This window comes from Gadus chalcogrammus, chromosome 3, assembly GCF_026213295.1.
Source record: "Gadus chalcogrammus isolate NIFS_2021 chromosome 3, NIFS_Gcha_1.0, whole genome shotgun sequence".
NCBI lineage: Eukaryota > Metazoa > Chordata > Actinopteri > Gadiformes > Gadidae > Gadus > Gadus chalcogrammus.
In genome coordinates, this window is record NC_079414.1 from 18956810 (window position 1) to 19028898 (window position 72089).

The 72089-nt window shown below is 43.2% G+C and overlaps 1 protein-coding gene across 1 annotated transcript; it reads right to left on the bottom strand.

The window, feature by feature from the left end:
• Nucleotides 1–5538: 5538 nt before the first annotated feature.
• Nucleotides 5539–51291, bottom strand: mad1l1 (mitotic arrest deficient 1 like 1). Its single transcript, XM_056586484.1, has 18 exons — nucleotides 51198–51291; nucleotides 50295–50459; nucleotides 50050–50190; nucleotides 49660–49839; nucleotides 48761–48885; nucleotides 48543–48624; nucleotides 48336–48466; nucleotides 47798–47912; nucleotides 47405–47466; nucleotides 40828–40914; nucleotides 36784–36928; nucleotides 33358–33498; nucleotides 32505–32561; nucleotides 31636–31727; nucleotides 31278–31368; nucleotides 24632–24860; nucleotides 17470–17663; nucleotides 5539–6613 (listed from the first exon to the last, which is right to left on the bottom strand). Exons 2-18 carry the CDS (start codon nucleotides 50436–50438, stop codon nucleotides 6464–6466), a joined length of 2166 nt encoding a protein of 721 aa, XP_056442459.1. The 5' UTR covers nucleotides 50439–50459; nucleotides 51198–51291; the 3' UTR covers nucleotides 5539–6463.
• Between the last annotated feature and the right edge of the window lie 20798 nt (nucleotides 51292–72089).

The window sequence follows — 72089 nt, forward strand, 5'->3', positions numbered from 1 at the left end:
TGACAGAAAAAACATTAGTTGTACCTTTCTTCTAGTGAGGGTCTCTATTCCTCACCATGTCTCCTGTCACTCTGCGTCGGTCGACACTGATGTTTTTCTTTTCCCCCAGAAGGGAAAAGTTAAAGAAAGTAAGAAGTAATAGAGAAATGACAAAATTATATATCTATGGTAGAAGAGGGGGGTAAGGGAAAAGCCCAGCTCACCTCAGGCACAAACTTCCACCCCTTGTTCCCTACATGCCATCTACTCAGATGCCTAGGGCAAGGAAGACGGGCAGGGGAGAGAGAGGGGGAGAGAGAGCGGGGCGAGAGAGGGGGTGAGGTCGGACTCTGATTCAAGGACAGGGATGGAGGGAGAAGGAATAAACCACAGGGAGACCAGGGGGGGGCTCCGCTTCCGTGGCACACTTTCCCTGCTTTTCAGTTCTCTTCAAGCCCCGGGGTCCTCTTTCTTAAACTATTCCCTTTTTAGAAGCAGAAATTAGACTCTTTCTTACCCAGGGATCCCAGTTTAATTTGGGCCAGCCAGCCTGAAGAGGTGAGATAACGTTTGGTGATCGAGGTGAAATAAGGAAACGTTAACCCCTCACTTCACCACACATCTTCATCATCGTTATCATCACCATCCTAAATTTGAAGGAAATAGCACGACATTATATTATAATAGACAATGACATTATATTAAGGTCTCAAAGCCCACACGCACACACACACACACACACACACACACACACACACACACACACACACACACACACACACACACACACACACACACACACACACACACACACACACACACACACACAAGGCCCACTGTCATCCATAATGTAGCATGTAGCACACTGAGAACAGTGTGTAAAGGTCGAGTCCAGCTGGCACTGAGACAGCCCTGCTTTATGAATGATCAGGTCATTCTGTTTTCCCCTCTGGGTCCACAGGAGTGTGTGTTGAAGCAAACACCAAATGATTAAAAAAAAGTTGTGGTTGTTAAAGCCATTCAGTAACAAGAACCACGGGTAATGCTTTGGAGAACTTGCTAGGGGATTTCATAGTGAGAGCTCACAATATGTGATGTCCTCCTGTTTCTTGTGTGCATACACGGAGGAGAGAGGAACACACGAGAGTTTAGCCCAGCAAAGGGTTTGGGGATACGGAGAGCAGACGGAGGGAACAGAAGGGAATTGTAGTGAGAGTATAGGTTTAAAGGAGCTTTCCTTATTTCTGTTCCAGTACAAAGACAGCCCCAGGAGACCGTTCAGTGATTCACGTTTGTGATTCTCAATAACTAATAGTATGCCTTCTACATCCTTTAAAACGGTACGGATAGCAACACTTTCCTCCAGCGGCTCCAGTGCCATGATTGTTGTGAAATTATTCGGACTGGTACTGTGTTCAAGACAAACATGTTGTTGTGCCGCGGTGTGCACCCCTGTCGTGAAATGCCTCCCTCGTAAAATATTCATAAAATATTTTCTTGGATGCTCGGCTAATATAAATGCACTTCTGAGGGAAACTCTATATTCCACTAGTGGAGTCTTCTTAAGCTGTGTTTTTTTTTTGCTCTCTCTGTTAATGTCTCATGCCTCAGCTTTGTGATCCATTCTCTGTATTTCTGGAGCTGATTGTTGGAGACCACTGCATTGGAACCTTTTTGTACGAAAAGCAATGGAATTTGTAATAGTAGCTGTGGTATATGTTTACTGAATGGGATGTTGTGGATTAAGACAGGTATTGGTTTGCGTCCGTTATATCCGTTAAGAATTACTTTTTTTTTACGGATTTTATGTTGAGAAGAACATATTTTACTTACACTCTTATAAGGAGTGTAAATAACAGATGCTTTTCTCTTCTCTTCTGTGTGCTTCACGACAGGGGTGAATTCCAGAGCACAACACACACACACACACACGTCGGAACTCGAAAAAAACGAGCGAGAGAAGAAATGTGAACAGCGAAATCAGGTGCTATCACGCGGCTAGAAAGATTGCGAGCAGGAAGGGAAAGGTTGAGAAGGCGATGCATATTTATCTCTCCTTTCCGAGTTCGCTGTACAAGTTGGCAATTAACTAATTTGAGGCTGCACGGGCAGACAAACACACACACACACACACACACACACACACACACACACACACACACAGACAAACACAGACACACACACACGGGCCGTTTACACACGCCAACTCTTGCGTCTGCCTGACTGAAGGGGGCCAAGACGAGAGATCAAGTCGGCACAAATTATAAGTGCTGTAATTATCCCGACTGCCAATCTGGGGCTTTGGCGGCCATGTTGGAGTGCACTGCCAGTTGCTGGGTAGGAGGCCTGCAAAGCAGAATGGAACGGAAATGTTGATGATGCATAGGGAGTCCCTCGTGGTTCATTAGAGACAACAGAAGGGGTGTCGTACACCGTCAATCTTATTACATATATTCAAAACCGGAAAAAAAACCTTCCCCTCTTATCCTAATGAGCTATTGTTGGTTTGATAATGTTGGCGTGTGTACAGTTAATCTACAATACTGTAGAATAATCAAGAAGCAGCCGAATGTGTGTGTGAGCGTAATAACGAGGGCTAATCTAGGAAAATGAGGCGCTGTCAGCAGTGACAACGGTGTCTTGGAAACAGTGCATTGCAGCAAAAGTGTTACAATGAGCTCTTGACAGAGGCAAAGCAAACACCGGGTGAGTGTGGCATTATGGGATGTGAGCTAGGGTCAAATCATCTCAGCATTTCATTCTGCCATGGGGCTGTCTCTCTCCTGCCCAGGCACTAAACCAAACAATACGCCAGAGCCGAAGAGGGATTTCAACACTCTCACTGTAGCAGCAGGGTGATTATATGGAAGTTATTTTTTTGAGTTTTTCCTTTTTACTCAAATCCGTCTGTAAACATTTTCAAATTGTATTCGCAAATCCCTTGGCAATGGGCCACATGAGTAAAATGTTAATTCTGGTAACCCTGTGGTATGTGTGTGTGTGGGCGTGATTATGGTTATGTATATGTTTTTGTGTATAAATATACACACCCAGACAACTAAATAACGTTGGCAGCAACTCAAACCTGCAGTTCCCTCATTTGACACAGGGTGAGATGAGCCTGTTCTCCAACACCCCGCCATCACGTGAGCAATGGGCCAGGATGATCTCTTCCAAGCCAACGCATAATTGAGAGGTTGCGTCGCGGAATCATGGGTTCCACTGACACCTGCCTCGTTCCCCCTCCTGCCTCAATGTCACCAGGTACAGGACGATTTTACACTCTGACAACTGCGCTGACAGTAAAGTGTCTTTCTGGGTGTATGTGTGTGTGTAAGTGTAAGTGTGTGTACGTTCGCAATTGTAAGCGTGCTTGTGCGTGAGTTTGTCTGGGTGTGTGTGCATGTTTGCGTGTGCGTAAGTGTGCATGTGCATGAGTTTGTGTTCACACGCCTGCCTGCATGGCGCTGTCTCTCCTCCAGTCCTCCGCCTCTCCATCTCCACGTCCCAGAGTACAGCATCGCAACGCTCGTTCCCTTCAGAGGCAGCCAGAGAGGCAGGAGCCAGATCTCAACCACTGCATGACAGCTTTCTCTCTCTCTCTCTCTCTATTTAAATATATCTCTCTCTCCTATCTCTCTCTGTTTCTCTCCATCTCCCTCTCTCTTGCTCGCTCTGCATTGACACCTTCTAGGGAGGAGAGGGGAATAGAAGGAGAGAACATGGGGGGGGGGGGGACCGAGAGCAGGGATGACTTCAGAGGGAGAATATATACCGAGCTCTTCCTCTCCTCCCTCGAGAGGAAGAATCAGGCCGATGGAGAGATTAGGGGATGGAGGGATAGAGGTACAAAAGGACGCCATGAAAGAATGAAGTGACATCCCCCCCCCTACCCCCGCCGCTCTGCTGTCTCCAGCTGAGACCGGCGCCCTGACGTCTGGTCTCTGTGGGATTCATTTATCAATACCTACATGTGGTAGTGGGTAAAAAAGTTACAAAACAAAAAGATTGCACCAAGGGTTGGGGATGTATCCAATTGCTCAATGGGTGTGTTATCGTTTTTTTGCGGGTGTGGATGAGTGTGTGTGTGTGTTTCTTTGCGTGTGTCTGTGAGTTATGTCACACCTTACTTTTGAGCATGTCTTGAACTTTACATACTCTTAGACAGATGGGATACATAAATTAAGTTGCAGTCAAGATAAGAAGCGATTGCAAGCGAGTGAGATATGAGCCATGTCAACATGGCTGATTTAATATAGATTATTTCAATCATAACACAACATATAACATGTATGATGTTGTACGATGGGTTGGGGAGTTCCGACACTCCCAGAATATCCCTACAGTATACGTAAATATATAGATCATTTATGATATATTTATGTATGCGGTAGGTGGTTTAGCATGAGACGTAACGAACAACCCATTGTTTCTATCGGCCATGATACTGCAATCCAAACGGGTTGCTTTTGTTAATCAAAGCAACGTCAAAATGACTCAACCTTTTACTGCAATCTGCAAAAATCGCTCACGGCACTGAAACGCACATAGAATGAGATCATTTTTTATATAAAGACGAAGAAGAAATGGTCGATACCTAAAAATACGCCTCAGGTTCCAGGCATCTTGAACTTAATGTCCCTGAGCTTAACGTCTTTTCTTAGAACTCTTTTTAAAATCAGTGGCTATGCTGCGAGCAGATCTCGAAAGACATAACAACCAAGGATTACGGATGTTGGAATAGGGCTGCTTTTGCAGACAATAAGATGTATATGCATGCATGCATGTATGCGTTGGGGAAAGCATGCATATTACCCAAACAAATTAGTCACAATAGACTTGGGCTATGTTACAGGCATGTACAGAAAATAGATATTGTGTATGTGTGAGAGAGAAAGATAGCGTGAGAAAGTGAGTGAGAGAGAGAGAAAGAGAGGCAAAAACAGAAACCTGGCCCAAGTATAATTGTATGTGTGAGAGAGAGAGAGCGAGAGAGAACGAAAGAGAAATACACATCATATATTATCTTTCAAGCTTGGATCCCATCCCAACCCTTAGAGAGAGAGAGAGAGAGAGAGAGAGAGAGAGAGAGAGAGAGAGAGAGAGAGAGAGAGAGAGAGAGAACGTGGTCCTTGGTGGATGTGTGTGTGTGTGTGTGTGTGTGTGTGTGTGTATACATGGAGGGTGCACCTGGCTTTTGTAATGCTCAAATAACTAAAAAGAATCGGTTGGTTTAATCTTGCAGTCTGGGTGCCAGTGTTTCCAACCCCTACCCCTGAGGTACTGAAAATGTCGCAAACCGGTGCAGAAATAAATGGGTAAACATCCGGTGCAGCACTGCTGCAGGAGCCATAACTTATCAATAGGCTATCGAGCCACGCTATAGGATGACGCATTACACAGGGCGGTGACGTTCTGAGCCGACACCCTGGGAAAACAAATGAGGGTTGGGGAGTAGTCCCATATACAAGAGGGAGACTTTCACTGTGAAACGTATAGGGAGGCACCAGCTGGGGTATTGTCAACCATATATATTATTCTCTCTATTGGGTGTTTCTGTAAGGAGGATGGGTTTGATTCTCATTTCGGTCTTTTCCAAAGTTTGTGTGCGTTATTAGATTTCTCCCTGGATCGTGCCTCCCTCCATGTTATTGGTTTTATTGGTCTCTATTGCGCCGCTCCAACCATCCCCAGTCCCTGTCTTTTCCCCGCGCTAATTACGATTCAGAGCACGGTCTCTCATGTATTCTGGTCGCCGAGGTTCAGGAAAAAAAAAAGTCGAAATTCATGATCAACTGTTTCAAATTCCGTCGTGAGACACAGCCTGACTTCATATTGTTACAAGTTCTGAACAAATATATTCTATAGATTTTATTACCATCTGTCTTATTAAAATGAGTATAAACGGGTACCCATAAAGTTAGTACCCATAAAATGGGTACAAAATTATAACTGCAATTCAATTTTGATATTATGGAGGGAAAATGTTATCTGTCCAGAGTATTCAGTGCGAAAACAAGAGTTTAAAAAGTGAAGATACACACTAGGTAATTCTCCTAATTACAGACACACTCCTTCTTAAAACACACATGATACGATTAGAAGTAAATACTTGCATTTTAATCATAAAAATATTTAAAAAAAACACAAATCCTCAATCCCATGATACACTGTCAAATTGCAACGACAAAATACACACATTAGACTCCTGTCTATATCAATATTGCGCGTCATTGAATTTCACACATTTCCATATCATTCTCTTTCACCAAAATGTAATCCCTACAGGTGGGGCTGACGAGGAGAGGAATACAGCTTTCCTTTCCTCGTGAACCAAATGACTGTTGATCCACTTAAGTGGTAAATCTGTCAACACATTTTCCTTCCACAACCACCTTCCGCATCCTGTGAAAGAAAAGGAGAGGCAATAAAAACACAAAAAAAAACAAGGGGACCCAAAATCACATGCTTTGTTCTGATTGGCTCAGAAGATCGTTTGCCGGCTGAAGAGGTCAAGGGTCACGGCGGACAGGAAGGCGGGGATGCTCTTCTGGTGATGCAGGTGGAGGGCAACCATCTCCCCGAGAGTCTTGGAGAACTCCGTCTCCATCAGCTGCATGATGCCACTGGAGCCCTACACACACACACACACACAGGACATTACCTCATATATAAAAGTCAGGGTATTCCATCACAGGCTTCACATCCAGGGGAGGGAAAAAGCCACTTTGCGGTGAGGCCGGATCAATTGAATAAAAAAATAAAAAAGATGTTTATGTCTGTTTGGGATGCGTGTGTTCGTGAGTCACACACACACACACACACACACACACACACACACACACACACACACACACACACACACACACACACACACACACACACACACACACACACAGCAGGGCGACGTTGGTGTCTAAATCTGCCTGGATTAATTAAAAGGAAAGCAGCCGCTCAGGGCGATGTAGTGAAGGAGAGAGAAAAGAGGGGAATGAGGGAACCGGGGGATGCAGTAATTAAAGGACTGCACAGAGGGAGGGGACACGCACACCTTCACGTAGACACAGGGCTCCCTGGACACTCTGGAATAATATTAAGACATGGAGAAGTTTTCTATCTCTACCGTGCGTGCGTGTGCGTGTGCGTGCGTGCCCGCGCGCATGTAAAACCGTGGGCAATGGAAAAAAAAACTCGCCCACCGAAAAATGAAATAAAGCTATATTTGAAAGGGAGCAAAGATAGGACTGATAACCAAGTGGGGGTGGGGTGCAACCCAGGACAACCACAGCACTAACACTTTGGCGCTACAGCGCAGACTCAGGAAGAAATAAAAACACAATTTGGAGATAATACCAATTCATACTGGAGAGTAATGAGAGGAGCCGGCCGAGGCTCAACATCAGGACTATTTAGTTTGGGCGCTGGGGCGCGGGGATCATCAGCAGCCGTGGGGTTGACCTATATTACCGGCTAATTTAATGAAACCAAGTTCGCTGTTGCCGTACACAAAAGCAGACAGCGCAGCAACTCTGCCACTCCGCTGGGACGAGCCGTAAGTGGTTGTTGTGGGGAGCGGGCAGGAAAACAGAACTAACCACGTTTGCAATTTTGCTCGGTAGCACTGAGGACGCTCTTGACAAAATTGATACTTAGAGAAAAGGAAATGGAGAAAACAATGAACAAGCCAGGTCTAGCTTGACGAGATTTTTTTTGTTGCCGAGCAGAAGGTATGTTTTTTTCTTAACTAAAGGTTGAGAGAAGAAGAAGAAGAAAAAGATAGTGTATGCCACTGCTATCAGCTAATCAGAGGGACACTTCAGCATTCATTGAAGTCGTGGTCGGCAATATGTCAACAACATGTCAATGCTACAGAGCAAAACACGAAATACACACTCAAAATCAAAACACGGCTATTTAAGTCCAAGCAATCTGATGTGCGGCTCTAATTCACCAAGGAGAGAAGGAGTTACAAATTGCATATTTTCCCTCATTCAAGAGTTCAGAGTCACACACGAGCGAGGCATTAGAAAGGATGACTCGGCTGTAGTTTGCCCTTGATCCTATTATTTTGTATAATGTTGTGAGGCCAGTCGAGCAGAGCGATCCCGGGCCCGATCCTTTTAAATTGCTCCAGCATTTCAGCTGGCTGACACCACCGGGCCCGCAGTACAGTACGGAGTGGGGGGGGGGAGTGCATCCGTCTAACCAAAAGATGTCGACCCCTGAGAGAGAGTGACTCAGCTCCAAGATGATCAAATCATCCTAAATGAAGCAGTAGGAAGAAGTGTATTAAGCACTGCAGTGTAGAGTATCTGAACACACAAACGGTGTGTGTGTGTGTGTGTGTGTGTGTGTGTGTGTGTGTGTGTGTGTGTGTGTGTGTGTGTGTGTGTGTGTGTGTGTGTGTGTGTGTGTGTGTGTGTGTGTGTGTGTGTGTGTGTGTGTGTGTGAGAGACAATGAAACATTGGATGAAGTTAATAAGCCAAAAATGGTGTTGATGGGCTGCAGACAGAGGTGGGATGCCATAGTTGATGGAGCATGTCGGGGAAATTAAAGCATGACCCTTCAACAATCCCACTGGCATTCCTCACTCATTCCATCCGCAATGCTCCACTTTAACTCTAATCCACCATTGCTGCTGTATTCTCAGCCTCCAACTCCTAGCCACACACACACACACAAACACGCGCACACTGGCCAAGGTAAACACCGCAGGCTGTTACCATGGAGATGTCATTGTCAGAAACACCTTCAGGTGAAGCTGTCCGCAGCGAACAAATTGAACGAGTGCATGTGTGCAAGGGGGTGCGTGTGTCTGTACGTGCATGTGTATGTGCATGTGTGCACCAGTATGCACGCGTGTGCTCATGTGCATGTACAGCGGTATGCACGTGTGTGCTCATGTGCATGTACATCGGTATGCATCATGGCGTTGGTACAAGTAGCAGGGGGTGAGAGGTTCATGGGCGAGCCTGCAGCTGAAAAAGGAGCTCAACGAAGCCCGGGATAAACGCCTGGTCTTCCGGAGAACACCTCGAGTTCTTTGCGCACGCTTGCTCGCTTGATCGCACCACGCGCTCAAGACATACCCCAGGGTGGGGCCCGGGAAAGGTTAGCCAGAGCCCAACACGGATCGCATAAGGTGAACGACACCCAACCGGGAGGTTGCAGTCTATGTGGATGACATACATGAGCAGAGAGGTGTGGACCAGATGCAAGTGTCACACTCACTCTGCAAGCTTAGACCAGAGCTCCCTTGAGTCTTTTTCGAGCAGCTCCGGGCTGCCTGGGCAGTATCTATAGGATTTCAGCACTCAAAAAGGATTGTGGTAAATGTGACCTTAGGAAAAGAAGAACCTGCGATTTAAGGGGCTTCAATTCTTGTAGAATGTACAGGATTAGTATTGTGCAGGTCGAGGGTGGATCGCTTCAACGTAAGCTGTAGGATATGTAGGAGGTCACCAGTCGCCACAGGGGGAAAGATCGAAGAATCATAATCAAAGTCAATCAAGTCAAACACCCTTCTCACTGCCCCTGGTAGAAAAACCGAATGAAACCGGATAGAGAGGAGCCATTAATAAAAGCAGCAGAAGCGGCTGAGATTCATTTCAGAAGTATAGCCTTCTCGCCCTTCGTTTTCTTTTTTTAATATCATGGATTTCAGCTGGCGTGAATTCAGTAATTCCGCCCCTCAACCCTTTCCACCGGTGGAACCTAACGCGTGTGCACCTCCATGTGACAGTGGAGCCAGCAGACCCAATTAACCAAACGAGTTCTACTCTCACTTCCAGAGAAATCCCAACATACTGTCAGAAAGGTGCCACAAGGGCCACACCATAGAGCGAGACCCAGAAGATAGGGTAGTCGAAGTACGTTTCCTCCAGGTAAAATGTACAACTAGCCCAACGGTGACGCCCGTGTTGCCGTAACAACTGGGATTTCGAACCCGAAATTTGTGAAAACGATAAATGCAACGTGACAATATAGTTTAAGTGAGTCTCCAAACATCGGTAGTCAGGTGTTTGGGTCTTTTTTAGTCTTCCAACAGGAGGATTTCAAACCACTTCATAAAGAAGGTCAAAGAAGGGTTTGTTTTTCCCTTCTTAAAAAAAAACAACAGCTTTATTCAAATGCTGACCTTATCAATTCTAATTTGCATATTCACACCTTCCTAACAAACGTGTTTTAAACAATATCTGACCTTTATGAAAAAATGCACCGGAATCTCTGTTGGGGGGAAACGACAAAATTTACCGGGAAAATCAGCCGGGGGGATAGGACAACAAAAAGGTGCGGGTACCTGCTGATACCGGGATGGAAAAGAGATTATTCCCCCGGCAAAATAAACCAAACTGACATCTCACGGAACAAGTTGGGAGACGAGAGGGGGGGGAAAGCAACTGAAGTCTACCTCAGACTTTCTGAACATAAAAATCGAGCAAAGAAAAAGTGATGAAGGACGAACGTGGACCGCATCGTGGGGTTTGAGGCACCGGCCCGGCCCGGCTCCACGTTTTACTTCTGCGTCCAATTAATGGAAATCAATCGTGCCTGGCTCGGAGATTCGGGGCGGGGCTTGTGTGATGACCTCACCCGACCATGGAGTAGGACGATGCTTTGAAACTCAATCACACAACCCCCCCCCCCCACCCTCCTCTCTCTCTTCCAGCCTGGACTCAGACAGTGTCCAAACCGGTGGGCTAATAACACCCACCGGCAACAGGCGTTGGCGGAAATGACCAACTTCATGTGCGCGGTGCCGGTATCAGTATGTGTGCGTGCTGGTGTGTGGGGGTGTGTGTGTGTGTGTGTGTGTGTGTGTGTGTGTGTGTGTGCAGGAGTTTGTGTGGTGGGTGACAGATGGCTCTATGTGGAGGTGCTGACAGGCAGGGTCACAGATCGGCTGACCTCCGTCTTCCGCTGCCTTCTGCTAATGAGGCCACCGTCCTTCCACTCCACGCGCCTCACACGCTGGCCAGTGAGATCCGCTCTCACCGACTCAATGTGACGGAGAGAGAAAGAGAGTGTGAGAGCGAGAGAATATCCACTCTCGTTTTAACCTTTGTTCCCCTTTTTTAAATGTCCACTTGTCTCTGGCATTTCTACCGGTCCGAGACCGGGCACGTAACCCCTCTCCCCTTGGGTAGAATGAACACCGGTGCAGCATGTAGACCATGCACTCAGGCTGGATACTATAGCCACTGATGAAGGATATATATATATATATATATATATATATATATATATATATATATATATATATATATATATATATATATATATATATATATATATATCCTTCATCAGCGGCTATAGTATCCAGCCTGAGTGCATCGTCTACATGCTGCACATATATATATATATATGTAAATAATAACCAGGGAAAAAAAGAGAAGAGGGATTAATTGAATAATCTGAAATCTACAAATGAATAGCTTTCAATTTAAATGCAGATTTTGGCCTTTTTATGCATGATATAGCACAATGAGTACGAAAGAGACAGGGGCCGGGGACGAGAGAGAGAGGGGGACAAGAGAGAGAGAGGCAGAGGAGAGAGGGACAGAGCAAAAGAGAGAGAGAAAAATGATCTGGGGACAGTTTCTGCCCACCCATTTCTACAGATCTTTACCTACCGCTTAAAATCGATACGACCTATTGTGACGGTTGGATTTCAACACTTGCAACTGTAAGCGGCTAAACAACAACCAAGTGTCTGGTTTCACCACCTTCCCCCCCCGTTTGTACTCTTTAGCTCGGAAGGTCACCGGAGTGGCTGATGGCACTCAACCGCAGAGTGCAAACACCTGCGTGACATGATGAGTGACGCGCACACATTTCAAACCGAGTCCCGCAGCCTCACTCGATACAATGACGGCTAATGGCTCCTCATGAACCCTAACAACGCCGTCGTCGGGGGCCAGCCGCGGCGGCGGCGGTTACCATGGTGACCGTAACACGCATCGTGAACTGGCTCAGTGCAATTCGGTCTGCCTTCCACCCGTTCCTCTTCGGGGAAAAAGTGTCCACACCAATGAAACTGTAGCCCATTGATGAATCAAAACAGTTCTTAATGTACGAAAATAGAGCATACATACTGCAAATAATACATTGAAATACTTGTAAAATATCAAAATCAATGGCTCTGAAGGAACACGTGACAACCGGGGCAGGGCCTGGTCTCTGGTGCGGCCCGGAGCTGCTCTGATCCTCAGCAATATTCATGAAGTGGGCCGGACTTCTGGGTGCTTCAGATGTATCGTGTTACCACGGCGCCAGCTGACATAAGCTCTCAACATGCGCCCAGGGAAGAGAAGGGGCACAGCAAACACCTGCACGCACACACACATACACGTGTACACAAACACACACACACGCACACAAAGGAACCAACCCCCCATCTCCCAAGGGCAGAGGGGGCAGGATACTGTCAGGAGGCATCAGAATCAACATGGTGTGTTTTGCCCCAGCTCTCAGCTAGATTTGCGCTCTCTGGTTCCCTGGTTTGAGTAACCAAGAGGCCATCGACATAGCCACCTGAACACCACTGAATCACATAGCTCTCTCTGGTTCCCCCTGTGTGGTCTGTGTTTACAGATGAGACCTTTTATTGACTGCTGTTTATCTTAACAGATGTCCAAATTGGAACTGTAAGCATTATATTTTCTTTGTTGGTTTTTTCGAGACAGTGAGCAAAAAATATACTTAATTCAGTCAATAAAATAAGCTTTCTGTCTCTTCATTACTCCACCACCCACTCAATGGTGAATTATAATCATATTTTATAATCCCTTTATAATGATCATATTGCCCAGGAATACCAGTCTCTCTCTCTCTCTCTCTCTCTCTCTCTCTCTCTCTCTCTCTCTCTCTCTCTCTCTCTCTCTCTCTCTCTCTCTCTCTCTCTCTCTCTCTCTCTCTCTCTCTCTCTCTCTCTCTCTCTCTCTCTCTCTCTCTCTCTCTCTCTCTCTCTCTCTCTCTCTCTCTCTCTCTCTCTCTCTCTAGGTCAGAATCTGTCTGTAATCCTTAATAAGAAAAATGACTAACTCCACAAGAAGGATTAAGTACACACAAACGTGCACGGATATAGAAATAGCAATATCCAGAAATAAAGATGTCATTCCTTATGTCAATAACAAGTGTAGAAGAATTTCTGAGAGTTTCTGGTTTAAGGCTGAACATTGAGGCCCAGATGAGAGAGGGTACATGGACGCCAGGCGTTCAGCAAATTAGATCTGCTGACCTTACGAAAAGTAACTACATCAAATAGACCTTTTGGGGAGGTAATACCAGGTATTCAGATTAATGGTTTTTACTTTCCTTCGAAGGTTAATATGCACAAAGAAATAACGATTCGCTTGAGCCTCCGCTTTTTTTTAACTATTTGCATTCTTAAAAGGGCGAGTGAACCCAAAACCATTTACAATATTTTAACTTTATCTAAAATAAGACTGGAATTTTGAGAAAAAATAGTAATGTCCTATATTTTTGCCATTTTCTGTCAACCAGTTTGTGAATGGTCATTTCGTGACACCAAAGGGCCTTTGAGGATACTCAGTGTCGCCAGGACTAAAGGACACCGGTGATGAGGTTTGTGGAAGTATTGATCTCCGTCTGGCCAGTACTGGATTTTGATGTACGTGTCTGAGATAGGGTTAAGCTTCTCAGACACTTCAAAAATATTACTCTACGGTACGGAGTAATACGAATTTCATCACCCATAATGCACATACACAACGACGGTACTACAAAAAGTAGCAAAGTTGGCGTGGTCATGGGGATAACAACCCCTCCCCCCACCTCCTTCCTAGAACTCACAGCCCAAAACATGTTTTAAATACATAGTATTTGAAGTTCGAGCTGAAACAGGGAGTTCCCTCTGTGTTTGTTTACTTTAGGTAAAATACCTCATCTCCTCTGACTAAAAGCCTATTCAAATACTTTTTTGATGATGGATGACATGCTTTTCATCCATTATGCTTTGTTTGTGGTAGGTTTGGAAATATGTTGAATGAAATGGAACAAGCCTTGAAAATGACTTCCTCACTATTGCATTGCTTTCCAGTTTAACTGGTTTGGTTTAATGTCTATAATATTTAATCTTTAAGACCAGATGCAGTTAAGAGCCCGATCCCATCAACTCATGGATTTTAGTAGGTCTTTATTTTAAACTTCATTTTAAGTAAATTTTATTGCTTTTAAATTGTATTGACATTTGGCAATAACATGAGTGGGCTACATGGAAGGAACCATGGCATGTGTTTGTTTCTAAATGGGGACGCAGTAAATATTGCAACCACATTCCCGATTAGCGAGGGACCTCTTAAAATAACCGCAAAATTGTATAATCTGCACTCAACCTCAGAGGTCTCACAGTTTTAAGACGACACCACAAGCCGTCTTTAAGACCCCAATCACTCAAACAGAACAAGATGTAGACATTGCCCTTCCTTACTACTCCAACACCCCCCACCCCTCTAAGATGGCTCTCTACCCAGTCCTCTCGTTCAGTTAATGGCGGTGAGGTTTTAATGAGCTGTCCCAGATTGTATCTCGTATTTTCATTAAGGATGAAAGAGAAGAGGAACAGTAGAGGACGGGATTCTTAGCCGTTGTTGGCGAACCTCTTGAAGCAATAAATCAGCGCCGTGTACACATTGCAGCTCAGCGTGTGAGTGTGTGTGTGCTAAACGTCCGATCAACAGCAGAGGCTGTCCAACTGTCCAAGCCCAGTGGTTGGTCTGCTCTCTGAGATTGCAAAGCCAACATGGTCTCATATAGAATTAAGATGAATGTGGTTACTTTTTTTCGAAGCAAGCCAAGCGTCATGATCCAAGCTAGAAACCGTTACAATAATAGGGAAATATATCTTTTTTTAAAACTCCTAATATCAGGCAAGTATGCGGATAAAGAAAAGAGGATTTGAAGTTGTACATCTGAAGCTTAACATAAACTGAAAAAAGGAACTGAACTGAGCTTGAATACAGAAAAAAAGCTTTGTTTGTTTCATGTCGATCGATAACCAAATTGTTTTGTGCTGTAACGACATTTCTTCGTCTATTTTTTTAATAAATCTGAACTAAAGTTTGAAGAATAGTTCTAAACCCCACCAGGTTTTCTGCAAGGATCAAGTGTGTCAAATTGCTCCCGTACCAAGCGGAGCCGTTTATCTGCCTGATGAGCATCATCATAACTACCTAATCACCAAGGCTAATCAAACCTCTCACCTAGGGGTGCGCTTCAAATACCCCTGCCACCCTACTGCACACTATTTCGTTTTTTTCCCCACCCAAATAAAAGCTCCTCATGGCATTGATATGCCATGAGGAGCATATAATTATTGTATGTATTTAAAAAACATGCATTGAGATTTATATTTATGAATGTTTGAGTGCTTGTCCGAGGAGAAGCCGTCCTTGGTTAAAATGTGTTGGATGTTCTGCGTCAACTGTGTGACCAAACTAGATAAAACAAGACCTTTAAAATGAAACTAAGTTCATAAAACAAGCAACTGCATATAGCATCAATGTATAAATATACCTGTTTATATAACGGAAGCATGCAGTTTCATATTTACCCTTCTTATCAAAATGTACCATACTATTATCTAATCTGCTGATTACTTCCTGACTGCGGATCATTAAACACACATTTGGTCTGTGCTGTGAGATTTATCCGCTTTAAGATAACGCCAGGGATAAAAGTGTTCAGATGTGCACAGTAGGGATTAATTAGTTGGAGACGGTTTAACAAATTAGACAAAAGGAAATGAATCTGGTTGACACTAACGCCAAACTTTTGCCATCTAATTCAAGTTAGATACAGGTCTGTGTAAGACGTAAAAGCATGGGTGTTTGGTGGAGTGGAAATACATACCCCATGTATGAGGGAAGGAAGGGGGAGACATAGACAGAGACAGAGACAGAGCTGGGTTAGACAGTTAACACTGTCAGAGGAAGGGATTAGATTGTGTTACACTACTAGATTTGGATATTAGCGGAGGATTATCTGCTAGCTGAGGTGAGTACAAGTAATTACAGATTGGATTCAAATGTTAAGAGTTCTGGTCGAAAAATCCACACTTCCTCTCTTTTTTACCGACTCGCCTGATCCCTTCCCCTAACATTAATCTGTTATATTCTGTTATTTACAAGATTAAAAAAATCGTGCACAAATGAATTGGCCAATAAACACCAGCCGTGCACGGTATTCCCCACAGTGGATGTCTTGTGTGCGCGCGGCGCACGTGCTAGTTTGCGTGCACGTGTTTGCGTGTGTATCCGTGCATGCGTGTGCGTACATGCGTGTCCTATTCCATTAGTAGTACAGACCCTTTTGTCTCTCCTGGGTGGCCAGCCGTCATGTACACTGGAACAGCAGCCAACACACCAGGAATACAAATAGCAGAGGTGTTGGCATCTGCCGTCCAACCATGTGTGTCCGTATCTCAGTGTGTGTCCTTATCTGTGTGCATGTGCGTGTGTTAGTACGTGCCTGCATGTGTATACACATGCATATATATGTATATTTATGCTTGGGTCGACAGCGTTGGAGGCACGTCGAAGTGAGGTGTGACACTGTGTGGTGGAATTTGAGGAGGTGTGCATTTGAGTGCAACTATAAGGAATTGTGTGTGCATGTGTGTGTGTATGTGTGCGCGAGTGTGGGTTAATCAGCATGCATGCATTGGCGTGGGATGGTGCTCTGAGGTTAATAAATATCGACAGTGAATTATCTCCCCTGGCAGGGTCGCAGGTGGGCTCAGTGCTCCAGATTAGACACACCGCAAAGGAAACACAAACACACAACCCTCTCCGCCTTATCTTCCTTTAAAGTAACAGTCCCAGCCCAAGAGCGAGGCAGTGGCAATCGACCACTATAAATACCCTGGGGCATTCCCTGTATGCAAGTTTGTGTATGTATAAGTACATGTATATTTATGCGTGTGTGTGTTGGGGGGGAGATTTTATTTTGACAGTCCTAGTACTGATCCATGTCATACCTCGCCATTGAAGCTCTTTTCGGTGAAATACATTTGAGAGCAGGAGAAAGAGAGAGACAGAGAGAGACAAAAAGAGGAGGGAACGCAGAGAGGAAAGCAGTACGAGTGAAAGGCATTTTCAGAAGATAAAAGAGAAAACGACGGAGACAATGAGAGAAGAATGGATGAAAAGAAGATCAAAAGGGCTTCGAGAGGCAGGGAGGAGGGCACCGGAACCTCTTCAGAGGCAAGAGATATGGGGACACGCAGTGTTTAACCGCACGGACACTGGCATAGGGCCAAAAACACACACACAGTGCAAAAAGAGCCAGTCAAACCATTCCCTCCCCCACACACACACACACACACACACACACACACACACACACACACACACACACACACACACACACACACACACACACACACACACACACACACACACACACACACACACACACACACAGCAAAAACAGCCAGTCAAACCATGCCCTCTCACACACACACAAACCTTCTTGAAGAGCAGGGAGTCGTCCATGTGCTCAGCGTACACAGAGGAGAGGCGGTACTGGTTCTCCGTGGTGACGTCGAGCTGGTAGCCCGTCAGCACGTAGCACATGGTGCGGAACTCCTGGATCTTCCTCTGGAACACCTCCTTCAGCCGCTTGTTCTTCATCTCGGAGCTCTCCATCTGCTTACGCAGATCTGGTAGAGGGAGGACGGAGAATGTGATGCGGAGTCAATGCTGGACAGAGACACCGGCGAGATTTTTCCCGTAAGGGCTGAACAATGGCAATTATTTCACCCAATATTGAGATTGTGATTTACTATGCAATTTTTCTTTTTAAAGTTCCTTATGTTCTGTATTATTCACTAAACAAGCAATAATCCTTTCTATAGTATGACCAACACAACATTGGAAGCAGTCAACATATAAACTGCTCTTTCCTTTGCTTTGTCCAAATCGCGTTCTATCACACCGTGATGTTTGTTTGAATTTGATCAAACGTCCAGACCGATTTCCCGTCACACAACCGAACAAGTGTTCAATATTCATTTACATTTGGGCCATATGGCAGACGCTTTTATCCAAAGCGACTTACAATAAGTACATTTGTCAGAAGAAAGAGAAACAATATTTCGCTGTCGGTACAGCAGGGACCTAGTGCCAAGCACTAACAATGTTGAGGTTAACTCATTCCCTGTAAACAAAAAAGATAGATCTGATTGTGTACATTAAGGCGCTACAACATTAAGTGCCAGAACAAACACCATACAATATGTGCATAAGAGGGCTGTGGGGGGGTAGGTAAATGGTAAATGGACTGCATTTATATAGCATTTATATTTTACCCAAAGCGCTTGACAAAATGACCTGACATTCACACACCGACGGCGGAGTCAACCATGCAAGGCGACAAGCCAGCTCGTCGGGAGCAGTTAGGGCTCGGTGCCTTGCTCAGGGACACCGCTAGGAGGAGCCGGGCATCTAACTAGCAACCATGCGTTTAGCAGCCAACCCGCTCTACCTCCTGAGCTACTGCCGCCCTCGGTAAGTGTATACGTTTGGATTGTATTTGTGACTGATACAACACAGAGGGTTAAGCTTGTTCTTAGTAACACGAGCACGAAGCGTCACGGTTGTTGTAATGTGATACATTTCATAGACCCATATCTCCAAAAGGCCTTCATATTAACGCGAGAGTGCAGTGCTCGGGAACAGAGAGACATTTGCACCGACAAGCAACTTAATTCATTTGAAAACGTACGAACGCGCACATGAATCTCTCCTTTTATCATGTTAAACGAAAACCATGGGCGTCTCGTCTATCGACTTTTAAACATTCACACAATATGCCACCTGCGTGAACATAAGTGCTTTGCCTTAACCAACAGCTTGGAGGTTTTAGCAGGAACAGATGCAATATACGATGTCTGAACTCAGCTCTAGTTCGCATCAAACACCAGTACCCCGCGAGGAACGACTGTTCACACTCCATATGGCCCCCTACTCTGGACGAAGTGCTGCGATAGGAGCGCACCGATGGATTTACCAGTAGTCTCACCGACTAATTAAGTAATGGTCTTTGGACTGAGATCATAGGTGGGTTCGGATTCCATTATTTATAAACTATGGGGAGAAAACACATCACCAAACGATTAACATTATCCATCAGTTGTGTTTTATGCTGATGTGCGGGGTAACGTGCTGAAATCCTGACTAAGCATATTCAGATGGCAAATGGCAGGGTAAAAATGAAACACTGCATCATGATACTAAGTAGGTGTTGGCCTTCCAGCATCAGTTTGACCTTGCTCTTATTAGAGGTATTACTCCATGCCAGTTTCATCACGACCAGTCAGTTCATTCGGGCACTCAGTCAGTCATTCCTACAACAGCAAGCAACCAAGAACATCCATTGGTCAGCATTTTTCTCACACACACACACACACACACACACACACACACACACACACACACACACACACACACACACACACACACACACACACACACACACACACACACACACACACACACACCCCTAGAACGCCTTGTCTGCTATTTCTTGCCTATTTGACTATTTCTACAGGAAGGTGTCGGGAAACTATAAATAGAGTGGGGTGTGTCTCCTTGCACGTGCGGTATAAGTGTGCATGTCTGTCCATGCGTCCCAGGGGTCCCTCCTTTCCAATGGAAGTGCGAGTTTGTCAGCGGTGATCATCACTTTTTTCCTGAGTGAGATTATGTGAAACTTGTCATTTTATGGCAGCTGTCAAAATACCCACAGATTGATCCTTTGCCCAGCTTTTTAATAATGGAGGCCAAAAAAAGCATGCAGACACAATGACGGGAATAAGCTTTTTAACACTGTAGATAAAACAGTCACAGAAGTTCATGCTTTTCCGTATATTTATTATCTAACCCTAAGCCTGTGATTTTCTGTATATTTGCATATATAACAGCCTTTAAAAGGGTTTCATTCTGCTGCGTGAGAGAGGCACAGCAATTATAAGCGTTTCTGATCAGTGCACTAAACGAGTCAGGTGCAAATAAAAAAAAAAGCGACTAACACACACACACCCTGGATGAATAAGGAGTGACATTAAAGGGCCCTATTCACAACAGACCTTTCCTTTCACTCGCCCTCCAGAAAGAGTTAATCTGGAAAAATTACAGATGTTGGAAATGCTCTTCTTACTCCAAACCGTAAATTCGCAACAGAGAACATTCGGCCGAATTTGAACCGATCCAGCAGTGACGTAACTAATGGTTCTCCTCAGATACCCTTTCTGAACTGAAAAATGTTCCAGAGCACTAGTGGTCTAACTTTCTTTCAGGTCGTGAAAAAATATAGAGGTCCCTCAGACAAAGCAGACCCAGAAACATGTCTGCTGTACAACAATACACTGAGGAGAAAGTGGTTGAAAGGAATTTCAACCTGTTTTCAGGGGAAGATAAGTTTTTCGGTGAGGGTCATAACAGACCATTGAGTGAACCACCATATTGCGAAACATTTCCGACTCGAATTCTTCTTACAAAATGCCTCTTAAATATAATAACAAAGTTGCACATTTCCACAAGGACCACAGAGGCCCTAAAACCAAACACTGCTAGCAGAGACTTAAATTCAAGTATTTAAAGTAATCTTGTTTGTATGAATTGAAAAGTACGCAATGAAATCTTGTTCAATCCGTTCCACCCCCGGAAGCCCAAACCATACATAGATAAAAGTAACTCGCTAACGAATGAATCACTTTGTTCCGATTAGGTTACATTTTCTGTACGCATCCGACCATGACTAGCGCTGGAAAGTGCCAGATATACTATGTGACGGAGTGTACTGGCTCTAGAATCCACGTCTGAAATAACTCGTTCTGCTCTGCTTTGGCCAATGGGCACATGCGCCCGTTATGTCTGATGAACGGTAAAATAATGTGAGGGAGGCAGCGCCCTACCTTCAGACGGATTCTAGGTGTGCTCCGTGTATAGTAACAATAAGTGTAATATCAGAACTAAGATTAAATAAAAAATTTGCTTTAGAAACCATGCCCTTTTTGGCATTGAGAGATGTTTCTGGTGGAGCAGAATGTCGACCGCTTAGCCCCGTTAAACAGCATATGTTCATTTTAAAACCAGTTTCCTGTCTGTTTTCCATGGATCTGACACCCGCTTCTCCATATGCCTGCTCGTCCAAACTTTGCTCTGTGTTCCGTAAATTAATCCATGGATGTGAATTGGATTGTGATATGGAAGATAAGATAATAACGTTTAACGGAACATGCTGCTGTGATATTGCCGCACCAAGCACAGAACCAAGAGTATTAAAGGAGATATTGCTATTAACATTTTTTTTTTATGTTTCATTATTTTAAATTACATTTTCACTCTTTCCTCTCTCCGCCCCCTGGCCAGTGGATCTCATATTGGCCACCTAGAATAACCAGGATTGGACTAAATTAATACATAAAGGCTCGCCCAAGCCTACTGGGCTTTGGTCAATGTTAATTGGGCTCGTTAAGGATGAACATTCAGCTATTTGTTATAAAATAAATTTGAATCATCCAAATCTTAGAAATAGGTATTTGGAATAGCCCTGGCTCTGGGCCATATTAAGAGATGATAGTTATTCCACATAAGCAAGTTTACACTTGAAGGGCCACCCCGAGAAATCTGTAAATTGGCGATTGCCTGTCTTAGTTAGATTCAGAAAAGTCGTTAAATTCAACAATGTGCATCCAGAAGGGAAGCTTGCTTTGTTGGCATTTCCGCTAGCCGCTTCCGACTTGCAGAGTTACAGTAGCCTGGCTTCGGTTCCTTGAGGAGAATACACTTTTAAAAACTTGCTACACATTTCCAATGTATTCAGAGTAGTCGCTTATTCAAAACGAGTGCCAGTAACAACACAAGCTAGTCTACAAACACAGAGATAATTTGACGCTATTTCCTGCACTGTGATTATTAGGCTATCTGTGATGTGCCGCTGACGGGTTACCCTCTGCGGTACTACCCAGCCAGAAGCAGCTGATACTATAATTGCACCAGCAGTGCATCGTGGGCACAGGCGTGCGACAGACACAGAGTCTTTGATTTATTGATTGCTGTCGGGATGAAAAGAGAATTTCAACAAATCTGAAAAAAAAGTTGTCTAAAATGAATTGCCTCTACCCTACCTTTAGGTAAAATTTCTGCAATCTATTTACTAAGAGATTTAATTCAACCAAGCTTCAATCAGCCATATCCATTCATATTGAAATATCAAGAAATGGTTGACTCGTCAACAATCGTACACACATTAGTTCCTGACAATAGAGCTCTTCTCTCACCTCGCAAGATATAATCCCTGTGTGCATTAATGTAGTCCATAAACGAAGACCATTAACCACACATTCAATTACCAATTATGTACCTCATGTAACAGGAGCGATTAAAGAAAAGCAGTAGAGGGTGACACACACTGAGCTCAGGGACTAATAAAAAGGAAAGGTGGATGGAAATGGAGAGAATCTGAGAAGAAAAGCCTGCTTGTGCATTGTTAGCGAAGATCTTTTGAAAAGGCTCCATGATATTTAAGCACCGATCCTGTGTTCGGATGGTATGCAGGCATCTTAGTAAGCGACACACACACACACACACACACACACACACACACACACACACACACACACACACACACACACACACACACACACACACACACACACACACACACACACACACAGAGAGAGAGAAACCGACTGGTTGAGAGACATAGAATTTTCTGACGTTTCAGCGAAGATGAATTAGCCCAGCATATTTAAAGACCCTAAATGCTTAATAAAATTAAATTTATATAACCCTGTCATCATGAATGCCAGTCCCTCTCCTGTCTTGCATTCGTTATCACTTGTGTTGAGATGTACGATGTCTGAGATGCAACTATTATGCACAAAAAAAGAAAAATGTAGTTACTACTCAATTCCAAAAGCTGCACCTTCAAACCCAATTCAACATTGTTTTCCAGAAACGGAGCAGAATTAACTGTGTGCCTGTAGAAAAACTACAATGTAGTTAATGCACTCATTTTTAATAAGCAACCTTTTGGAACACATCCGAGGTCTTTTACTTTAAAGTAATTAAAAGTGTATTACATTCACATGAGCTGGAACAAGGGCACTGCAACTCTGCAAGTGAATTGAAGCAGCTAACAGAAATGCTAGTCAAGCAACTCCCCTTCTGGACGGACATTGATAAATGGCACCAACAACTCGTCTGAATCTGAGTAAGACAGGGAAATGCCAATTGACGGATAACACTGTATGTCCCTTTGAGGACGTTGGCGTCTTCCTGCCCGCAACGGGAGAAGTTTAGTTTACCAGTGTTGGCCAGGCTTGTGTTTGCTGTTGGTCAAGGAGGGAGACGACAATGGGAAGAGGATCCTATTGTTTTGGTTATCAGTCCTGTTCTCAATCTGAGATGGGTGTAGTGATCCATTCCATGTAAAGTACGGCTAGACATGCCAGCTCCCAGAAACATGATTGGTCGATACAAGTTTGAAGTGAAAGAAAGTTCACCGAGATTTTAGGTAGTCCGCCATCAGACTTAAGATGATTTGTGAGACCACTTGCCCCACATCTTCCAATCATGCATTGCCTAAAAGCCTCTTTGATCTCCATTGAGACTAATACCACACCCTAACCCAATGTACAACACTGAACATAACATTTCCACCCGGAGGAGTCCATTTTCTCCTTCACAATGTTCAGGTCCACCAAAGCTATAGCAAATCTGTAAGTCATTCTCACTTTATACTGAACGTAGAAAATAAAGTTAATACTGTACTTTAAAGCTTTCATCTTCAAGTACACACGCTTTAGGCATTTATATCAGATGGAGGCCGTTTTATAGTAACTGCGTGCTTTTGGATTTTCGGGGGGAATATGCAGTTGGATGTACGTCGTCTATTGTGTCAACAATTGGCTGGTTTATTCAAGAAAAACATGTCAAATGTCAGGAGCAGAATAGGGATTGACAAGTGACAAGATTTCCACTGAGGGGGAAAAACCAAAACGCTGCCATGGAAAACACTGCCGTTGTCTGTGCCGAATCCTCAACTGTGTAAACCCATTAAGCCATTTGTATGTCATTTGCAAATATACTTTGCATAATTATTCTATTAAAAATGACGGTTGGGGAAGGTCCATCAACATCGCTCCGTTGGGAAACCTCCACACATGGATAAGTCACAAAAGGTCAAATTAAATCCTCACGATTAATAACCAATGTCAGCCTTTCCCGAGCCATAAGAGGGATGCAGGAATGTTCTTTATCATATAATGATGCATGGCTCCTCTGACTCCACTTGTGTAGGGGAAGAGGGCAAATCAGGAGCTTGTCGGGAGTTATCCGCCAACGTGATAAGGGAGTGCAAAAAATGTAAATGCCAGTTCATTTCCATTTGCCTACAAAAACGTGTGATAATTGCTGGTGTAAACCTCATTTACAAGATAATTTTCAACTGTTGAGTTAATTAGACAGAATACATGTGATGTATAAGAGCGAGTGTGTGGAGGTCACTTCACCAAACGTAAGCTATCCTCAGTTATCGGCTGATGAGCACTAGCAGGGCTCACTGCTCTGTGTGTGTCTGTGTGTGTCTGTGTGTGTCTGTGTGTGTCTCTGTGCGTCTTACCGAGCACCTCCTGTGACGGGGGCAGGCTGAGGCCCAGGCCTGGGCTGCCAGTGTGGGGGTCGTCCTGCGATGCCAGGGGCCCGGCGTCCTTCAGCGAGCGCAGGTGCTCCCGCAGTCGTGTCACTTCCTCCCGAAGAGCCTCCGTTTCCTGCTGCCTCTGTTGCTTAGCAACGTTCGTGGGATTCATCTTCAAATGAAGTACTCGGGTCTTGACTGGATCATAGTCACCCTGCAGAGGGAGGGGGAGAGGGATGGGGGGTAGAGAGAGAGAGAGAGGAGGAGAGATGAGAGGGAGAGGGAGTGAGAGTGTCAAGATAGAAAGGCAAAGTGAGCAGAAGGAGGATATAATTTGCCTTGACTCGGTTCTAATGAACTTGCCATAAAAAGACAGTGAGCCTCTGAAGTGACCTGCTGACTGATCATCTATGTATCGCTGTGTGTATGTGTATAAAAGCATTCTCTTTTTCCAAATATGATCATTATTTCTCCATTTGATGTTTATCAAACTGGGTGATACGACTGGGTGCACAGCAGCAGCACTAACAAACACAACAATGATGGATGGGTATTCCAATAGCGGAACATGAGACATCCACAAGGATCCGGTCCAGGGTTATTTGATGTAAATCATACGAGGCTGTGTAGTTTACTGCGTGCTGTTGATATATTTAGGTCTTTATTTCCTTTTTTTTTTCAGTCTGAGACGTCTTTTCACGCTCGCATTTAGCAGACAATTTGATGCTTTCCCTTTAGCCAGAGGCCTACCAGAGAGCAGTGATAAGACGGAGTGGTGTTGCGGTCAGGCTGTGTTCTCCGGCATATGTTGTGTTATTTATAGCGCTATGAATTAAAAAATACAGCTACAACATCCCTTCAAATTAGTGCTTAGGACTGGGGAACCGAAACACTAAAACATAAGACCCCGGGTTTGGAAGGAGCCATTTTAGGAGGTCTCGTGTGCAGATTACAGCCACAGGGACTGGCCCTGTGTGGCTTGATTTCCTAGAACTGCCGTGCAGCCCAAGGAAGCACCCTAGCAAGTGAAACGCAGCCATAGTCGCAAGGAAATTACATAAGAGAACCGGCAATAAAGGCAGTAAGTGGGCCAAGGATATATTGCATACACTCAGAGAGGAAGCCCGCCACACAGAAATGTAATTTGATTTCCTAAAAAAATAAATAAAAACAGATTCCCTGCTTTTGCTGTAATTTTGTTTCATTCTGCCTTTGCCAGAGTACGGGGTAAATGAAAGTCTATGTTAGCTCAATGTCAATAAAAAAAAAAAAAGGGACACGCACGTCGACAATCACCGTGTGCACAATCGCTCACACACCGACGCGCACGCAATCGCACACAAGCACGCAGTGACACACACACACACGCGCGCGCGCAAAGACACTCACGACCGCGCACACACTCTGTTGATTACGGTTTAAATTACATTCCATATGGCCCCGAGCGACTCTTGCCAAATAAACTACAGGCCTTGACGGGAGCAGGAGGAAAAGGGGACTACAGCAGAGGAGAGGAGACGCCCCTGAAGGACATGGCGAACAGAGGCACACACAAAGGCTGTCGTGCTACAGCCCTGAGACACGGACGGGGAGATGAGACAACATGGATATGGGTGAGGACGTCACACTCTCACAGAAATAAAACCTCTGAAATAAAGTCATCCATAATAGAAAAAGAGATGGCCAGTAGAAGATATTTGAATGAATGGACAGAAAGCATGTTTATTTATACACACACACGCACGCACGCAGAAAAATATACAACACACACAGTAACGAGGTCTGGGTTTAACAGAGGAAGGGAAGCGATTTGATGTTTGTCTGCCTCCACTTTCCCCCCTTAAATCTTTGAGCCAGTTTGTTGAAGGACATTATATTCAGGTGATATGGAAATCGGGGCAATAAATCCTGCAAAAATAAAAACAAGTCTTGAAAAGGAGCAGCCAATATTTGCATCAATGTCAAAAAGACAAAAGTTTCCCTCCCCAATAAGACTTATCCAGATTCAGGCCAATGCTCCCTGGCGGTGTTTGAGCACAGAATGTTCTGTGTATTTTTGCTTATTTTATCACTTTTATGGCCTACAGTGCATGGGCCTACAGTGCATGGGGGTTGAAGCAATACGTTTCTCTGAATGTAGAGCTACGGTAGCGGATTATCCCATTTAGAACCGGTTGGTGTTCCAGCCCCTATTGGCTACAGCCCAAATTAAGCGAGGGCAGAGAAAGAGATTAGTTGGTCGTCTCTACCCTTGAAACAAAGAAAAACAGACAGGTGTTAACTGAATGAACGTCATTGGAGGAATGAGGACGACTGGGTTGATAAACAGCCTTGAGGATTATCCCGCAAGATTAAATAATATCAACTATACGCGGGCAAATAAAGATATCATAGATTTCCCCTTTGATGTTTGACTGTGTACTACAGTGTGTCCGGTCACCCTGTTCCGAGAGCGACTACATGCACACATTCATCCCCGCTTTGCCGCTACGTCGTCTCATGGGCCCCAAGGTGGAGTGCCAGGGGCACACATCTTTTATTCATGGCGCCAACAATAACAATGAATCTAAACCCAGAACCTAGTCCATTTCTGAAGCGCACTCCTGCAGAGTGAATACACTAAGAGCTTGGGAAAGGGAGCTTGAGAGCAAGAGAGCGAGAGAGCGAGCATAAATACTCTTAGTGAAGCAACATTGACATATTGTTTTTGCGTTGCTTTATATATTCAAGTTTCTTCAGTCACATTAAAAGCACAAGCCCAGACACCTGTAGTAGTACTAGCATTTCAAGGTTGGATGAAACCTACACCAGCGTGATATTCTGTCGTTATGATTCTTACAATGTATTTATATTTTATATATATATATATATATATATATATTATAATAATAATTAGTGCTTGCCTACTTATGACCTCTCAAAAGGAGCCAATAAGCACGGTGACCCCAAAAATAATGTCAACTACACACAGAAATGTCATCAAGGCCCTGCTTGCTTGCTTTTAACTTTGATATAATATAATCATTCTCCGTGTAATGGGGCCAAATTGCCTGTTTGGTGCTGAGCCCACATCTCAACTATGGTACAAAAGGTACATCAACATACTAATTAGTGGCCTCACTCCTCCGTTTGCATAATCAGCCAACAACGCTGAGGCATTGCAGCGCGCGCGCGCGCACACACACACACACACACACACACACACACACACACACACACACACACACACACACACACACACACACACACACACACACACACACACACACACACACACACACACACACACACACACACACACCTGCAAGAGAACTCACACTGTAAACACAGTACCATGTTGTCCGGGGTGAAAGGTATCCTAAGCCAAGAGGGACACACAAGTTCAGGGTGGATCACCTACACAAATAAACAGTGCATGTAATGAACTATTCTTTAGTTATGCACGCTGCGGTTGACTGTTTGTACGGTGAAGGAAGGAGATCGGGGCCAAAAAAGTGAGGCGAGAGATCCCAATACAACGTGGTACAGAAAAGATGTGGAACAGCGGCAGGATTAATCCAGCAGCCGTGCTGCTGAGCATCTGAGGTGATCACAGTAATTCCAGTGGACAGGCATTGCATGTTACTGTAATATGCTTAAACCGCTTGCCTTGTTTAATCTATTTAAATTGATATTTTAATTATTTAAACAAAAAGAATGAAAAAGATTCAACCTAACAAAAAATATATACAATGAAGCTTAAAGATCTAGCCTCCACAAGCTTTATTGGTTGAGCATAAATAACAACCATGAATTAAAGCTGCATTCAGCAGGGCAGAACCCGATACAGACCAATATGACCTAATTAAGAGGGTTAATTACAATGGAATAACCTGAGGTTGGGTCTGGTGATACGCAAACATAGTTTTACGACAGTAGGTCAAAATGTTCAGGGATATTGCTTGCCAAGTTATACCCAAGGTGTGGGCCCTTAAAGCTGAATGGATCAATTTAGGTCTCTGGCGGCCATGTTGTTGTACATTACTGGTTCCTGACGAAGAAGTCAGGAGATATGCTTGCCAAAAGTTAGCACTTTAGATGATTGCTATAGCACCCTCTATGCAGAATCTGGATAAATTGACCCATGTATCATTAAGAACGTCAGCACCAACGATGATTGGCCAAATTGTATTTGAGGATCAAATTATTGGGCGGTTTAGTCGATCGACTTCATCTTACTTGGGCAGGATCTTCAACCGAAACGCCCAAAATGTGGTTGTGCTCAAATTAAAAAAGGTCCCACGACATGCCACCAGGTGTGTTTGGAAAGTGGGCGTGTCCACCTAGATGGGAGACAGATAGATGATCAACGTTTGCTACAGTCCACTAGGTGGGCTGGTAAACTGATCTATCCAGCACACATCTAGGTGGACACACCCACTTCTGATGTCAGAAGAGCCAGATTTTCAAAACGGCTTGTAACGGCTAATAACACTCACAACTGGGGCATGTAATGGGAACTTTAAACATTTGGGGCTCCTGAACAATTAATGTTCCGATTTCCTGAACAATATTTATACTGAACTCAAGTCACAGGAGACAATCTATATGTTATATAACCAAACCCTTTCCAAATGCAGGGGCTCTTACTGGATTTATTATTTTCTTCTGGTATGATTGATAGATATTGGTCCATAGATGGTATGTCCCAAAGGATTTTAATTGGGATCCTTCACAAAACTCAGAATTTCTAAATGGCGGGAAATCTAAAGAAGTCGTACAATTATAACCGTGTTCAAAATGAAGAGACGCATATGTGTACAAATTTTCATAACTGTAGGTCAAAGGGGGTAGGAGATGTGCCGGTTCAAAGCTTACGTTTTTGGATGATTGCTCCACAACCTCTCTTACTCTGTGCTTGGTCCCATTATTAGAAATGTGTCCAGAGTTGGCGGGACGATGGTGAGGCTTTACTTGATAAAGGCAAGAGATTGTTACGGTTACGACGGAACTCTACAAAATTTGATAATGACCTTTATTTAGCCTGTATTTAGTTTGTTGGCGCCTGATTAACGAGCTCATTGTTTAAACACCATATTGACGACACTTGACTATGTACATGGTGGGTAGTTACAGTCTACCCAGATTGATAGGGAAAGCAACTAACCACAGATCAGGGTTGCTGCAGCTGTGGAGGCGGGCCAGGTGGAAGGGGTCAGCTGCAAGGGTTTGGATTTGCCCATAATATTGAATTTTCATCTGAAATTAAAGATAATGTAGGTACTATAGTACTACAGGGCCATATAAAAAAATCAATAGATATAGATCTTCTTGGGATGAAGAGGTTAAAAAAAGAAAAAGTGTTTATACATTTAAATCTTTCAAATTAATATCTTAATTCCGATGGCAGGTGAGCTAGAATCTGGGTGAATAGGGGGTAAGCAATATCGAAAAGCTGTTACTGTTTTGCGACTCATCCATGCTTGCAATAATACAAAAAAGTTGTGCTAAAAACAAAAACATCCAAAGGAAAACCCTGAATGCAGAAAGAGTCCAATCCACAACATCCACATGGCGTGCAAAGCACCAATAGTCGTTCATTTACCTCTCTTCGAATCACCCATCCCTGCAATGAGTCGCTCTTTCGTTCACCAGAGGCTGCTGGGGTTGCCGACACCTACGTTATGCTACCATGGAGGAGTCCAGACATCAGCTCTGGGGAACCGACGTGATCCACTTGCCAGGGCAACCTTGACGCCCCCTAAAATAGTCAATTGCCTAAAGAGGTGATGGTCATGCTCGACGAGCCTCGGATTGCTAACCCTCCGGAGCTAAATGGAGTCAGAAGGCAGCCCTCCACACCGCCTCATTACGGTGCCCTGGTGGGCCGCTCTGCCCAATACAGAGGCGGTGGGGGGGGTGGGGGGGGACACCCATCCAATAAAGGCTGAAACAGCGTGCGCGCACACAAAAACACACAGACGTTAGCGCACAGTCTGCCTCACAAACACTCAAACACTACACACCCAAATGCACGTACGCACAGACGTGCGCAGGAAAAGGCAATGGATCAGCTGCAAATTAGGGTTTTAGTGAAGCAACTTTGCAAGATGAAAGAGGACGGATTATAGTGCGTGCGTGGGTGTATGTGGCGTGGTGTGTGTTGCATGTGTGTGTACTTTCTTTATTATTAGTGCTGCTAAAGAGAGAATCTGTATGTGTGTGTGTGTGTGTGTGTGTGCATTAGAAAGTGGATTTAAGGTATTAATATGTGTTTGTCTTACATAGCCAGGGCGAGGCCCGGTCCTAGCCACCCTAAGCTCGGCTGGAAGGAGATCAAGTATTCTTTCCAGGAGTCATCCCTCCACTAGGGACCATTCTAATCCCCTGCTCTCGTCCACCAATGAGGAACCGAATTTAATCAGCAACGACAAGTTCCAGAACTTTCTCGTGCGCACTGCCGAGATTCCACCTGGGTCCAATTGTGTTGGAAAATGTGTCAGATCCCGGCAGTGTTTGTTGTAAATCAATCTGCGGTGTCGTACAGGCCGGGCTCCGCCACTGCCCTTGGGGGTGTTAAATTGGTTCCTTTGTGGCAGACGAGTCAATCCGTCACAAAGAGCACAGAGAGGAGGGCGCAGGGTACACCCACCTGCAGGCTGTGTCGCTCCAGTCTCATCTCCAGAATGTTGTTCTGCTCCTCTAATCGCTGTCGCTCCCCCTCAACATCCTCAATCTTCTGCCTGCAAAAAAAAAAAAGGACAAGAACACATTGCTGGGCTCAATGTCTCCCGGCTGTCCGTCATACTGTGGGAGGACAGCCCGTCATCTCTTTTGAACGGGAGGCAGGGGTGCAAAAGGCACAGCTCTAATGACAGACAGGTTAGTAAAGATGGCACAGCAGCAAACTATGAATATTTGATGACTCAACTCCTACTAGAGATGAGGGCGGGCTGCGTTTTATAAGTGCTGGGCAGTGCGTGTGTGTGTGTGTGTGTGTGTCCCTGTACCTGAGCAAGAGGACCTCCTCTTTGACCATCCCAGAGTTGCTCTCGGCAACGGAGCTCTGCTGTTTCCTCACAGACTCGAGCTCCAGCTCCACCTGAGCCGAGACACACAAAAAAAACACAGAAAAAACAAAATCCAAATGAAAGGAAACGACGAAGACACACGAACATCTGAGCGCTTTGTGCCGAGGTCTCTGGCAGCATGCCTAGCAGAGAACGCACGGCTCAAACGTTGCTGATGGAATCCTACAAAATCCAGCACAGCATGCGACTATCCTCCGCAAATGTAACGCACCAGAAACTGGTGGGTTTCTTTGCAACCATCGACATCCCATAATCCTTTAATTTTCATCTCACATCTGACCCAAATTGTGTTCCGTATTTCTGTTGAGGTAACTCTGGGTTTGAATTAAAGCTCTCTCTCCGACCCGCTCCCTCCTTGCGACTGATTGTCCTTAAGTGTCTGTCCGTCTGTCTGCACTCATCCTAATTCTTCATCTTCCCCAGACGAATAAGTAATTACTCCTCAACCCGACAGGTGGATTTCACGCATCAATTCTCATCGCCATGACTAGGTGACGTCTCCCTGGCAACGAGAACCTATCTGGGGGGAGGGGGTGCCTCAAGAGGAAACAGCCCCCGTGAAAACAACTGCGAGTAAAAGGGTGCAGCTTACCGATTATCAGTAAATGGTCAGAGCCCTGTTGCGGCACACATACACAAGCACAAACTCTAATCAATAGAGTGTGTGTGTGTGTGTGTGTGTGTGTGTGTGTGTGTGTGTGTGTGTGTGTGTGTGTGTGTGTGTGTGTGTGTGTGTGTGTGTGTGTGTGTGTGTGTGTGTGTGTGTGTGTGTGTGTGTGTGTACTAACGGATTGAAGTTGGAGTTTGAGAGTCCCGCTTTCTTCCTGGGCTTTGGTGAGCTGGCCCTGGAGAGCATCAAGAAAACATTAGGGACGAGAGAATCCCTCAAAACTGACATAACCACTAAACAACTAGAAATATTCTAAGTGATGGTTGCAAAAAAAAAAATCTGACACAAAGAGGCTCTTTTGAGTTCCTTAAGTGAATATTGAGATTGACATTCTCCGGGGCCATCACATGCGTTGAATATGAATATGTAAGACGCAGAGACGATAATGGGAGAGTGCTCTGGATTGTAAATGATGTTGACTGACTTTCTACGCTGTCAGCAAGTTGACAACAGTAACAGTAGATGGCAAGTGTGAATACGAAAAAGACTCGACTACGCCTCCACAGTCGCAGCTGCAGCGGCCTGGAGTTCGGTATCCCCACGGTTCCTTAGCTTAGAGTTAGCACACGTTCATCCAAAATGATAGTGAGGCAAGTACATTGTCTTGCTAACTAGAAGATTGTAATTACAGCACAACGCTTAACTAGTGTTCGGGGATTTCAGAGGAGAACACACTCCCACATTTGTCTCGGCGGCTCTGAAGCTCTGCACATGTTTCATAAGCGGACATCGGATTCAGCAGTAGATTATGCAACCGAAGTAGAAACCACGGAACACTTTTTTTTTTTTTTCCTCTTTCAAAAAGCCACCAGGATCTCATATTTATATGAGATCTTATGTTCCTTCGCGGCTCAAAGTGAAGCTCTAATAAAAAATCTAAAAAATTTCCAAAATACTAAATCACCGTTGGTGGGCACACCGATAAAGAAGATGAATGTGTTGGAAACCCAACGCCGCTCGTTTTCCTGTACCTCCATCTCCAAATGGTGGCTCTGGGTCTTCTGCAGGATGTCCTCCGCCTCCCTGAGCCGCTTGCTGAGCTGGGGAGAGTAGTCGGTGTGGGACAGCTCGCTGTCGTACGACTCCAGGATGGAGCGCATCCCGTCCCGCTCCTGGAGAACAGACAGACACACACACCGTAACTCATCTCGACGATACGCTCAGCAGCATACCAACAACAGAGGTACACAAACAGGGAAGAAAAAAACGTGTGTGTGTGTGTGTGTGTGTGTGTGTGTGTGTGTGTGTGTGTGTGTGTGTGTGTGTGTGTGTGTGTGTGTGTGTGTGTGTGTGTATTTCAAAGTGGAGTTCTACTGGTAGTGGATGTATGCATGCATGGAAAAATCAGTCAAGTCCATTTATCCATTGAATCCACGTTATTCCGTCCATGTAAATGTGTACATATGGTTGATGGATGTCTCTGCGATTGTACGAGGAGGAGGAGGATACGGCCGCGTGGCTTCAGCAGCGATGACAGGAGGAGTTTGAGGCGGTGGCAGCGCTCATCTGCATCTCCTCGCCGTGTGATATTCAAATCAGAGGCGGGGATATAAATCACATTTAATCAACGAGTTATGACAGACAAGTGTCTTGTCGTAAATGAAGCATTTAAAATGAGCCCGCTCCTTTGGTATCGCGCCCGTGTCTCTCACACTTTGACAAGATGATTTGGGCTGGGGGGGGGGGGGGGGGGGGGGGGGCCTGCCCGTGCTCGTCAGAAGAGACTCTCCAGGGCGGAGGTGTGTGAAGTCGGCGTCACCGCCACGGCATAGACTCTAGTCAATCAGCGCTGTACCAAGAGCTGCCTCCACCGAGGGACGCAGTGGAGGGAAGTCCCAACCGGGCACTGTCTCTCTCTCTCTGTGCTCAGGTGTCACTCCACCGGATGAGGCCCATCTCTGGAATAAAAACACTGTCTCTCTCACTGTCACTGTCAGTGTGTCCTTTGTTCCTGGCCTCCATGGACCAAAACGTACATGCTTCAGACATGAAGGTAAAAGAAATGTATATATGTATGATTTATTAATAGATCTATATCTATCCGTGTACGATATACCTTATTTATATGATACCTACATAATTTAAAACACATTTGTCCCACATGAAACGGTGATGCATATTCAAGCATATATAATTTTCAATTGCGTTAGTAATTGATGCCCGCCAAGGGGTCGTTTGCTTGCATAGCCTTTGGACACACTGTAGCACCTGCCAGACCAGCAGAATCGATGGGATTCCCAGAGCAACTCCAACAGACCTGATAAACACAATACAGCTGTTTATTTGTGGTGCACTTCCCCCACTAATTACATTAAAACTGGTTTCTTATCCCTGCCGCTACTCTGCAATCTATTTGGTTTTTTTTATAGTAATTTGGAAACTTGTGTAGTTGCTCCAATATTGAGTATCTGCTTTGATCGCTCTCAGCCTTACCTGGAACCCGCTCGCTAACTAAAATGGGATAAGAGCAACTGCTAAATGAACACAACATACAAACTTTGTTTTATAATGGATGATCATGCCTAAAGGTTGTTCTGGGTGTCTTTGTTTTCATTTAAAACTCAACTACCTACTCTACAAATTTCGTTGGGCCTTTTGTGAAACACTTTTTGCCTGGTGAAGATGAAGTCTGCTGACCCAGGAAAAAGTAGATTTTGAATAACCGCAGTAGAGAAATTATGCTTTCCTCGTGATACTTGCGATGTTGGAAACAAGACAACAACCAAAAATCCCAGAATTACGAATGACTTGTCATTCTGATTGTAGTGTCTCTTTATGGTGCCTGATCATGATGAGACGGCCGTTTGGGACACATTTCCGAAGAAAGCAACTGATGGGCCTCTCCACGTGCAAGCTGAAACAATCAGGAAACCTTTGTGTCAAGTCAAACAAGATGCGAATGATCAGACTCAACCAAACGTTCTCGAGATGTCCAACCACTCATAGGCGCCTGCTCACCCAGATTACTGATTATCATCGAGTAGATAACAAAGTAATATACAGTTCAAAGAGCAAAAGTAGCTTCTACAAACGATATTCTCTACAGAACGCCCAAATACAAGGTACTAGATGTATTGTGGCTGTGGGTCAAGTAAGTTGGTGGCGCGTGTGCGCGTGTGTGTGCCTGTGTGGCGCTAATGCTAACGACAACCCCCACGGCTGTTTACTGTCTATTAAGGTGCAATGGAATTCACATACACATAATCTAAATGAAAAATCAGCCTCTCTATTTGTGATGGCAACTCTCCATTTATACACACAAACTGAGAGATAAGAGAGAGCGAAAACAGAGAGGAGGACGCGGTGGGACGGAGAAACACAGAGAGGGGGGAGACAGACAGAGAAAGAGATAAAACAATCATAGTTTTTACCCCATTTTCTCTAAATTGCTTTTGGTCAACTCCTATCTAGCGGAGGAGAGAAAAACCAATTGTGCTTCCATTAGGTGAGCCGGCCATGCACGTAAAGCGCTGCAACAGCCTTCACACCGCCAGCGTTGCGGTAAGCTCAGTGGTCCTTGCGGTATAAGCTCGGGGCAGGTCACACCTTGAGACACGTATGAGAGATGTGAGAAACACAACACTGCGCTGCGCTGTCACTTCCGCCACACAGAGCCCCGCCAGGAGGAGCAGAAGGGGGGGTCACCGAGGGCCAACACACTGAAGGAGGAACCCATTTGCACGGTGTTTCCTCGGCACCCAAACGTCTGCATAGAAGGGAATAATGGGATCCTGTATGCGGAATCATTACTCGCACCTCAATTTGTCATCCGCGTCAAAACAGCGTGAAGCTGTGAGGGTTTTTTTTAACCGCACCGGTATAAAGCGCCCTTGATCCCTCTTGGGATTTATGGGCTGGATATATATAGGTGTGTGTGTGTGTGTGTATGCATGTGAGTGTGTGTAATGTTTGTGTGTTAGGACAATGATCATGTTGACCTGGGAATTGGACACACTGAAAAATCGATATGGAACTAAGTCCCAGTCAGTGCAGGCAGGGAGGGGGGGGAAGAGAGAGAGAGAGAGAGAGAGAGAGAGAGAGAGAGAGAGAGAGAGAGAGAGAGAGAGAGAGAGAGAGAGAGAGAGAGAGAGAGATGAGAGAGAGAGAGAGAGAGAGAGAGAGAGAGAGAGAGAGAGAGAGAGAGAGAGAGAGAGAGAGAGAGAGAGAGAGAGAGAGAGAGAGAGAAGAATACAGAGACAGACAGAGAGACAAACAAGGGTAAGGGAGAGAGAGTGAGGAAGAGCGAGAGAGAGCGAGAGAGAGAGAGCTCGGACGGCATCGGTTGCGAAGATTTGTGGAGGGGCATCGCGGTTCTCGTTTGTATGCATGCTACCGCTGTGGCGGGTGTGAACACATTCTGCAGGGGTGCATGAGTGTGTGTGTGCGTGCGCGTGTACCTTGGTCAGCAGCAGCACCCTCTTCTGCAGCCGGCGGACCAGGGCGTCCTGCGTCTCCCTCTTCTTCTGCTCCTCCAGGGCCTTGCTGCGCTGCTGGGACGCCTCGCCCTGCAGCTGGGACTGGGAGCGGTCCACGCTACGCACCCTGGCACACGGACGGAGAGATGGGACGGTTAGGAGAGGGCAAGTGGACGGGACTACCGGACCCCTGATATTGGCCAGCGCCAATGATATATACATATATTTTTTTAACAGCACTGCTTTTAACCTGTAGCCCTTTGAAATCTTCGGATGAAAAGGGCACTATAAATGAATGCATTATATTATTATACTATATTGTCGGTAATAAACAAGTACCATGATCATGTTCTCATGTAAACTTCTCCAAAACAACCACCAAAACTGTTTTTTTAATGGGGTATTTTGTCTTATATGATCGTCAACATTGTAATCTATGCAATTTTATCTCTGTAACTGAAATGAGTCCCCAATCAAGAGACTCTAAATTGGGGACTCTGAAGTGTTTCAAAACACTTTGTGAACATTCAACTCTGCTGCGAACGAAGGTGGCGTCATGACCAAGGGGCACCGGTAGCACGGTTTGAGAAAGGAAAACGGTGTACAGAAAAGAAAATTTCTGTACACCGGTACGGTTTGTGTAGATGATGAAGCTCTGTATGAGCAGCGATTTATTTAATACCAGCGTCCGAGGTTTAGTATTCCCCGACACATCTAGTATACGCTGCGGTGTGTGTGGATGGTAAACCTCTGTCTGAGCAGCGATTTATTTAATACAGACTTCCGAGGGTTATGCTTCCTGGATACCTATAGTATAACGCTACGGTCTGTGTGGATGGAGAACATCCGTCCAAGCATTGATTCATTAAAACCCTCTTCTGGGGGTTGAGGATTGCCGGAAATCTATAGTATATCGCTACAGTGTGTGGTTCATGTTATATACAACACCACTCATTATAACCCTAAAGGTACCAACGAGTAACAAAGTTGCCATGGGACGTTACCATGTCGATAACACGCCCCGCTCTTTCCTAGAAATCTCAGCCCTCTTTTAGGATCTCAAAGTATTAGAATTCCCCCTGAAACAGTGGGTTCACTGGCTCTTTAATCTGTAATGTATTAACAACTTGTAACGGTAAGTACCCAAATGTAAGTACTTGTACTGAGAAAAAGTGGAATCGTGCATCCGTACCACAGACATATTCTAAACAAGAGAAATTCCTCAAAGAAAAGTTATTTGAATTTAATTGAAGGGCGTGCATGCATAAGTTGAGGATAACAGGGACATGCAGCCGCTATTCAAATGAATTAATTCATTAAATTAATCGATCACAATAAGAGACGGACCACTTTAATAAATGCATCTCTGGAATGGGAATTCATTCATTCATTCAAATAATAATAAAACTGTTTTAATCACCTTCACATCACTATAAAACGTCACAAATGTACATCCATTCAATATTCTATGTTTCTTTATTTTTTTTCATTAGGTGTATTGGAGAAGCGTACTTTCGCCATTTGCGGTTGCTATGCCGTGAAGACTTGGGATGGGATCATTAATATCGATACCATTTCCGATACTCCTTAACGATCCAAGTCTTTATTGATGCCACTATCGATACTTTTCTATTAATTGGTGGAAATACGAAGCGCTTTTAGTGATGAGGAAAATATTTAGGAAATAAATAATTGCATTTTAAATTAAACATGTAATTCTTAATAGATATTGACATCAGTAGTTTTAGTTATATAAACTAAAAGTATTAAAGCATTATACAACTGTATTAGCAATAAAGAAACATGAGTAATACAGTATTACTCATGTTTCACACCAAAAACTAAATTTCCAGTTACTTTATGTTACATTTGAACGCATCATGATAACCTAACAGTCGTTTTACTGAGCCAACCTCAACACATCATCACGCAGCACATCTGAAACTTTATTTACTTTTTAAGATAACTAGCTTGTATGCTGCTGATTACAACACCGATTTCTCAATTGGATTACAATTTTAACTGACGGGACTAGCGACAATATCTGTGTGTGCGAATACCGCTCGTAGTTTGAGTGGATGATTAAGACGGGCCTGTCTGTGGTGCGATAGGAGAAGGAGGAGACAGTCTTTTCAACTCGGAGACAGTCGAAGGTACTGCATTTGGTCTTTATTTGATGCACAATGCCAATGTGCTTGGCCATTGAGGTTGTGTTCCCCCCTTTACAATAAATGATTTTCGCCCTTTTCGCCCATTCAGCCATCCTCGCAAGCAAAGTTAACTGTCAGACTTCACTTGTTTGACTCGTAATACCTGTTTGCTTACAATTCCATTCAAAAACATTGGTGGACACGCTGCAGGGATTGGATTGATTTGATTTAAATGCCGTGACGCGACTCGAGGGACACAACATTACATTACAGGACAAAAAAAATAATAATGAACGACGGGACTCGATAGTGGTATCGATAAGCCCAAACGTTAATGATTTTCGGGTTTTGAAAAAATTGGAACCGGGTTCTTGATAGAACCGGGTTTCGATCCCACTCCCTAGTGAAGACTCGTCTCTGATCTGCTTCAGTGTTACCCAAGACGCCTACCCCCCCCCCCCCCCCCCCCCCCCCCCCCTGCCTTGCGTGAGCCTTGAAACCAAAGTTGAAGCTGTACAGGGCTGACGGCAAGGCTAGAAGTGTTAGTGCATCCCTCTTGCTAAATCACTGATTACTCTCGGTTGGAATATTGCAATAAGTGGATTTGCAGCAATTCTTGCACGGAACGCCTGACTTGTTGTCGCACCTAGGGGGATTAAACTAATATCCGAATCGCAGGGTGGATGGCTGCAGCACATTGAAGACAACCATTAAAACTCCAATGTGGGCTGACTGTAAGCACTGCTTCTGTGGACAAAATTGAGTTTAGTGGTGGAATAGTAAAGAATTGCACACCAACCGTAATATATAGTAGGACTTAGGCTGCACTGCACAGTACCAACAGCAAGTGTTTCCCTCCTTCGGTTGCTCATGTAAATACATGTTTTTTCCTTACCTAAGTTTATGCAATTACATTTATCTGAACATAGAATGTGTTGCGTGCATTTTATTCATTTTTTTCATTCTTTATTATTTTCTTCGACTTGCACTGTTCTTTGAACTGCAGTAACCCCTTTATCACCCTTCTGTAAATCTAATCGTTTCCCTTCGGGGGGGTAATAAAGTGCTATATCTCATCGTATTCTTTTACGCTAGGACAGAGCATTGTTTGATGCTCCGGATCAAACAATGTCCACCGACTCGGAAATGGCATTCTCCCTAATGGGAGGAAGAACGCCATTCAATGGATCCCCATTAACCACAACTTGGCCCGGTCACCGTCGGGTGTCGGCTGGATCACTGGTCACCAACAACAACAACCTTTCCTCTCCAACCTTTAAAACATGCTCTGCTCTGCCCTCCTCCTCCTCCACCACCACCTCCGCCACCATCCTCCCAGCCAGGAGCTCAACACATTCATCAGAGAAGCGGAGCTCGTTAGATAATGAAAGTCTTCCGTGCTAGACGTGGCCTCCACGTCGATGCTGCCAAGTGCACGAGCAAGGCCCTCTCAACACACACACTCTCAACAGAAACAGTCTAATTACTCCTTTCCCCTTGCTATTGCAGACCCACTATTGCAGATACACGCACGCACATGCTCAGACACACACAGAGCACAAGTGCGGCTCTTATATTTAATTCTGTGTGTTTCTTGCCAGTTTTATCCATCTCTCGTGTTCTTCACCCATGCATTTAGCGGAGCGTATCTCTGAACAATCCTTAATTGTCACAAAGTTAATTAAACTGGTCCAGAGTCTGATGGGGTGTGTGTCTCTCTCTCTGTGTGTGTGTCTCTGTCTCTCTGTGTGTGTGTGTGTGTGTGTGTGTGTGTGTGTGTGTGTGTGTGTGTGTGTGTGTGTGTGTGTGTGTGTGTGTGTGTGTGTGTGTGTGTGTGTGTGTGTGTGTGTGTGTGTGTGTGTGTGTGTGTGCTTACCTGCTAGAAAGTGTGTAGTTCTGCTCTTTCAGGGCAATTTCCCTCTGCTGAATCTGAATCACTTCCCGAGACAGATCTTCAGGCTTCCTACCGAGAAACGCAACACAGAATGGTTAGCACGCACACACACAATGAGAAATCAATAGGGCTGTGAGGGAGAACGCGATTCGGACGGCGACTAGTGGGAAACAGCAGAGTTCCTCCAAGGTGTTAGCAGGGCCAACGAGGGGTGCGGATTAAGATGACAAGAGAAGCGGTAAGAGTGATTAAGGGTGAGAGGGGGAAGGATCTGCTAAACAGTGGCCACTAATGTAATGAATGAACTCACTGCATGGGACAGATGGAAAAATTGTGGAAAACACATGAATAATCAGGAGACGGGGAAACAGATCTGCTACTTAAAATGAGATAAAATGAAAAAGCAGCCAGAAAAAACAACAGGGGACGGGGTAGACACAGAAGAGCGGGAACAATCAAGCAGCTTCTCGCAGACTTCCAAAGCGCATTAACAGTATGCCTCACAAGACACATGCACTTCAGCGCACAGCACAAGTTATTGCAGCTGGAGAGCATAGGCAACAGGTTGGCAAATAAAGATGGACGCAAGGCAACGTTAGTTTTTTTCCAGAGGCTGCCACAGCGGTTTTGTTGTTGTGACCAATGATTGGAGTATAACATTAAGCGGCCTGTGCAAAAGGCTGGGCCATGTGGGCGGAAAAAGCTTAATTAGACTAGAACATATCAAATCTAGTGCTACAGACAGAGCCCAATCTCGTTGATTAGTATACAATTTAAAAAAGTATAGGAATCCATCTATAGCATCTTCAATGCAACATGTTTGGTAAACGTGTCACAGCACAGCATTAAGGGCAATTTGTGCATTACTGTTAGCAGACTAGTGTAATATCAGATCACAAGCATAGTAGTTGGTTTAGTATTATTACGATGCAGGATTTTGATCGGCCAATGCCGTTGTAAAAGGTCCAAATGGATGATCTGCTGTCCATATTTTGCTCGTGATCTTTTCAAAAGAGGACATAGCTCGCGTCATGCTGTACATTCTCTAATTGCAGCCTGCCATTCTTCAGGAGCGTGACAGTCTAGCCATTACAGACCTTCACTACTGGAAATTACAAGTTCTCCTGCTCACAACTATTGTATGTCTAGCCAGCCTCAGACAACTTTTGTTCTCAACCACTCAATAGACTGCCACTGTTGTCCTAAACGCACATCAAAACATGCCACAGCGTTTTCGGGGTAGACTGGTTTACAGAAAGTTGCCAGTCTTATAATTCTCTTCTTCAGTCTTATAAGCACCATTTGATTAATTGCCCCATTGTGCATTTATTTCCCTCCTCTAGCTCCCATGATTGAGGAGGAAGAAGTAGGTAACCCACAGCACAGCACATTCATTACGCACAAATCTGCACTGTTATGCTTAGCACAGCTTTCTTAATAAATAAACTGAATACATAAATATTAAATCCAGCACGACTGGACTTTGTTCAGGGGTCAGAGGCAACCAAGAGCCAGAGACATGCGTGATGAATTCTAAGGGCCACGTGTGGTGTGGAAGGCCAACGCTGTCGATTGCTCTGCCATTGCATTTCAACAGCAGGGGCCTGGCGTCTTGTTAAAATGTGAGAAACTTGTTTGGGAGAAAGTTTGGTTGCGTCAGCAGGGGAATGATCCCAGGCGCCAGGCCGGGTTAACCCCGGAGAGGGTTCCCCGGCAGAAAGGTGAATGTCCTGCGATGGCTAGTCAAGCTGGAGCCCGGATCTCACTCCTGATGGTGTGAAAGCGGAGCGCCGTTTGAGACGCGCCAGTCCACAAGAGGTGAGCCGACTGACCTGAACACCTTGCTGCCAATATTGCAAGAACGGAGGAGTAAATCTAACCTCTGAACCGTGTACAGAGCAGTTTGCTACTGTAGCTCAAAAACACTTAAAGCAGTCCCTGCAGCAGCCTTGAGCTATACCAAATATTAATGAGTAGGGGTCCAATTCCAATATGCGTAACTCAATGTTCTTTCCAAGTTCTGCTAACATAATTAAGAAATTGCACTTGTATAAAAATAAAAATAACTAAACATCAGAAGACTTTTAACGGTGTTAAAATAATTGTACACCCCACACACGTTATTTATAGAACATGCCGTCACAAGATACAGTCAAGGTCATGTTTATTTGTTGTACTTTTTAAATGCCAGCAGCAAATCTGCACTGTTGTTAAGCCGTTTGGTAAACCTGTGCCAACGCTAACATACACTTATAAAAAAAATGAAGACTTTAATCAGTCGCTTAGAGAAAGCCATAACAACTACCGCTTAAGACTACCGGCTTCTCCTTTTGGCTTTAATAAGTCTCTTAGAGAGAGCCATTACAACTACCACCTGAAGAGTACACGCTTCTCCTTTTGGCCTTCGGCAACATTTCAATAGCAGATATAAAAAGGCTTTTGGAAACAGACAAAGCCATCAGTGTGAACAGAAACTTGCTTTGCCACGAGGCAGACAATAATCTGGTTATTCGTGTCCATGCGATCAATAATACAGCACACTAACAATGCAGTGTTATTACTACAGACAATCTAGTTTGGTAGACCCTGGTGCTTTGGTGATCAACCATCCTGACAGATGCATGGAAACGTCCTTCAACACTAGTGGGTTTGCTGTGACCGTGCAGGTCAAATAAGGGGATTCAATTGGATGAATGCGCGATTTCCCCATATTATTTCCATAGTCCCTGCTGCTACTTGTGACAGAAGCCTGGATGGAAAGAAATGGTTTAACAATACATTTTAATATATATTGTATTGTTAATAATAAGACTCACTATAAGTCCAGCCTCATTCATATCATTAGCAGTTTGCGCATGTCTGTGTAGTTACTCTATATATTATAATTATAGACTCTTGGACCTATGCATCTAATAACCTCGATATCTGTGGGTGAGGGTTGGATTCAGGACTTTGTCTCTGCTTTCTTGCACCTCTCTCCAATATCTGCGCGTACCTTTGCTCCATTTCACCCAGATTGGCCACTATGCTCGTCTTCCCTGCATTTCTTCTTTTGTTCTATCCATTTGTCCTTTTGCTAATTTTCTTGGCTTTCTCACAGGGTCTGCTGCGTTTTCCCCCTGCCCTGTATTGCAGCGCTTATCAGCTGCCGACAGCTCTATCTACCTAGAACATCAATTATAACATTTCCGTAAACTGGAATGGTGTACCACAAATGCACCCTTTACAGTTAAATGGCTCAGAGTCCTTGAAAGCATTTAAAAAAAGGCAAAATGCTTGAATTGGGAACATTTGACTCTGTTGCTCTAACTCAACTCTGTTATCGGTCAACCTTTTGAAAAGGTTGAATGAAGGTTGTAGTTTTATAAACTACATACAAATCTGCCCAGAAAATGTAATGTTAATTTTCAATTCATTAATTTTGAATTTCTCTAAGCATAAATTGTGCCTACAATTTAAATTAAGCATTATTATTATTAGGGAAAGTATAATATAGTTATTATTATTATTAGTAGAAGTAAAGATATACATTTGTTATTTTAGTTTATCCGGAAGATGCAAAGACTTATACCCCAAATATTAGAACCAACGATACACTCACAAAATTTGAGGAAAATGGTCTTACTAGATGCAAATGTATCTGAATTAGATCAAACCTAAAAAAAAAGCCTCAAAGCCACACCCAATGTACTGCTTAACCTACAATTTTTTTTATTATTATTGTACTCTCAGTACAAATATAATCTCTCCACACCCCTTACAAATGGAATTCATTCAAGTGTTGTTCAAACAAATTCACAAGGTCTATTCTTACAAACAAATTATATCCTGCTCAGTCTCAGCAGAAGATAATATTTTTAATACAATTGACCAACCAACAGTATCTAAATAAACGCTTCAAATAGCCTTTTCCAGTGAAAACCAAATAAATTCACTACAAAGTAATGAATGATTTCCCTTTGGCTTTGGCTTTGAGAGGAATGCATGTGTTCTTTTTTAAGGTGATAATGAGAAAACAGTGCATCTTTTCTTTCATGCTCTCATACCAAGTTGTTCTGGAAATAATTCAAGGATAGCTAATAAGCATCACTAGCAGCAAGGCCTGCTTCAGATCATAATAGTATTATTGGTGTGTCTTATTAGAAGACCAAACGTTTTGCCCAATTGGTAAATGTTTACAAATTGTAGCCAGTTTTTGTATTCATAAGTCCTAATTTGAAAATACCCCGACCATCTTCACATGCTTATAAAATGAACTCAACTCTATGTTTAGTCACTGAAATATGATGATCTAACCAATGGTATACCATTAAGTTTCAATCTTAAAGACATCCGGATCTTCCAGTGATAGGTACCGCAATTCTGTGCGGCGGCACAATTGCAAAGAAACTATACGCCGATACACAATCAAGTGAGTTGCAGGAGCTACGCCATACCCTCACTGGCAGGACAGCCACTGCTGTGTGATGGAAAACATGTCACCTTTAGTGCGCCGCATGGGACTTGAATTCATGGTGGGAATGTCCCCACCAACACCCGGTTCATAACATTCATAATAATGCATATAAAAGTGTCCTATTCATACAACAGAAAGTGTAACTTTTCAGCCTTCCATAACAGCTGTTGCTCTCTACAGCCAAGGAAAATAACCGTTGGTGGGCTGCACACAGAACAGGCCAAGAGCAACATCCAAAATGGATTTTCTCTTGTCGAGGTTTTGGAATTCTCATTAATAAGTGTGACTCGAAGTAACATTAAGTTAGCAGGAATGGCAGTGTGCTTGACATTGTAGTCAAATTATACAACAAATTTATTTTTAATCACAATATGGAGACTAGATCTTTAAGGGACACATTAACCCAAATTATGTACTCAGCGGATGATATAATTTATGTAATTTATACAATTCTAATTGGCCCCAGACTTAAGTTAATCAGACTTCTTCATTCAGTTAATGAATATGTAAATAGCGTAATCTGCATAAATACATCTCTGCTTTTCCCATTCATTTAACCAACCCATCTATCAACGTTCCGTCCACATAACTCTAGAAAAGATTAAAAAAATATTAGTTTTTGTAAATTCCTATTTAAAAAAGGTAGGCACAGCCTGACAAAGCCTGTGCATTTATTTGTTTAGTTTTGCATGGGGTCATTTGGCTGATGGATACTGTTCAAAACCAAATTCATGGAAACATTGTGATGGAATACCACATCATACTTTGATGCACTGAAACAAAGTAGAAACATTATCCAGTTAGTTATCTCCTAGAAAACATCCAGGCTGAAGTTTTGATTGGCCCTGTGGAGAAGAGCCTTGCCACTAATGAGTATCACAAGTGCATTGTATTCACACATGCTGGTTTCTTTTTACCCTCCTCTACAATTCCAACTTCAAGATACATTTTTGAGTCTTTTTACAACACATTTGTTAAAGCTTGGCACATTTTGAATGCCCCAAGTAGTGAGTGGCAAGCTACAATTGGGTGTTTTTTGTGGTTGAAATGCCAGGTGCAGACACTATTGAGCCCTGCATTTAGTAGCTTGGTCATCAGCTCTTATAAGCTCATCAGTCTGATAAGCGTTTGGTCGGAAATAACTTGATTTATGAGAACGTTCCAATAATATATGTACTGTCCCTTTAAATTTATTCAATTTAGCTGCAATTTGGCACTTGGATGGTTTTTCACCACTCGATTTAGCCTCCCACTGCTTCACTAAGCTCTTTTGACATTGCTACAAACAACTGGAAAAACTTTTCCTATCAATCTTTTTTTTCAGAAGGTAATGGACTGGCAGTTGTGACAACATGCAGAGCACGCCAATATATAATGTCATGACACTATTAACATGTAAAAATGTTGACACTATGATTTCAATTAAGAAGACGTCTCTGCTAATATTGTGATTAAACACATCGTGTAGCAAGAAGATATTATGGTTCATTTTACACAAGCATTGTGTTAAGGTCTTCAATCATAATTGTATATGTAATATAATTAAGTAAAAATAATTAACAAACTTTCATCCAGATCATTGCTCGCTAGATTTTGCTAAATAATATAACACATGTTGGCAGAGGAAGCATATCATCAGGAGAGTCTAAATGCTTTGTTTTTAGCGTGTGGGAAAAAATGTAGGAACACTTTCAGTGCCAAAGCAATAATTTATTTTGTTATAATCTCTTCACGTACTCACTTACCAAGGCTGAATCGTTTACCGTGACATAGCTCTACTTGGAGCAAAGCAATATTGACTCATTGGTAGAAAACTGTCCGATGCTTCCACTTCATAATAATCTTAGTCTCTCTTTGCACTTATAACGAGACGATGACCTTGTTGAATGGAAGATGTTGTATATTACCATTACCATGCAGTTAAAACATGTATGAAAAAAAAAGTGTATGACACAATCATGAAGATTCAACAAATGTAAAACCCAGCGACTGCAGGCTTGGGTGACATATTTAGAAATGGCCACAGCTCCCCCTAGTGCATCATCAGATTCAGCAGGCCAAAACTAAAAATGGAGCCATATTTCGTACCCTAAATTCACTTACCTTATGTTCAGCCCGGTAGATTGTCCAAGGTTCTCCCAGGCCTGAAGCTTTTCAATCAGCCTCTATGTTTAATTTGTACAAAAAAATACAATGTATAAGAAACGCATAACACACACACACACACACACACACACACACACACACACACACACACACACACACACACACACACACACACACACACACACACACACACACACACACACACACACACACACACACACACACACACGGCTGGATGGAACCTGAATTACAGCTGATTGCACATGGGTGTATCAGTGGGCCTAAAGAAGAAACTTTTTCAGTTTTTTTTAATCTTTACTTGATACTGGGTACAAACACACAAGCAGCAAACTAGTCAAAAAGAAACACAAACAAAATGCAAAAACACACCTCTTTCTCCAGCTCTGAATTGACAAGGTCTTCATTGGTCTTCTCCATCCTCTCCAGTTTCCTCCTCAGCCCTTCGACCTCCTCCTTCAATAGGCTGCTGTTCTCTCTGCTCTCCCTGATCAAACGAAAAGAAGATATCATGAAACAGGTTTTTTTAAGAAAACAAAAAGACCACTCGTTTCTGGACCGTTCTAATCACCAGCCCAACACCAGGAAAAAATTCGGTCAATAGAAGGATGTAATACCAGGAGCCCAACTTCATATGCACAATATGAGGAGGAAGTTATCTAGTGGTCTTTAGTAAGTTAGGGAAGGAAGGGTAATCCCGATCCAAGGCCCCTTGTGTCGGATAAAGTAATGCTAAAGAATATGTAGCTTCACCTCCGTGTTGCGGCTTACATAGACTTCATCAGGGTCTTATCAGATGCCAGCAACAGCATAACGTTCAGGATCAGCGGGGAAGGCCTACCAAGCATGTTTTGGCCGTGAAGATCGTCCGTTAGTGCCCTTCTTAGCGCTGACCGGCAGCACGGATTACCTGAGGTAGGCGTTGTCTTCCCGGAGGCGGCGCACCTCCTTGTCCAGGTCTTGAACCCTGGCGACCTCTGACCTCATGGTCCTCACCAACGCAATGTCCTGCTCCTGAAGTGACAGACGTCTCTCCAACTCCTGGCGGAGAGCATCAGTCAGTGAGTGAGGTGAGTGAAGTGAGTGAGGTGAGTGAGGTAGCGCGCGAGTGACAAACCTTGATCTTATTCACATGTTCGGAGCACGAGGACTGGGCAGACTGGAGACTTTGGCAGAGCTGGGACATCTCCTGGTACCTCCTAAAATCATAGAAGTGAACCCAACAGAGTGGACGGCACCATTATTACCTTTAGCTTTATTATGACAAGCCGGATTATATAAATTCCTTCTGCTCTGTGTTTCATGCCCTGAGGGAGTGAGTGAGTAAGTGAGTACCTCCGTTGCAGGTCCAGTTGCTCCTGCAAGGACTGGATCTCCAGGTTCTTTGTGGAGATGGTACAGTCCTGATTCTGAACCGTCTGTTTCAGTTCTCTGATCTCATCATGCAGAGAACTGATCGTCTGCGGCAGGGCAGATGATGAAAAAACATAAACACATATTGCTGAGGAAGAAACACTAGAGCACATAAAGTAGTGTATGTGTGCGTGTGCATTAGGGCTGGGCGATAAACCGATATTTGAAATATATCGATATATTTTCAAATGAGATATGAAAGACGCTATCGTCAACATCCATATAGTTTAAGCACATTTGTTCCAAATAACAGCAGTTTCAAACCGCACCTGCCGCCTGCTATTTCGTTACCCTGCTTATCTCTCTCCCGCTATGCCTCCAGCTCACACACACACGACCCGGCCCCCCTTCCACTCGCGTCACTTTTTTAAATCCCCTACGGCGGGAAACATGGAGTCCGCCGGCAACAGGGCGCCGAGGAGCTTGTATGTAAGCGGAAGACAAATGGCTCCATGGTTGGGAAGTGGTTTGGGTACAAGGTGTCTGACGAATTACAGAATCTGGTATTTTGTAGAGTGCTTAAAATCTGTCGCAACTAAAGGGTCGGGTACGACCAACATCTTCCATCACTTGAAGTAGAACTACAAGGTACAATATGAAGAGTGCTCAAAAATGCGTGCCATGACGCAAAATCTTAAACTGTCTCGAAAATGTATTCTTTTTTTTAATTCCGATAAAGGCAGTACAGCAATTGTCCCAAAATGATTGCGGACTCCCGGACACCCGCCGGAGCAGAGCTCTTGTTTACGTTTAAAACGTAAACAAGTAGCCTAGCAACGGGGCCAGCACCCCTGAACCCCCTGCGGGTTTTTTGTATTTACCTGGTTTGCAGTGTTTAATCTCACATCTCGCTCCAACACCTTCTTGTTCAGGTCATCGAAGTTCTTGCGCAGAACTCTGTTATTCCCAAACTGCTCTGAAAGGTTTTTAGCAGCATCTCCCTCCTTCTCCTCCAGACGTTTGATTCTCCCCAGGAGGTCCTGATTTCGGTCCACCTCTCGCTTGAAAAACAAAACGTAAAAAAGGTTTGCTTTAATAATCTGCTCCATCTAACTTCTGATCTCTAATTGGCTGTTATTTGTGTTTCAATGCATCAGAGACAAGAGGGATGTGCATTTGTTGAACTGCATCCATTTTTTTTTTATAATAAGCATTCCCAAGGACAATTACAACACAAACGACAACAACAACACAGAAGTAGCCTACTATACCTCCAGATCCCGGGCGCTATCAGTGGCAACCTTCTCAAGCTCAAAGCGAGCACGCTTGTGACTCAACTCCATCTGTTTCTTCTCCTGGTCCAACTGAATGTACTGGCTCTTGGACTGAACCCGTTCTGCTGCGTCTAACAGCTGAGAGATAGCAGGCTATTAATGGGGTTTGCCTGAGAGTGCTGTATGTACACATTAAGGTTATAAATGGTGTTCCTGCCGTGGATGGACGGATGGATGGTTACCTCCATGCTGCGTTTGTAGTTTATCTGCAAGTTTGCACTTCCTGCTGGTTGCTCGGAGTGGCGCTTGGGAGGCTCAGGGTGAGAGATAAATGAGTTGAAGGACTTGAGGGTTGAGAATACAGTGGTGTTGTCCTCCATATCCATCTTGAGACCACCTGTGTATTGCTATGTGAAACACAGAAGAATCTTGATACCATCGAACCATGTAGGAAGTTCAGATTTAAGGTGACAAGAGCAGGTATGATACAGATTACTCCACTGTAACAACCCTCCCCATTCAGAAGTTCATCAATAAAGTCATCCCTATAGCGCAGATAAATAGCATGTTACATGAAGTGTAACCAGGTGAATAAGTTACTGTGAAACCGGCTGTAGTGAAGCGTTGCCGGGTAATGGCTAAATCAATGCCCTGAAGAGCAAATGCATCTTGGAAATTAGCAACCAGAAAATACCATTTTATTATATATTAATAATCGTTGTTAAGGGCAGACGGACAATAAACTCGTTTAACGGTATCTGAAAACAACTTGAAGGCTTTTACTTTTGAGGTTGTCCGGAAATGCCTGTCTTTGCGCTGGCCAGCTTTATTACAAACATCAACATTAGCTAGACAGGCTATGTGTTTACTGATAGTTTGGACTGCAGGCGAAATGTATCTTGAATTTAATCAGATAGCTGTGTCAACAATCTGGGCTGATCTCCTATTGCAATTTTCTTTTCAAAAGAAAAGATAGTATTTGTTATGCTACAGCGAGGTATATCGTTGGGGATCTTTACGCTAATGTGATGTGCAGATGAGTGTCAGAACAAGTTTATAGAGCGAAAATGGTTCATGCAAAATGACCTGGTTCAATGGTGCTCTAAATCTCTCATAGCCTTGATAATGTCCAACAAAATCCTTACCCTTATTGTTGTCGTACTTGTAGTAGTTAACGTTAATACTATCCGTAGCTATCCAGCAGCATGCCAAAATCCCTCCAGTTTACTTTGACGTGAACTGTGAAATATCACGAGACTTCAGCGTAAGATCTTAAATGTGTAAAGCAGCACATGGAACTGACAGTTGTACAAATATTGTGTGTACCAGAGTGATACATCACGCGCAACGATGTTTTCAATGAAAAAATAATAAAGTAAATAATAAATAAATAAAACCAATTAATACGCCGTTGCATTACTTAACCCACATTATCCATTACGTGGGTTGGAGTAGCCTACAAAACGGTCCACATTCAATAAAACGTGACAAAGGGGATATTGTCTAGGAGTTGTGAAGAACCGTTGAGATACACTCTTCAACACAAGTGTAGTTACATATCTTACCAGCAGAGTGCATCCCTGAGACGGGTCTAGACTAGACGACAAACGGACAATAGAGCTCAATAGAGGTTTCTCGCAAGGCATCTCTAGATGTTGTTCATTAATTTTCTACAAGCGTATTCGGGTATGCCGACTGTTGTGCGACCTCTTGGTCATATAGCCTTCAATGGAGTGCCCTATCTCTGAAAATATAAGTTTTATCTGATTGATTTGATGGCGATGAACTCAACAATATGGCAACTTTCCGGACAGTTTTGGGCAACTGGCGGCCCGCGGGCCGCATACTCACTCAATCAGGCCTGCACATAATTTTTATTTAATAAAAAATATATATATATTTATCGAGTTACAGAAAACTTGGTTAAGAAAGAAGAAAAGCAGAGTATCTGTTCATACTATTCAAAGGCAAACCGATGTGTCTAGTTTGCTTAGAAACGATATCAGCCATGAAATATTTCCACTTAAGTCGCCACTACAACTACTACAACTGCCCTGAAGTGCATATCATGCTTGTTGGGTTTGAGTTCATTGAGTTGTTGCACTTAATGTTGGGCCACTGTTTTTCAGTTTTGTGACATCATTGAATGATGATGTATATGTGAGCCCTTTGCACTGATCAAAATACTAACCAATCATGTGGCTGTTGGAGCATGGAAAACCTGAAATGAATGTATGTTGGTTCAATCAACATGCCATACATAGGTAGGCCTATGAATGTGGAAGATTTTGTAGGCAGTGGCCATCCCCAAAATGCACCAGAATACAGGAAATCATATCCAACAAATACAAAAATGTGTAGCTTCTCTCAGTTTACGTCTAGTTGAAGTGCACAGTCACATGGCCCTCTGATGGTGGTGATGAAGAATTGTGGCCCTCTTTATCATGAAAGTTGCCCATCCCTGGTTTAGGTCATCCTCTTTAGATTCATGAATATGGCACATGGAGGGAATTGCGGAATTGAGAAGTCGTGATGCGAGAGTCGCTTTGCTGGGCTACCTCATGTCTATTTCTGTGTTTGTTTTTTATGAAAATTTATAAGCGACATAACAATAATTCCCCTCAGGATTAGTAAATTACTCTGATAAAAAAAGGCGGGAGATGAACTCAAACAGAGTATAAATTTAATAAACGTGCAATACGAAAAAAAAAAGCAAAAAAAAAACATAATTATTAAAGCATTTGAATTGTTTTATTATGTTGGCAAGCAAGAAGTAGAATAAATGGGATAATCAGTCTTATTTAAAGGGTTTGTGCAACCAACCGCACGACAAGACATGATTGCGGCTCTTGTCGCCCTCGTCTCTTTCTATAGTGCACCACAAACCACAAATCCACATGTTTCGATCTGTGTTTACAAGCCACTATTCACAGTAGACTGAGGCGCGCAGTTAGAATTAGGTAAAGATTCAAGTAAAGATAAGTGTAATAATTCTGAATTCTGAAAGCAGAGCCGTGTTTTTATCAGTCGCGAGGGTAAGTGTCGGCGCGTCTGTTTTATTTAACTGACTTGGGATATACTGGATTTCAATTGATGGCCAACCATTTCGAACGCGTCTACGCCTCTAGATGAGGTGAGTTGAACCAAAAGCATGGCTGATTTACATCCTTACATAGACAATGTCAACATTTAACCTGGGTTTTTAAACCATCCAAAAACTTTAACAATTAAAAGTAAAATAGTAAATGCTTGTTGGATACAGAAGCTCTAGCATCCCATTAGATATATCCTGTCAGGATGTTGTAAGAACAAACAGTGGTGGGCTTGGGCTGGAGAGGATGAGATAAAAGAGCTTCACTCTCTATTTCTCTTTCCATCCCTCTCTCTCAATCACTCTCTATGTCACTGCTTTCTTCTCCCCCCTCCCTCTCTCTACCCAAACCATTATTGTCTAAACTCCAGCACTCATTCACACACACCCCAACACATACACACACCCATACACAAACCGACACCCACCCACACACACACAAACACACACACACACGCACGCACGCACGCACGCACGCACGCACGCACGCACGCACGCACGCACGCACGCACGCACGCACGCACGCACGCACGCACGCACACACACACACAGGCACTTAGCAAGTAATCATCCTTTCCCCTTACTCTGCAGCAAAATTTTGCCTGAATGCAACAGCTTTTGAAAATGAAACGAACACTGTATGTGTAGGAACACACACACACACACACACATTAAGTCTTTCAGCAGAAGTGGCTGCAGATGTGACCTTCAATGCAATCTCCCATGCAGATTGCAACAAACCAGAGAAGGGAGCATTAATTGCTGTGCCACACAAGTCTGCTTGCCATTTGTGATATATATGTGTAATTAATATCTTCATATCCTGCCTATTGACTACAATGGATAATAATAATTTCTGGCGAGTTTTTCCATGGGGCCAGCTTGCCTTGTATTGTCTCTATAAAATAATGGAGACAGTTAGTTCCAAGTATTCTCTCCACTGTCCTCAAAAACAGACGCACAATGCTGTACCTATAGTCCCTGTATTATTTGTAGGAATCTACTTGAAACAGAATTTTATTTTAGCCAAATAAACAGATTGATAAGACTGCTACTAAAAGTTATTTACTAATCACTCATTTTCTGCAATCTGTTTGCATTCTTTACTACTAGAGTAATTTGTGTTGGTTTAAAGGTCAAACATCTCAAAACATATCAAAAGTTTCTAAAAACCTATGTTATATGTTGAATTGTGTACATAATATAAAATGTTTCCAACAATGTGCAAACCTTGAGAAATCTGTAGTTTAATTTTTCGGGAGTTTCAGAGAAACACGTCAAAACAGAAATCCAATAGAGACCTTATTTATTTATATGATATTGTAGTAATAAATGGCTTATTAGAGTTTCCCCCTGTCTATAGGCGAGGCCCAGCGCCTACGCTAAATGATCGACCACCTTTCCAAATTCACTTTCACAATGACGACGTGTACGCTTCGGTTCATGTCGGCATCTGCATTCAAATTTGAGAGAAAATATAGGCTACTATCAGCCTTATATACTATAATGTAGACTTACTAATATAAATATATATGTAACGTAATAAATATGATACATCTATGAAATTGTGGCCAGTCTCTCTGGAGCCTGAGAGCTCCATTCTTTCTGATTACCCACGGTTTTCACATCCGATCAGCACAAATCTCCCCAACTCATTGCCTTCCAGCGCCTTCTTCAATTCATAGTACATTGGATTGCACCGCATAAAGGCAAAAAGCGCGGTGTCAGCCCACCTGGGCTGCAGGGCAGGTGCAAACCACAAGGAGAGGATGAGGTATTCATTTTATTATTTCGAGCAATTTTATCTTGTATTGCCGCCAATGGTCTAATGGTGCTTAATCTTCAATCATTCATATGATGATGATCATTCGGCACAGGATGCCCTGTACACCCTACTGCATGGCCTCCGAGACCACGTCTTCCCCCAATGGAACAGGAACAAGATGTAATATCACATATTTCACATCTGAGATTAATATCGCACATTTTCATTACATACATTATTTTTCTGTAATGAGTCCTGTAAGAATATCCTACACCAACATGCTTGTGTTTGGTTAGTATTGAGTTGGCATTGAGTTCCAGTAAGTATAGGTGTTGGTAAGTTAACATATAAACCAAAATTCAAAAGATTTAAATGTCTAGTTGTATAATTAGCTATTAAAATACTTCCTAGAATGCTATGAAACCATACTTATTTAAAGAAACAGCAACCCAGTTATATCTGACATTCTATTAAAATTCTAGTTAACAATGATTGTGTACTATACACAAAATAAGGTTTTGGCTTTCAACCAGGAAATTGTTTTGTTGGTTATATTGAATTGTTATATATATAATTGTTATATATATTTTAATAATTAAGTTAAGTTAATGAAAGGAAAAATAATATAGAAGGAAAGAGTGGTGGATTAGAAGTTTGGGGAGATCAGGGTCAAGGAGGATGATCTATGCAATGATTCTGATTCAGTTCTGAGGTTTCAATGGTTTTCAATGCCCAGATAATGAATGGAACACAATTTGTACATTTCCATCTGGCTGGACAAGTTAAGAACAACACTTCCACAAGGAGACAAAATAAACTGGTAACAGTAAGGGTACATGAACTAACCGTTAATTAAAACTCTTAATAAGTAATAACTAACAGTTAATTAACAATTAACTAGTGGTCAAATATCCTTTAATTAACATGAGGTAATGCAGTTATAAGCATTTGATATAAAAATAGCTATAGGGATCAGATAACAGAAAAAAATGTACAACAAATAAGTACATAATGATGATCATAAATCAGGGTGAAGTCTGTTGATCTCACGTTCTGGCTTGTGACCTCACCAGATTCAAAATATCCACTCAATAAATATTTGATGCTTTGTGTGTTATAGGCTTTGATATTATAGGCTGGCTGTGAATGAATGAAACTTTACGCATCTTCTAAGTAACATGTACATACCCAGACTTTCTGGCTTTATTAGAAAAACACCTTGATCACGTGTTGATTTTAATATGCTCTCTACGCGATCGTGTTCAAACATGTTTGTGTATGAACTAATATCCACATCCATCTACTTTTGGTCCATCTACTTTGGACATGATGGGTGTGGCATCACACAGGAAATTAATCTCTTCCCTCTGTGACCTTTACAAGTCTGATAGAATTGACTGGTTGACAGATGGAGTTTGACAAATCAAAGGGTCTGAACGTGAGGCCAGAGAACTGAGTAAATATAGGTGGGAACCATCTGCTACCAGTGATTAGAAGCTTGGCCCACATCTGAAACAACCACCTCATAAATCGTCAACTCTATTATTGATTTTAGCTTTTGTCCCTGGCTTCCCGTTTACATGATTCAGTTCTACATTATGTGGCTCGCTGTTTCCTGCTCGTCGAAAGTAGGTGCGCGTTCATGCAGACTTTTATGAAGCATTGCAGTAGCGGCTGCCGGGATGCTTCCGTGAGGACAGAAACAAAGGGAATTATGTGAAAGTCATGACTCGACACCCCCCTCGTTAATCAAATTACCTCTGATTTACTAATCCCGTTTAGCCAATTAATCCTCCATTCTCTGGATTCAATAAATTGCACAATCAAAAATTACTGCAACCGATCTAATCAGGCCTTAGCTGTTTGGCTTGTTTGTTTGTTTGTTTTTTTTGCTCTTAGTTCTCCTTTAGCTATTTGGCCTGTTACAGTCACTGCAGTATAATTGTTCTTGGCTCCGGTGCTCCTCAGAAAAATGAGATCATTGTCACGGAGTGGGTGCTGGTGAGTTGAACGGATCCGGGATCCAGGATGATGTGAGTCTGGCAGCTGGTCGGTCCTAGTAATCTGTACCATCTACAGGTTCACATTTACTTATGGATGAAATAAAAAGCAGTTTGAAATGAAATGAGATGAAATAATCATGGTCTGTGTTGTGATTATCATATGCTCAAAATGAGCAGGTGGGGTCATCATGAGTTTGTCAACCACCAGCACTGCTTAGCCAAGCAGTCATGCTTCCTGAACATTAATTATTCTACTCCTCCTTCACATCAATACATTATGTGAGAGGGAGGAAAAAGGAGAGGGAGAGGGAGCCAATGGCCTGATACGGACTGTGGCTACATATAGGAAGCACTGTAATTAGCCTGTCTTTTTGCTTCACTGTCTTCCAATTAAGTGATAAATCGGCCAGCCATTTCTAAGGGTAAACATGTGTGTGGGCTTCCTGGTTAGCGAGGCCATCCATTAGTATGTGTATCCTGTTAGCCTCTTCTAGCCTCTGCACATCAACAATAGATGTTTGCACTGATTGTAAATGGCACGATGTTGGGTTTAGTTTGTAGTCTTTGCCTTCTACATTTTGATGTCAGACTCACAGCGATTTAAGTCTGGCTATGCTGAAGAATAATGTGTGGTTTTAATTGATTGTTTTACTGAAGCACATGGATATGTTTCTAGAGAGACATTTAGATTATAATAAGGAAGGTATACAATATTCCTCATCATAATTCATCAGTACAATATTTTGATGTATGAAAGAAAGAAAAATAACAAAATTTGTCCTTTTGACTATAAAGTTGTATTATACTCATGTAAAGTAGGACATTAAATAGACAGATCGGCCAAATGTCAATGTGATAATACCAAATATGCTTGAGATAACACTTGTGTTATCACGTGTGTGTGTGTGTGTGTGTGTGTGTGTGTGTGTGTGTGTGTGTGTGTGTGTGTGTGTGTGTGTGTGTGTGTGTGTGTGTGTGTGTGTGTGTGTGTGTGTGTGTGTGTGTGTGTGTGTGTGTGTGTGTGTGTGTGTGTGTGTGTGTGTGTGTGTGCGTGTGTTTGTGTGTGTGTGTGTGTGTGTGTATGTGGGGGAGGAGGTGGGTTGAGTGTATAGCTAAACATTAACCTTGTATAGAAAACACTAAGGATCTGCAACCAAGATCATAGGACAATGATGACGCACAACTTCCCTCAGAATATCGATTTTCATATTATATACTTTCTGCTTGCTGGATCCACAGGCCAGAGGGAAGTTTCAGTCTTATCTGAATCCTATCGTACGGACTGATCTACTGATCCTCCATAGGACGTAGCGAGTATCTCCAGGTCTCTAGCAGTTCTCTCAAGAAACAAATAAATTCAAATTTTCTGTACGTATTATACCAGGACTAGCCATGCCTTTGCTTGGTTCTGAATAGAGTGCACGTTCGGCCCTTATTGCTTTTCTATTTTCACTGTTTTCCTGCTCTATTTTTCTCCGTATGCCAGCTAGGTTGTACTAACTTTTCCCAAGTCCCCTGCTGTGTTCAGTTTCAGTTCAGTCTCAACATATATTCGCTATCCGCACACAATTAATAAATCATTGCCAATCGCTCTTTGAAGCCAACTCACAAGTTATAGTAACACAACACAGTATAACATTGATTGTATTAAGACCCATATGAACGTGCACTTTCCTTTCTAGCTTTTCCTGCATCGTGCAAGCAGTTGGACTTAATAGTAGCAATTTCCATTAAAATAAACCACATTTGTGTCTAACACAATGCATGGTATAACACAATACAAGGTTAAACCCAACTCAACTGTCTGGTAAACTCTCTTTTCAGTGTCTGAGATAAACCTGACCCTACAGAGGTGACTTCTCTGTCATGCCATCCTCCCTAATATACACTATAGATCTTCCTCCGTCCCAAAGATGCTTTATGAACCACCTCCGGAGTACATGTCCGCTAACCGTGTATCTCTGAATAAACCGATTTCGTGTTGAACCTTTACTACTCTTCATGGTGGTAACTATATACCCCGATACCAGAGGCAAACATTGAGACTCTGCTTCAACATTTGGCAAGCTGTTTGATAGCTGTAATTTTGTGTCTATTTCAAACAAGGCAAATGTGGGCCACTACAGAAATTACCCCTGCGATGATGCAGATGATCTCAGAGGTAGCTCGAGGCGTTTGGTGAGTTGAACGTCTTCAGTTCTTCCTTCTGTTTCCTCCTTAAGCGAGCAGCATACTGCATGGGTTGTGTTTAGCATTCTATCTGGACACAGCAGGCCCAGAGTCTACTGTAGACAGCTGGAGCCCCATTATAAATCACCGGTGAAGAGTTGAATATAATAACCTGTTCATTTTTCTCTCTCTCTCTCTCTCTCTCTCTCTCTCTCTCTCTCTCTCTCTCTCTCTCTCTCTCTCTCTCTCTCTCTCTCTCTCTCTCTCTCTCTCTCTCTCTCTCTCTCTCTCTCTCTCTCTCCATACTTATCCAAGGTCAGGGTCACCACAGGCTGAAATCTATTCTGTCATGCTAGAAATGGAATTGAAGTACACTGCAAGAGAAGAATGAAAAAAAGAACCAATTCAAAATAAAGGCCACCCAATTGTCACAGCCTCAATAATACGAGCGTCGGAGTATAATGCGCCCTAAAATTGAAGCTAGTAAATGTGAGTCGATGATGCTTTTTTCATCATTCCATTGTATCAAATGTTCATACACACATCCATACACACATTAACAACACCCACACCTACATTAAGTGCATAGTGTTAATGATGGTGGGAGAAAACTAGGGCACCCAAGTATAGATTGATCACCCAATCTAATGCTGTTGAGCACCATTACCTATCCACCATTATCCCTATCCTTATGATTGCTTAGATCTATCTACCTCCTCAACATTCCCTGATGTATTGAATGGAGTAAAAAAAACAGGGAAATAGATGGCAAGAAGCAAACCGCCATAGTCTTCATCTAAATACTTTGACTGCTTATAGGACTGCAGATAATAAACCAAGAGATCTTACGAACCAATAGCTTACAGACATTCTAAAGATCAGAGCCTCCAAAGCAACTTCAATTTACATTTCTCTACGAAACATATCCTTCAGGAGCAGGTAGGGTCGGCACTATGGACATTGGGAATTGGAACCAGTACTTTTAGTCTAGGAATCAAACACCATCACCATTATCCTGTTCCTCCTTCACCTCGGTGACCTGCAGTGACACTTTTTAACTCCTTTTTTAGCCATTTGTTGGCAGGCTTGAGGTAACAAGCCCATACACATTGTGTGACCGATATTTTGTTGCGAAAATGTCGATCCGCTCATTCTGTGGCAGGATACTAACACCAAGAGAGAGAGAGAAAAAAAAGAAAAACAACAAAGCTGAAACTATAATACCCTAAGGAGTTTTCAACAATACTACAAACCTCAGTGTCCTCCTTGCTGAATTCAAAACAAAAAATATAGGATAGACAAATGGGCAATCCCAAACATGAATACATGAATAAACAATGCAATACAATTCAACTTTGTTGACCACACAAGGGGGAAAATGCCTTTTGCTTCAGCTGGCATACACACAAACAAAATAAGCACATTCCAAAACATTACAAAGCAGCAATATGAAAAATACCTGGAGTTGTGTAAAGAATGTGCATCTTTCAAGAGGGAGGAATATATAGGTGGTCTAAAGCTGTCTGACTACTCTCTGTTTACTGAGTCCCGTTTGGAATAATTTCTACAGGGAGAAATATGCCTTTCGAATACATGCAGTGAATACACTTTCAAATTCTGCTAAACATGTCAAATCTTGATCCCAGCTCTGAGACACATACAGGGCTTTATGTATTCTTTATCAATAATGCATGTTGACCAGATGAGTGTGTTACCTATGGCAGTTGCCATAGGTAACCGACCATATACACAGAATCCAGACCTTTTTTTATGGTTCAAAAGTTCAGTGAGTAAATCGTCTAGCTTGGTGCATTGCAACCTCGATAAAGGTTATATAAGAAGGTAAATCGGAGATCAACTCTGAGATCCTGCTCAGCATACTGCCTCTACTGTTTCATATGGAGTGGAGGTGTCCGTTCGCACTTGGGCCTACTGTGTTGTATATTCTATTGTGTGCGTGAGCTATACCAAGTTGTGTTGCACGTTTCTACTCCAAGAGGTGCTGATTGTATGATACCAAATACTACCATAATGGACACATCCTTTTAGTTATTGATTTCCAAATATGGCCCCGACCTTAAGATGTTCAAAATAATCCAACCAATTAGATGGACCCTCTCGCTCACTTCACTTCAGCCAAATCTGGTTTATAGTTAAGCAACAACATATTATACTCTGTTTTCATGGGGGAATAGATTGGATAGGAAAAGGCTTTCAACAGGATCTAGGCCAGACTTATTTGCAGAGAGAAAGTTTGTGAGTTTCAGAGATCGGGATTGTCTCAAGAGCTAGATTGATCGAGTTGCCCTACAAAAGAAAGCTAAAGCTATTAAGCCAAGGGAGGCAAGTGAAGTTGTCACAGTGAGAAACATTTGTCTAAGCAGTAGTGGCTCAACTGACCAAAGGCGAGCCAACGCTAGATCCTTGAATGTGCTGAGTTCCATTTTCTCATCCGTGACTTGATTTGGCAACGAAGACTTCCCCAGGTCTTTGAATGGGTCCGAGAAGCCATCTTCTTTCACATAAGCAGCTGTAGATGCACAGGATATGCTCTCAACTGCTCTTTGAGCATATGTAACAAAGAAAACTAGGAGAATGCTGAGTGGTTGGCAAAGGTGGAAGTAACGATACTGCCATTAAGGCGTTATTTGGTGTACTACTTCATTTTTTAAAGTCAGTAAATTATTTTTTTACCTCAGTATGGTTTAAATTAAGATAAGACGTTCAATACCTCTTATCTTAATGTGCAAAACAATTGTACATCCCATGTTATTTATTTTTGCTTTAAAATTATTTACGGAAAAAATAAAACTGACTAGACATCAATCAAATGCCTCCGTCAAAAACCAGCCAGCCAGATCCCGGTGTCATGCACCGGGCCAAAACAGCGGTGCCCCGTGCCGGTGGATTTTTGAGGATTCCAATCTGAAGAAGGAGAGCTCCAGTAAACAGCACAACGCTTAGTGGAGCATGGGTCAGATAGAGGAGAGTTTGGAGGAAACAACACCAGGCCTTTGCAACGGGGAAACACAAGGCTGTGGCGCAATGAGAGTGTGCGTGGGGTGCGGCAAAAAGAGACACCCAGTATGTTATCGGAGTAGTGAGTAGAATTTTGTGTTTTTAAAACCATTAGGAATCGATTTCTATGTTTTTTTTAAGTGAGCTACTTTTTACTTTTTACTCTACTTTACTCAATTTTTATTTTAAACCGTTATTGTACTTACTTGAATAGATTATTTCAGTACTCTTCACACCTCTGGCGGTTGGCACGTTTCCAGGCAGGAAAGGTTTTAAAATAGTTTGTTGAGCCAAAACTCGTTTACTCTATGATTAATTTTACGCTTTACATTGCTGAACAAGCTATAAAAAGACCATCAAATATGATGTGAAGCGTAACCTAGTAAAACAGGATATTAGTATGTCCCGGGATGATAGAATGAATCTGGGAGGTTGTTTAGCATTTCTTTGCGATAGCAGGCTATACGTATAGATAGTTATCATACCACAGAGGACAGACAGCCTCTCTGCCGCATACGTGCATAATATATCTTTTTTGTGTTTTTTTGACCAGAAATACAAGGGTTCCATGATGTTAAGTTAGCTCTTCTGGCTGTCCTTCTTAAAATAATATTCTGCAAGGATTATCATTATCTCATTTAACTATGCTTCTTGCTGATGACTTCATAAAACAATCGCCCCAAACATAGAGCCCTTGTAATAAATCCAATAAATACAAAATAACAATAGAAACCTACAATTCCCCTTAGGTTTAATCATTATTTTATCATTTCATCATACTAATATCATTTCATGTGATGCTCAAATTAAATGATAAGAAGATACATATCTGTACATCCTATAATAATGTATTTTCTCTCCAAAGTACATCGGATTGCGATGCTGATACATAATTAAAGCGAAGGACCACAGGTCGTGTCGCAGAAAAAAATCCAGCGTAAAAGTCAGAGCAATGTTCCATACATCTGCATGGAGGACCAGGGTGGCATGGAAGCCGATTTGGCAGTTTTCTTTTGATAAAGTGCAACTGTCAACTGTAATTTACTCCTAAACACATTGAGCACCAAGAACACCACTGAAAATAGGCTACAACTGTTTTAATCTGTCACAGACAGGGTTTTGGTTGTTAAATTGTTTGTTTTACTCGAGTACATTCAAGAATTTTTTACTGTATTCTACCCTGTGTATGATACAGCATACATACTATCTTTAAAAGAAAAGGAGCTCATTTCAAACAAGGTTGATGGAAAATAAGACAAAGAGATACCAATCAATTCCCCAGAAGATTTGTGTCTGAATAATATTGGTTTTGTAGCCAACATGAGCATGAACGGAATTGCTTATCACGGCTCACATTTCCCCAGCCTTTGATACAGAGGATAGAGAAGAGTTGGCGGGATACACAAAGATAAGTGACACGGAAGGCAATGACTCCCGCACTTTTGTTCTCTAGACGGCTCCCCTGGAGACGGCGCCTTTGCCGGTAGCCAGCGCGAGTGTATCTGTCAGCTTGTGTATGCAGTCAGGTTGGCAGTCACACTAAGACATGCACACACACACTCACACCTGCAACAAAAACACAAACAAATAGGCATCAGCTAGGTTTGTCTGTCTGCAGGCCTAAATACTTGGTTATTTTGACATTTGATGAATCTCTGCTTGTGTTCAATTAATCTAATAATGACTCTAAAAGTCGCATGATGGAGTTAGTATCAGCCCGTAGGACGGAGGGCTGATACTAACTCCCATCTGTTGCTAGTGCCGTACGTGTATAGCTTGGCGAGCACTGCTTTTACTTAATGAAAAGTGATAGCGCACCGTTAAGAACTGCCCCGGGGGGGCAAAGAGTCCTGGGAAGGATTAGAGTCGTCTACATGCATCCCCTGAAGCCTCCTTAATGTCAAAGGTGTGATAATGATAATCTGTGGCATAACCTCCACGTCTTGTTTACATTGAGTCTGGGGCCAAAAACCCACACTGTTCGTGTCGCTATTTAATCAGGGAAGGCTGAAGATGAAACCGTTTTTCTTGGAAAGTATTTCGTGAAAAATTCTCCTAACCTCTGCTGGAGTACAGGAAGGAGCTCTGGGAGAGAATCGTTAGTCTCAGTTAGTTTGTTGTCAGGAGGACTTCAGCCTCCACTGAATCAGGAAGGACATCTGACCATTTCTGACCCCTCTCTTTTTTATTTTTTTATTCTTTTGGCGCCATGTCAGTGAACCTTGTCTCTCCTGCTAAACATGTTCCAGAGGGCAGCTATTGGAAATCAATGACAATACGCGGGTGACTGAGACTACTTCTTGTTGGGGGCAGGAAAAGCCTGATTCTTCTGAAAATTGAAAAGTGCAGTATAATTATGTGCCATGGACATCTGAATGACATATGGGCAACATAAGCATATATAATCTAAACACAACTCGACAACGACGTCCAAACACACACCAAGCAAAGACACATTAGTGAAAAAATGTAAGACGGGGCCCATAGGGTGATTTTGATTTGATTTCTGTTGAAGAAGTAATGAATGATAAAGAAAGTAAACAAGACAGGACGAAAGTTCGAAAGACAAGAAACAAGGGGAAATAAGTACATATATTTAGTTGCTGTTAAATGTTATAGTGACAGTTAAAAGTGCATGCAATATGGTTTTCTTCCAAGGTTATTCATTTTTTAGAAAGCAGAGTAAGACGTGGAAACGAGAATATACTGCAACAATACACAAACTGTTTGGGTTAGTGTCAGCCCAAAATGGTAAAGGGGCTATGATTAGCGGCGAAACTGACCATTTGTCAGTGCTTCTCCATTGGCACATTAGGAACAAAATCAAGTCAAACCGCAAGCAAAAAAAACGAACATACCAACCAAATTATTATTTGCTGACTCATCCAAATGAAGTGGCATATTATAAAATCCGTAACTTGCATACTGAAATCTCAAAATTCCCAAATGTGTCTCAATCAGTAACTTCAGGCCTGTCTTTCCTTCAAATAGATGCAATCTGGGGATATCTAATTAGAAGAGAATGACAGCTAATTTTACAGTCTGATTGACAATGTTAATCAGTTACAGTGATGCCTTTTCAGGCTGTTCTTTTTCAACAGCGCTGAAAGAACCCCATTTATATTTCAAATGTGTGCTGCACTATTAATCAGCCACAACACGTAGAAGACAAAGCTAAAGTACATGAAAGTCAAATAACCCCCAAATTGCTGCCAAAATCTAGTCAAAGTTAAAGAAAGAGCTGAAGATTTAAAAGTCCCCTATTATATTACCAGGTGGGAGGGTGATTAGACATTAAAAGCCGTTTGAAATTCTGACTTTTCCTCTGCCTCGGAGACATTACAAGTGGGCGTGTCCACCTAGATGTTTGCCGAATAGGTCAGACTACTAGCTTAACCTTGTTGTTTAACTATCCAGCAAACATCTAGTGGACACGCCCACTTGTGATGTCACTACGGCACAGAAAAAGGCTTTGCAATGGCTAATGACACCTGACGCCTGGCGGTATAATAGGGTCCCTTTAAAGCCTTGACCCCAGCTTCATGTCCACCATTGTGGAGGTGGGACTTGGTCACGTGGCATGAATTTATATCGTTTCTTTCCTGTTGACGTTCATAAATTCAGAGCGTTTCCCGTATTCAGCGGTCGCCTCTGGCCTGGAGCTCTGCTGCCAAATGGCCCATGAACTGCAACCCCTACGTCCAGAAAAAAGAAATCAAGTGAAGATAAAAGATGGCAATAAGGAGCGAGGGCGTTGGTGGTGGTGGTGGTGGGGTCGAGTGTGTAATGGAAACAGAAACATAGTCTATTGTTAGCACCGTCTTCTCACACTGATGCAGTGGTGACGCAGGGTGTGGCGTCGGGGGATGGTGTGTGTGTGGGTGTTTGTGGGACTGTGTGAGTGAGTGTAGAGGGATATGTACATATGAGACGGACAAGGCAGCAAACAAGCTGGATGAGGTGGGGGGAGATGGGGTGCTGGCAAGAATTGAAATGAAAAGAACAGTGAGACAGAACCAGGAGATAACGTGTGAACAAGGCCAGAGGAGCAGACTGCGGTGCAAACAAACCGCGTGGGTTTAGATTAAACAAACACGAAATGACACCGATAACATCAACACAGATGAAATGACCGAGTGCACAGTATGGACTGCACACCTTTCTAATTCAGCATTCATGGGGTATGGGGATGCTGATTAGAATGTTGCACAAACTCTAACTTCGTTTTCTCTGGTTGGCAAAGGGTGAAAGGCAGAGCATTTGAATGGAAATATCATGAAATGTTGCATCATGCCTGAGGACGTGATGTGCCCTGGATTTGGAGGGTCCAACTGGCTCTTTCGAACCCCAAGGACAAGGCCATTAAGCATGTGATGAGCTGTGAAATGTGCGGGTGATAGTGAAATAATTCACTATTGCCAATACAATTTCACTGTACATTGAACAAAATAGGAACGTGTGTGTGTGTGTGTGTGTGTGTGTGTGTGTGTGTGTGTGTGTGTGTGTGTGTGTGTGTGTGTGTGTGTGTGTGTGTGTGTGTGTGTGTGTGTGTGTGTGTGTGTGTGTGTGTGTGTGTGTGTGTGTGTGTGTGTGTGTGTGTGTGTGTGTGTGAGGGGGGGGATGTCATGGTGACACAATAATAATGTTTTAGAAGAAAATACAAAACCACAGAAAACCAGTCCATGATATCAAAGCAGAAATACAGGAAATCGGAAAAGGGCTGTTTTCGACGAAACCCCAAGCCGACAGTATTCAGTAGACATCCCCGTTGGGCAACACAGTTCAGTAAGCTGTAGACAGAGAAATAGACAAGGAGCAGAAGAATGAAAGAGAGGCAGGCATGGTAGAACCGAACAGAGGGAAGCAGTGGGACAGAACACACACACACGCACACACAGTTACATTGAATGGTGATCATTACATTAGAACCCAATGTGAGGTGACAGTGTGAGGAGACTCAGGGTGATGTTAACACTGGCTGATGACCTTGTTGTTTCCCCTCGCACACTTGTTGACCTTCTGTAGGATAATCATCATGTGTGGATGTGCGTGTGTAGGTGTGTGTGTATGTGGAAGTTTGTGTCTGTGTGTGTGCCTATGTGTGTGTGTGTGTTTGTCTGTGTGTGTGTGTGTGTGTATGTACGTGACATTTTGTGTGTGTGTGTGTGTGTGTGTGTGTGTGTGTGTGTGTGTGTGTGTGTGTGTGTGTGTGTGTGTGTGTGTGTGTGTGTGTGTGTGTGTGAGCGTGGATGTATTATGTGATAAGCAGCTTAATGTCACAGTAGTTCATACTATTCACCATCTTTGTCTTCTAAATTTCTGCAGGCTGCCTGGGGGCAGATTAGACATGGATAGCTGTCCGTGTGCCTCAATGCCATTCCCTCTATGTGTGTGTGTGTGGTTGTGTGCGCGGGTGTGTTTGTGTGTACGTGTGCGTGCAAGTGTGTGTGTGTGTGTGTGTGTGTGTGTGTGTGTGTGTGTGTGTGTGTGTGTGTGTGTGTGTGTGTGTGTGTGTGTGCGTGCGTGCGTGTGTGGTTGCGCGCGCGGTTGTGTGTGTGTAATTGTGTGCACGGGTGTGTGTGTGTGGTTGTGTGCGTGCATGCGGTTGTGTGTTTGTTTGTGTGTGGTTGTGTGCTCGGTTGTGTGTGTTTGTATGTGTTCATGCATGTGTGTGTGGTTGTGTATCTCTTGTGTTTGTGTTGGCTATCAGTTGCACTTGTTGCGTTAACACTGGCTCAGCACTAATCCGGGTGGCTCGTTAACGAGGTGGCATTAGCCTCCAAAGAATGAATAATGGGGAAACCGACACAGCGGTGTCACTGTTTATAACCATTTAAAGTGCCATTAGTTGAGTAATAGGGGAGTGATAATGACACATGGGTCCTTCCTCCAGCCAAGGACAGCTTCATCCATATTTTATGAAACTGTATTTATTTTGGGAGACTCCTTGACGGCAAAGTATTTGATTTAATAGAGCATGATAATGGGAAGACACAGGCAGCAATTTAACAAGCATCTTTAAGTAGACAATGGGTACATGATTCTCATACGGAGAGGTGGGCATCATGGGCAATGGCTACAGTGTACATAGTATACATTGATTAGTAATATTGTAAACAAGGTGATAATGTTTGTATATAAATGTTAGATTATTATTAATATACATTTACCGACAACATCCATCTTTACCAGATGGTTGCAGATGAACAGTATGATAAATGTGATGTATTCTGCGGTCCATACAAGCCATACAACCCAATCACCACGCTAGAATAAGTTAGAACCATCGTTCCGGATATTAGATCTGATGCGAGGGGGGGGGACGAGACAAGGCCGACCGATATCTCTCCTTTAGTGAGAATTGTGTTGGAGCAGCCTGTCCTCCAACAGAAACGACAGAAAAGGTGAAAAATCGATATCAATACAGCAAAAGGCAGACGAAAAACCTTGAAAAACGTTTTTTTTTTTTATTGTATTGGCTTGGGTTTTCGAGCGATCGCATTGGCTGGTGTATTCGAGCGACCGGACTGGCTGGTGCTTTCGACAATCGGACCGGCTGGGTTTTTTGAACGATCAGACTGGCTTGGGTTTTTGAGGGGTCTGATTTGCTGTGGTTTTTCGAGCAATGAAAATAGAAGATGACCACTGGTGTAGTACCAACCCCCTATAAGGATCAACAGCAGCTCAAATTGTTCCACCGAGGGAAATCACAATTTCCTAATATTAGGCATACGCTAACCCAATAAAGGGCACACGGGTTTGTGTCACTAATGAATATCAAAGACGTGTTGCTTCCAATATCAAAATCTTGCTTGGATGCCTTCTTGGCTCCCAGCTGTAAAGTTGACCAGCTATCCAATCAGCACGGAGATCAGCAAATTAAGACAAGAGCTCCATGGAAACACCATATCAAACAGCTGGTTTCGAAAACTCAGCTATCGTCTAGAGTCAAAGTCGTTCACTCGGCTTAACCATTAAGATTTGAGCATCACACGTTTGAGGGATCAGCCTAGCTGAGGAGGTAGAGTGTGTTGACTTCTCGTAACGTTGAGGTCGAGGTGTCCCTGAGCAAGACGGCTAATCCTAACTGCTCCCGACAAGCTGGCTGTCGCCTTGCGTGGTTGAGGCTCTGCTAAAGGCCATCAATGCAAATGTTTTCCTGTTAATCCGTGTTCCTGTTGCAGTGGTCAGCTCTAGAGCATGAGGCTGAAGGTGAACGCATTTCTTACAAGCCAGAGGATTGAAGGTTGGCAACTGGCATTACTCCTGGTGGGCAGTGCGTCCCCGGACAGCCGTTAAGGGTCCTATCTGGGTCTGGAGAGGCCCCACATTGGGTGCCAGTGTAACAATGTTGGTTTCTACACACCACCCATGTGGCTTCTCTGGTCTCCAAACAGAAGGATGCAGATTGTGGTGTTGAAAGCTGGTTTATACGTTTTGCATATAATGATCCACAGCCTGGTGCTCCAAGTTGCCATGTAGGACATCACTCGTCGAGTGTGTGTGATGATGGCTGGCTTAACCGGTGCACACTGATAACTCACTGCACACCAGGTGTGAATCCTCCCCCAGCCCCAGAGTCCAATCAATCAGACTCTGCAGTGTTCATAGCTTATTGTTATTAGCTCAATATACACACTGCACTAGGCCTATATGCTTTATATTTTTAGAGTGTTTAATATTCAATAGTTCCATCTCATTCAAATGTGTATGCGTGTTTGTGTGCGTATGCATGTGTGAGTGAGCTTGTGCATGAATGAAACAACATCGAAAGAGGTGGTCAATTCAGATGCGTTCCCAATAGCATACTAAGTCTTAACACATGTCTTTGATCGCAACCATGCATTGGAATCAGTAGCTGCAAGGTCGGTCCAAGAGAAAATTTAATTCCCCCAGCTTCTGAGAAATGATAAAGCAAATGATCATGACACAGATGACGTGTGTTGAGTCCTGGGTGTGTTTACGTAGAAGGACCTTCAAGGACCGTAGCGGTAGGAAAACGTTGAACATCTTGTGGTTTCCTTCCTATGTCAACATGATCACATTCTGCAGAAAAACAAAACCCCTCTCTGTGATAAGCACCCAGCCAGCTGCAGGTAACACGCTCACAGACACGCAAACGCTCACACACATACTCAAATACCCACACACACACACTTGCGCACACACACTAACAAACGCACGCACACGCACAAGCACACGCACACACACGCACACACCCTCACACACACACACACACACACACACACACACACACACATACACACACACGTACACACACAAACACACCTCAGATGGCTCCATCATTTCACTAAAACATATTCCCACAGAAAGATCCCACAGTTTGATCCGAAAACCTATTTTAAATCACAGCCTGATAAGTAAATACTTTTTGTTTGTGATCACTTTCCTGCTGCTTTCATGGGCAAGTCTATAAAAAAATACCGGATTTCTTCCTTTTAGTTAGCATTTGATGATTGTTTGCTATCGGGATGAATGGAGTACGAGGTATTCGCAGCCCACGCACCACATATCCCAGCAGCCGCCCTTTTCAAGCAATCATGGGTGTTGTCAGTACTCCTAGCGCAACTATGCTGCCGTCTTTGTTGACAATGAAAAAGTCATACACACATCAACACACACAAACCCACACCTGGTTTAATAGAAGATGCCGTTTATGTGTGATTCTGTGCCCCCAATTTCGGCACCAAACTTTTTGTCGACCTGGTCTTCCGGGATACAAATATGGTTGATAAACGTATCACTTTTTACCAGTCCAACATTGAGATAAGGGCGCCCCCAAATACAATTTTTACTTCCTGAACCCAACATAACAACAAGTGAACCCCCCCCCTCCCCAACCCTAATAAAAAGAACAAATACAACCAAAAATGCTTCAAATATGATTTGCCTTCCCTACCTTCAAATCACTATTCTATAGTATATAGCTATTTTAGTGGCACTCCGTCTCAAGGTTCATCCTCTGATCCACTTATTTGAGTCAACAAACAGTATTTGCATATTGGCCCTAACACTTAATATTATATAATCAATAATTTTTTGTTGTATTATAACTTTTCTAAATATATTTTATTTCACAACAAATAACCGCTACCAGTTTTTCTCACTTTGTGACCATTTGGTTGTAACTGCAATACAAGTGCAATATAACTAGCACTAAAAACCAATAGTATTACCAACAAGGTGGCTTCAAATAAAAGTGTGATTACAATAACACTCGATTAAATGATAACAAATACATTCAACGGCATCACAATGTATAATAAAGTAGCAAAAGAAACACTCAATTTTCTCGAATAGAAGGAGAGATTGTCCATCTGGCGGGAGGCAATTGTTTGTTCGGTTTGATAGAATCCTTACTTCGAGTAGAGTTTCCCTACTCGAACCAACCACCTGAAGTTTATGTTTTTCCTAGCACTCTGGATGGGCACAAAACTCTCCAGCACTCCTCTCTTTGCAGGGCTAGGATCACCATCCCTGCACAAGGGAGAGAGAATCTCACATTGTCCTCACGTGCTTGAAGACATCACTCCACTGAAGCGGCATCGAACCAGAGAAAACCCCAGACGCTTAAAGACTCAGCCTGGCTCCGTAAGAAGCCAGACCGATTTTATGCAGTCATTTACAGTTAATATAAAGTCGGTCATACTTGGTTTCACAAAAACGACATAAAACATCTACCGAATAACGTTTAGCTATTTGTAACGTGCACTGTTCCCTTTTTTGTGGAAGCGATACGACATCTTCCTTACATCCCTCATATACACTTGTAATTGCGTACCACAAAAATGGCCGGACATTCGCTTCTCTCTAAGTAATGCTGCACAAACAGCCAACATGCCTTTATGTGTTTATATAGCGGTTATTATCCAAAACCGTTTGATTAACAATGAAAACAAATATTAGAATTCTTCACACACATACCCCACATCGCCCAAAGAAATAATTGAGTAAAAACTGAGGCTTGCTT

Excerpts from the sequence above, each read along its gene's own strand:
- mad1l1 (XM_056586484.1), bottom strand. The coding sequence starts at position 50,438 with ATGGATATGGAGGACAACACCACTGTATTCTCAACCCTCAAGTCCTTC. Across the intron at positions 40,915-47,404 it reads TCTACCGGGCTGAACATAAG|GAAGCCTGAAGATCTGTCTC; the intron begins GTAAGTGAATTT and ends GTTTCTCGGTAG. Across the intron at positions 24,861-31,277 it reads TGGAGCGACACAGCCTGCAG|GGTGACTATGATCCAGTCAA; the intron begins GTGGGTGTACCC and ends CTCCCTCTGCAG.